The sequence below is a fragment of the Salvelinus namaycush genome, chromosome 22 (genome assembly GCF_016432855.1).
Source record: "Salvelinus namaycush isolate Seneca chromosome 22, SaNama_1.0, whole genome shotgun sequence".
Classification (NCBI taxonomy): Eukaryota; Metazoa; Chordata; class Actinopteri; order Salmoniformes; family Salmonidae; genus Salvelinus; species Salvelinus namaycush.
The window spans coordinates 12,729,804-12,801,892 of record NC_052328.1 but is presented as its reverse complement, the minus strand read 5'-3'; the positions used below and the strand labels follow the sequence as shown (position 1 = coordinate 12,801,892).

At 42.8% G+C, this 72,089-nt stretch overlaps 1 protein-coding gene across 1 annotated transcript; it reads right to left on the bottom strand.

The window, feature by feature from the left end:
- Positions 1 to 26,998: 26,998 nt before the first annotated feature.
- On the bottom strand, positions 26,999 to 70,976 carry LOC120017400 (alpha-2,8-sialyltransferase 8F-like). The gene is made up of 6 exons (XM_038960148.1): positions 70,942 to 70,976; positions 70,789 to 70,848; positions 59,819 to 60,076; positions 59,453 to 59,536; positions 27,480 to 27,762; positions 26,999 to 27,175 (listed from the first exon to the last, which is right to left on the bottom strand). Exons 1-6 carry the CDS (start codon positions 70,974 to 70,976, stop codon positions 26,999 to 27,001), a joined length of 897 nt encoding a protein of 298 aa, XP_038816076.1.
- Positions 70,977 to 72,089: the final 1,113 nt, after the last annotated feature.

Below are 72,089 nucleotides of genomic sequence, written 5' to 3'. Positions count from 1 at the left end.
AAACAGCACGTATATTTATGTTAGCTCACCACCAAATACAAAAAAGGACAGACATTTTTCACAGCACAGGTAGCATGCACAAAGCCAACCTAACTAACCAAGAACCAACCAAACTAACCAAGAAACAACTTCATCAGATGACAGTCTTATAACATGTTATACAATAAATCTATGTTTTGTTCGAAAAATGTGCATATTTCAGGTATAAATCATAGTTTACATTGCAGCTACAATCAGAAATTGCACCGAAAGCAGCCATAATAATTACAGACACCAACGTCAAATACCTAATTACTCATCATAAAACATTTCTGAAAAATACATAGTGTACAGCAAATGAAAGACAGGCATCTTGTGATTCCAGCCAATATTTCCGATGTATTAAGTGTTTTACAGCGAAAACACAATATAGCGTTATATTAGCTTACCACAATAGCCAGAAAGACATGCCATTTCCCAGTAGCAAAAGGTTAGCGATCGTAACAAACCAGTAAAAGATATATAATTTTTGACTAACCTTGATATTCTTCATCAGATGACAGTCCTATAACATCAGGTTATACATACACTTATGTTTTGTTCGAAAATGTGCATATTTAGAGCTGAAATCAGTGGTTATACATTCTGCTAACGTAGCTACTATTTCCTACAACGTTCGGATATTTTTCTGACACTTTTTCTGACACACATATTCTGACCAAATAGCTATTCATAAACATAACTAAAAAATACATGTTGTATAGGAAATGATAGATCCATTAGTTCTTAATGAAATCGCAGTGTTAGAATTCTAAAAAATAACTTCATTACGACATCCAGCTTCGGTATAGCTAGAGTACCCAAAAGTTGGGCGCCGACGACTAGTTCACATGCACGACAGATATATGAAATAGCATCATAAAATGTTTCTTACTTTTGCTGATCTTTCATCAGAATGTTGGACAAGGGGTCCTTTGTCCAGAACAGTCGTTGTTTGGATTTAGAACGTCCATTTTCCCTCTTGAATTAGCAAGCGCACTAGCCAAGTGGCGCGAATCTCTCCATCGTCAACAAAGTCAGAGAACGGAACACGGCAAAACTCCCGAAAATATTTCAATAATCTGATTAAACTATATTGAAAAAACATACTTTACGATGATATGGTCACATGTATCAAATAAAATCAAAGCCGGAGATAGTAGTCGCCTATAACGGCAGCTAAACAGAAGGCAAATCCAGGTACCTCCTCGCGCTCTCCAGAAAACCGGAAATGGGGGACACGTCATACAAAGAGCTTGTATTCCACTTCAGACCAAGATAAACACTAAATTTCTTCTCTCACCGCCTCTTGACATCCAGGGGAAGGTCTATGAAGTGCATGTATACTAATACGTATCATGCCCATTTATAGGCAGGAAGTAGAACAGAGCCTCGATTTCAGACTTTCCACTTCCTGGTCAGGAAGTTTGTGCCAAATGAGTTCTGTTTGACTCACAGATATAATTCAAACGGTTTTAGAAACTAGAGAGTGTTTTCTATCCAATAGTAATAATAATATGCATATTGTACGAGCAAGAACGAGGCCGTTTGAAATGGGCACCTTTTATCTGGCTACTCAATACTGCCCCTGCAGCCCAAACAGGTTAACCTGTCTGGCACCGGGGTTCCGCTAGCGGAACTCCTCCCACATTCCACTGAAAAGGCAGAGCGCGAAATTCAAAAAATATTTTTGAGAAATATTTAACTTTCACACATTAACAAGTCCAATACAGCAAATGAAAGATACACATCTTGTGAATCCAGTCAACATGTCCGATTTTTTAAATGTTTTACAGCGAAAACACCACATATATTTATGTTAGCTCACCACCAAATACAAAAAAGGACAGACATTTTTCACAGCACAGGTAGCATGCACAAAGCCAACCTAACTAACCAAGAACCAACCAAACTAACCAAGAAACAACTTCATCAGATGACAGTCTTATAACATGTTATACAATAAATCAATGTTTTGTTCGAAAAATGTGCATATTTGAGGTATAAATCAGTTTTACATTGCAGCTACCATCACAGCTACCGTCAGAAATAGCACCGAAGCAGCCAGAGTAATTACAGACACCAACGTCAAATACCTAAATACTCATCATAAAACATTTCTGAAAAATCAATGGTGTACAGCAAATTAAAGACAAACATCTTGTGAATCCAGCCAATATTTCCGATTTTTTAAGTGTTTTACAGCAAAAACACAATATAGCATTATATTAGCTTACTACAATAGCCTACCACACTACCGCATTCATTCATCAAGGCACGTTAGCGATAGCAATAGGTACGTTAGCGATAGCAAATAAACCAGCAAAAGATATTCATTTTCACTAACCTTCATAAACCTTCATCAGATGACAGTCCTATAACATCAGGTTATACATACACTTATGTTTTGTTCGAAAATGTGCATATTTAGAGCTGAAATCAGTGGTTATACATTGTGCTAACGTAGCATCTTTTTCCCAGAATGTGCGGATATTTTTATGACACTCAACTATTCTGACCAAATAACTATTCATAAACGTTACTAGAAAATACATGTTGTATAGGAAATGATAGATACATTAGTTCTTAATGCAATCGCCGTGTTAGAATTCTAAAAATAACTTCATTACGACATCCAGCTTAGTTATAGCGAGAGAGTACCCAAAATCTGGGCGCAACTACTATTTCACATGTTCGACAGATATATGAAATAGCATCATAAAATGGGTCCTACTTTTGATGATCTTCCATCAGAATGTTGTACAAGGGGTCCTTTGTCCAGAACAATCGTTGTTTGGTTTTAGAATGTCCTCTTCTCCAGTCAATTAGCACGGAAAGCTAGCAAAGTAGCGCGAAGCTCTCCTTCCTGAACAAAGGCACACAACGCAACACGCCTAACGTCCCGAATAAATTTCAATAATCTAATAAAACTATATTGAAAAAACATACTTTACGATGATATTGTCACATTTATCAAATAAAATCAAAGCCGGAGATATTAGTCGTCTATAACGACAGCTTTTCAGAAGGCAATACCAGGTCCCTTCTCGCGCTCTCCAGAAAACAGGAAACTGGTGACACGTCATGCCAAGAGCTTTTATTCGACCCCAGATCAAGTTATACACTCCATTTCTTCTCTCACTGCCTCTCGACATCTAGTGGAAGACGTATGAAGTGCATGTATACTAATAAATATCAAGGACATTTATAGACAGGCCCTAGAACAGAGCATCGATTTCAGATTTTCCACTTCCTGTCAGGAAGTTTGCTGCAAAATGAGTTCTGTTTTACTCACAGATATAATTCAAACGGTTTTAGAAACTAGAGAGTGTTTTCTATCCAATAGTAATAGTAATATGCATATTGTACGAGCAAGAATTGAGTACGAGGCCGTTTAAATTGGGCACGATTTTCCCCCAAAGTGAAAACAGCGCCCTTTGTCCTCAACAGGTTAACTCTGCAGCAGAGGTAACTCTGGGTCTTCCTTTCCTGTGGTGGTCCTCATGAGAGCCAGTTTCATCATAGTGCTTGATGGTTTTTGCGAGTTCACAAAGTTCTTGAAATGTTCCTTATTGACTAACCTTCATGTCTTATAGTAATAATGGGCTGTCGTTTCTCTTTGCATATTTGAGTTGTTCTTGCCATAATATGGACTTGGTCTTTTACCAAATAGGACTATCTTCTGTATACCATCCCTACCTTGTCACAACACAACTGATTGGCTCAAACGCATTAAGAAGGAAATAAATTCCACAAAAAATGCTTTAACAAGGCACACCTGTTAATTGAAATGCATTCCAGGTGACTACCTCATGAACCTGGTTGAGAGAATGCCAAGAGTGTGCAAAGCTGTCATCAAGGAAAAGGGTGGATACTTTGAAGAATCTCAAATATAAAAAATGTGTTATTTCATAGTTGTGATGTGATTTCTACAATGTAGAAAATATTAAACATTTACAAAAACCATTGAATGAGTAGGTGTGGAGGCGTTGGAGGCTCAATAATCTAGGAAGACACTGATTTTACCGAAGAGGCACCAATCTCATCATGACCTGCTACTGATATCTTTAAGTTAGATTTAGTACAACATTTCCACATCTGTTCTGAGTTACCAGTTAGCGCTCCCTCGGGGAGGAACCCTGTGTGAATGAGGGGTGGGGGGCAAGGGGGACGGAATTATTTAGGCCCATGTGTGATACAAAAGCAATATATAACAGGACCTGCTTTCTGCAGCACCGGGGCCAAGGGAACGATGTCACTTCCTGTTCAACCCTGACAATCATTAAGAAGTGAACGATTTCCTGCATCTGTACGAAGGCCTAGGGCTTCTCTCTTGAGAGATGAGGGGTGGAGAGGTGGAGAAGTGTAGCATGGGTCGGGGCTATAGGCCAGGGCAAGGGGGAGCTGGGGACATAAGACTCGCCATAAAAACTGGGACGTATTCATAGTCTGTCTCAGAAAAGGAGTGCTGATGTAGGACCTGATTCTAGATCAGCACTCCTACTCTGAGATGCTTTATGAACATGGACCCTTGTGCAAAATCTATATCATGACTCCTGAACCTAGATCAGCACTCCTACTCTAAGACACTTTATGAACATCTACTGTATGTCATGACTCCTGAACTTGTGTCTCGACTACAGGCTACAGTTGGTCTTTGTGACTGTAGTGAAATCAGTTAAGTTGGGTAGCTTCTAAGTAACTGAGTTACTCCTAACTAACTGAGTTACTAACTGAGTTACTCCAATATTGTGACCTTCCATTATAGGGCTTTGCTTTGGTGTGGATTGAGGCCTATACATTCATATCAGTTGTGTTCCTCAATTGTATTCACCGTATTTATATTGTGGGTTGTTTTTCTGTGTGCGAATGGAAGGTCTACAATAACATGAGCAAACAAGCCTATGTATTGAATACATTGAATTGGATGGTGATGATACTGATGAATGAAGCCTGCACGCAATGTGCTTATTTTTTATTCGATTTCTTATCAGGAATAATATGAAATTGTAATTGTTTGGAGAAATATGCATAGAGAGTAATTGCCCATAATTCGCCACCTTTGGATAGTTGTATTTGCAAATTTGATCGTCATTAGTGACTGCAAGCAAATTGTCACGTTCCTGACCTGTTTTTCCTTTCTCTTGTATTATTTTAGTTGGTCAGGGCGTGAGTTGGGGTGGGTTGTCGATGTGTTTGTTCTATGTTGGGATGTTTGTGTTCGGCCAGGTATGATTCTCAATCAGAGACAGCTGTCAATCGTTGTCCCTGATTGAGAATCATACTTAGGCAGCCGGTGATTCACGTGGTTTTTGTGGGTGGTTGTATCGCGTGTCTGTGTTAGTACCACACGGGACTGTTTGCGGTTTGTCACGTTTGTTGTTTTGTATGTTAAGTGTTCAGTCTATTTTCATTAAATATGAACACTAACCACTCTGCATATTGGTCTGATCCTTCTCGCCTCTCCTCCTCGTCTGAGGAGGAGGATTACGATGATCGTTACACAAATGTAAAGACTGACTAACGTTCTGTTTTGTCTGCTTGGACTCAAGATGTAAGTATGGTTGCATTTATCTTTTTGCAGGCAGTCGTGTTCTTTTGATGACTGTATTTGCAATTTTGACGGTATAATATAGTTTTGATGAATGTATTTATGTTTTGAAAAAAAACAGCTCTCGCCAGCTCTCGCCTCCCTCCGTTTGCTGTTGAAACCCAGCTGGAATGAAGACCACATGGTCGCTGTTTTGAAGAACCCGCATCATGGGGGTTAAATCTACATTTCCCTCATGCATTCTCCTCCCCATCCAATCTTTTGATTCGAACTGTCCGAGCAGAACAGGTAATACCAAATCGACCTTAACATTTACATTCGGAAAGGGGGAAAAAACTAACCAAACAGTTCAGGGAAAAGAAAAACGAAGGAAACGACAACATCTGCGAGTGTAGTGGACGGGAATGCTGTCCCAATTGTGTTATGCTTGGCAAGCCTTGAAGTGCCTAATCTACAGGAGGGGGAAAAAAATAGAAAAATACACCCAGCTCCGGCTGCCATGTGGTGTGGTTGCCAGCCGTGTATGTTTGAACCTTGGGAGATATTTCACATGGTTGTAATTTTCGGAATGAAGTAATGAGGCTCTATCATTGTCTGAGACACACAGATTGAGGGCTTTAGCCTTTGCAGGGGTGTTTTACAGTTACAGTATGGTGCAGGAGGAGTTACAGTCTGTGTGGGTCTGTGTGCATATTATCCACCTCATCGTAGTGGTACACATAATGGCACACTACGTTTAGGGAGTGAGAAGAAAATAAGAGTCCTTACACATTTTTATCTCCATTTAAAGGAGATAAAAATGTATGTGTCAAGCATCTCAGAGTAGGATCATTTTTAAAAATCTTTATTTAACCAGTCCCATTGAGGTCAGTTAACCTCCTCCTCAATGGAGACCTGGACTTTGTCTCTTGATCTATGATCACGCCCCCCCCCCCCCTTCAATGTAATCTTATTCATTGTGATCTTAAATGCAAAACTGATCCGAAATCAGCACTCCTACTATGAGATGCTTTAGCAATGCAGGCCCTCGTCTATCTTCTCAGTTTCTTTCCATCAACTCAAAAAATAACCGGTTTATTTGGTCAGTCCTCAGCGATGTCAATGTCCGTCAAGTGCCGACCTGTGTTGACTCATAGCAAATTGCCTGCTCTTGACACGTGTCGTACGTTTTCCCAGAATGCCTTTCAAACCCCAGCTCCAGCCTCCCCTGAGTGGTTGTATTTTGTTGTGGCGACAGACCCTGTGAAGCTGAGCCTTCTCCCCTGATGACTGTGGCAGTTCTGTTGATACAGTAACTCTCAAGTTTAGTGCCTTCCAATTTATCTCTCAACACTGAGGCTTAATTTTGGGCCTAGTTTTTGTGTTTCCGTTAGATGGGTGGTCTGGTCTGGGGTATAGACTCAGAACTGGGGCTCTCTCTGTGTGCCCGAGCCACTACTCTAGATCGACAAGTTGAGCCCTGTCTTTGAGCTGAGGCCCTCATACTAAATCACAATAGATTAATCTTGAGGGACAGAAGGTCAACTCTCCTCTGACCCACTATCTGTTGTCCTATGACTTCAGGGCTGACTGACTGGAGTGTGACGACAGGTTGAATGCATTCCCCTCCCTCTGCTTTCTCACGTTTCTCTCTCTTCTCTCTCATATATATATACACTGCTCAAAAAAATAAAGGGAACACTTAAACAACACAATGTAACTCCAAGTCAATCACACTTCTGTGAAATCAAACTGTCCACTTAGGATGCAACACTGATTGACAATAAATTTCACATGCTGTTGTGCAAATGGAATAGACAAAAGGTGGAAATTATAGGCAATTAGCAAGACACCCCAAAAAAGGAGTGATTCTGCAGGTGGTGACCACAGACCACTTCTCAGTTCCTATGCTTCCTGGCTGATGTTTTGGTCACTTTTGAATGCTGGCGGTGCTTTCACTCTAGTGGTAGCATGAGACGGAGTCTAAAACCCACACAAGTGGCTCAGGTAGTGCAGTTCATCCAGGATGGCACATCAATGCGACCTGTGGCAAAAAGGTTTGCTGTGTCTGTCAGCGTAGTGTCCAGAGCATGGAGGCGCTACCAGGAGACAGGCCAGTACATCAGGAGACGTGGAGGAGGCCGTAGGAGGGCAACAACCCAGCAGCAGGACCGCTACCTCCGCCTTTGTGCAAGGAGGTGCACTGCCAGCGCCCTGCAAAATGACCTCCAGAGTTACATTGTGTTGTTTAAGTGTTCCCTTTATTTTTTGGAGCAGTGTATATAGAAACAGTCAAAGGTTTGGACACACCTACTCATTAAAAGGTTTTTCTTTATTTTTACTATTTACATTGTAGAATAATAGTGAAGACATCAACACTATGAAATAACACATATGGAATCATGTAGTAACCCCAAAAGTGTTAAACAAATCAAAATATATTTTATATTTGAGATTCTTCAATGTAGCCACCATTTGCCTTGATGACAGCTTTGCACACTCTTGGCTTTCTCTCAACCAGCTTCATGAGGAATGCTTTTCCAACAGTCTTGAAGGAGTTCCCACATATGCTGAGCACTTGTTGGGTCCTTTTCCTTCACTCTGCGGTCCAACTTATCCCAAACCATCTCAATTGGGTTTAGGTCGGGTGATTGTGGAGGCCACTTCATCTGCTGCAGCAATCCATCACTCTCCTTCTTGGTCAAATAGCCCGTACACAGCCTGGAGGTGTGTTGGGTCATTGTCCTGTTGAAAAACAAATGATAGTCCCACTAAGCGCAAACCAGATGGGATGGCATATCACTGCAAAATGCTGTGGTAGCCATGCTGGTTAAGTGTGCCTTGAATTCTAAATAAATCACTGACAGTGTCACCAGCAAAGCACCATCACACCTCATCATCCATGCTTCACGGCGAGAACCACACATGCGGAGATCATCCGTTCACCTACTCGCCGTCTCACAAAGACACAACGTTTGGAACCAAAAATCTAAAATGTTGACTCATCAGACCAAAGGACAGATTTCCACCGGTCTAATGTTCATTGCTCGTGTTTCTTGGCCCAAGCAAGTCTCTTCTTATTAATGGTGTCCTTTAGTAGTGGTTTCTTTGCAGCAATTCAACCATGAAGGCCTGATTCACGCAGTCTCCTCTGAACAGTGTTGTTGAGATGTGTCTGTTACATGAACTCTGTGAAGCATTTATTTGGGCTGCAATCTGAGGTGCAGGTAATTGCCGATTTCTGAGGCTGGTAACTCTAATGAACTTATCCTCTGCAGCAGAGGTAACTCTGGGTCTTCCTTCCTGTGGGTGGTCCTCATGAGAGCCACTTTCATGATGGCGCTTGATGGTTTTTGCGACTGCACTTGAAGAAACTTTCAAAGTTCTTGTTAACCTGTTAATTGAAGTGCATTCCAGGTGACTACCTCATGAAGCTGGTTGAGATAATTCCAGGAGTGTATTATACAATGTAGAAAATAGGGAAAATAAAGAAACACCCTTGAATGAGTAGGTGTGTCCGAACTTTTGACTATTACTGTATATAAATACACTGAGTGTACAAAACATTGACTGACCAGGTGGGGGGGTGCAACTCAATTTTAGGAAGGTGTTCCTAATGTTTGGTATACTCAGTGTACATAAACGAGCACGCCTCAAGCTAAAAATGTGTCAATCAACAAAGCTCAATACCAATCAGACATGTGCTCTTCCATGCCATCCCTTGGAGGGGGGGTTCACTTGAGTGGGTTGAGTCACATACGTGATCTTCATGTACTGTTTTGCGCCCCCTCGGGCTCGTGAGGTGGAGGAGATCTTGGTGGGCTATACTCAGCCTTGTCTCAGGGTAGTAAGTTGGTGGTCTGTTGATATCCCTGTAGTGGTGTGTGGGGGCTGTGCTTTGGCAAAGTGGGTGGGGTTATATTCTGCCTGGTTGGCCCTGTCCGGGGGTATCTTTGGACGGGGCCACAGTGTCCCCCTACCCACCCCTGTCTCAGTCTCCAGTATCTATGCTGCAATAGTCTATGTGCCGCGGGACTAGGGTCAGTCTGTTATATCTGGTGTAAATCTCCTGTCTTATCTGGTGTCCTGTGTGAATTTAAGTATGCTCCCTCTAAGTCTCTCTCTCTCCCCCTCTCCCCCCTCCTGGAGGACCTGAGCCGTAGGATCATGCCTCAGGACTACCTGGCCTGATGACTCCTGGCTGTCCCCAGTCCACCTGGTCGTGCTGCTGCTCCAATTTCAACTGCTACCTTGTCCCGGACACGCTGTTTTCGACTCTCTGTCTCTCTACCGCACCTGCTGTCTCGACCTCTGAATGCTCGGCTATGAAAAGCCAACTCCTGTGGTACTGCACCCTCTACAACCACTGTGATTATTATTTGATCATGTTGGTCATCTATGAATGTTTGAACATCTTGAAGAACAACTGGGGCGAAGATTCAGTTTCAGACTGTGGGCGAAGATTCACATTCCAACAGGAAAACAAACCCAAGGACACAGCCAAAACAATGCAGGAGTGGCTTCGGGACAAGTCTCTGAATGTCCTTTAGTGGCCCAGCCAGAGCCCGGACTTGGTCTCTGGAGAGACCTGAAAATAGCTGTGCAGCGATGCTCCCCATTCAACCTGACAGAACTTGAGAGGATCTGCAGAGAAGAATGGGAGAAACTCCCCAAATACAGGTGTGCCAAGCTTGTAGCGTCAATTATTTTACCTTTATTTAACATGGCAAGTCAGTTAAAAGAACAAATTCTTATTTACAATGACGGCCTAGGAACAGTGTGTTAACTGCCTTGTTCAGGGTCAAAACAACATATTTTTACCTTGTCAGCTTGGGGATTCGATCTAGCAACCTTTCGGTTAGTAGCCCAAAGCTCTAACCACTAGGCTAGTGGTCATACCCAAGAAGACTCAGTGCTGTAATCGCTGCCAAAGGTTCTTCAACAAAGTACTGAGTAAAGGCTCTGAAAACTTATGTAAATGTGATATTTCAGTTGTTTATTTGTAATAGAGTTGAAGTCGGAGGTTTACATACACTTAGGTTGGAGTCATTAAAACTTGTTTTTCAACCACTCCACAAATTTCTTGTTAACAAACTATACTTTTGGCAAGTCCGTTAGGACATCTACTTTGTGCTTGACACAAGTCATTTTTCCAACAATTGTTTACAGACAGATGATTTAACTTATAATTCACTGTATCACAATTCCAGTGGGTCAGAAGTTTACATAAACTAAGTTGACTATGCCTTTAAACAGCTTGGAAAATTCCAGAAAATGATGTCATGGCTTTAGAAGCTTCTCATAGGCTAATTGACATCATTTAGGTCAATTGGAGGTGTACTTGTGGATGTAATTCAAGGCCTACCTTCAAACTCAGTGACTCTTTGCTTGACATCATGGGAAAATCTAAATAAATCAGCCACAGACCTCCACAAGTCTGGTTCATCCTTGGGAGCAATTTCCCAACACCTGAAGGTACCACGTTCATCTGTACAAACAATAGTATGCAAGTATTAACACCATGGGACCACGCAGCTGTCATACCGCTCAGGAAGCTGCCGGAAGGAGATGAGTTCTGTCTCCTAGAGATGAACGTACTTTGGTGCAAAAAGTGCAAATCGGTTCCAGAACAACAGCAAAGGACCTTGTGAAAATGCTGGAGGAAACAGGTACAAAAGTATCTATATCCACAGTAAAACGAGTCCTATATCGACATAACCTGAAAGGCCGCTCAGAAAGGAAGAATACACTGCTCCAAAACCATCATAAAAAAGCCAGACTACGGTTCGCAACTGCACATGGGGACAAAGATCGTACCTTTTGGAGAAATATCTTCTGGTCTGATGAAACAAAAATAGAACTGTTTGGCCATAATGACCATCGTTATGTTTGGAGGAAAAAGTGGGAGGCTTGCAAGCCGAAGAATACCCTCCCAAACGTGAAGCACGAGGGTGGCAGCATCATGTTGTGGAGGTGCTTTGCTGCAGGAGGGACTGGTGCACTTCACAAAATAGATGGCATCATGAGGAAGGAAAATTATGTGGATATATTGAAGCAACATCTCAAGACATCAGTCAGGAAGTTAATAAAGCTTGGTTGCAAATGGGTCTTCCAAATGGACAATGACCTCAAGTATGCTTCCAAATTTTGTGCCAAAATGGCTTAAGGACAACAAAGTCAAGGTATTGGGGTTGCCATCACAAAGCCCTGACCTCAATCCTATAGAACATTTGTGGGCAGAACTGAAAAAGTGTGCGAGCAAGGAGGCCTACGAACCTGACTCAGTCCTCTGTCAAGAGGAATGGGTCAAAATTCACCCAACTTATTGTGTGAAGCTTTTCGAAGGCTACCCGAAACGTTTGACCCAAGTTAAACCATTTAAAGGCAATGCTACCAAATACTAATGGGGGGTATGTAAACTTCTGTCCCACTGGGAATGTGATGAAAGAAATAAAAGCTGAAATAAATAATTCTCTCTACTATTATTCTGACATTTCACATTCTTAAAATGAAGTGGTGATCCGAACTGACCTAAAACAGGGCATTTTTACTAGGATTAAATGTCAGGAATTGTGAAAAACTGAGTTTAAATGTAATTGGCTAAGGTGTATGTAAACTTCCGATTTCAACTGTAAATGAGCTAACATTTCTAAAAAACTGTTTTTGCTTTGTCATTATGGGGTATTGTGTGTAGATTGATGAGGAAAAAACAAATTTTTATCAATTTTAGAATAAGGCTGTAACAAAATGTGGAAAAAGTCAAGGGGTTTGACTTTTCTGAAGGCGCTGTAGATCCAAACGGTGTGGATTCTCTACAAGTTAAGGGTCTTGTTTGAAGGCGCCCACTTCCACTATTAAATCTTGTTGTACTTTATTAAATAATCTACAGTATTGAGTGAAAACTTTGTGAATAATTACAGAAAACTACTGAGTGAATGTGTTGGTTTGATCATTCAGAATTGCAGTGATTATGTTGCATCAATGCAAATGTCTTCCAGCCACCCTAGTCATAGACTGTTCTCTCTGCTACCTCACGGCAAGCGGTACCGGAGCGCCACGTCTAGGTCCAAAATACTTTTAAACAGCTTCTACCCCCAAGCCATAAGACAGCTGAACAGCTAACCAAATGGCTACCTGGGCTATTTGCATTTATCTCCCTCATTTTTTGACGCTTCTGCTACTCGCTGTTTATTATCTATAGTCTTCCCCTACCTACATGTACATATTCGACTAACCTGTACCCCCGTACATTGACTCGGTACCGGTACCCACTGGAAATGGCCACGTTATTGTTATTTTATTGTTACTATTTTATTTTTAACTTTAGTTTATTTAGTAATTATGTTTTCTTGACACTTATTTTTCTTAAAAGCGCATTGTTGGTCAAGGGCTTGTAAGTGAGCATTTCACGGTAAGGTCTTCACCTATTGGATTCGGCGTATGTGACAAATGAAAATGTATTTAATTTGGAAATAATGGCACATAGACCTATGTGAGAGCATGGGTGCTGATATACGGAGCGAACGAGTGTGTGTATGATGTGTGTGTGAATTGAGTGTTAGGCTACTTGATCACTATGTGTATCGTTGGCCACTCCATTCGTAGGGTGTGTGTGTGTGTGTGTGTGTGTGTGTGTGTGTGTGTGTGTGTGTGTGTGTGTGTGTGTGTGTGTGTGTGTGTGTGTGTGTGTTGCGGTGATTGACACGTTGTGGTCTGAAGGCACATGGGTGAGGGGGCTGACTGACGGGAGGATCAGGTAACCATTCATTACAGGAGGGGCACACTCAGCCTCCTGGGTTCCACACACACACACACACACACACACACACACACACACACACACACACACACACACACACACACACACACACACACACACACACACAATGACTGCTCCATACAAAAATCCAAGCACACACACTTACCCAAAACACACATTCACGCAGGGCTGCCCACACACTTATCCTCCCCCTCTATCATGACCTTTGTGTCTATAGAGACATTTCTATGGAGAGAAAGCAGAAACATGATCTCATAGAGAATCTTGGTTGCATGGCTTTTAGGAGGAATGGTCCGGGTATTCTTAAATGTGATGCTGGGTATTCCTCAGATGAGTGGAGCAGGGGTTAGTGATGCCTCTCAATGCCCCCTGGGTTCCTGCTCCAAATGAGTCAGCACCAGAAATCTCTTCAACCTTACTGACGTCATTTACATGTGCACGGTATTCTGGGTAGTAGCTCATATCCCACTTAAGGTCTTATTCTGGATAGGCTGCTTACATGCACCTTTGATATCCTGCTCAGAATATTCCTAAATTAAGTGTATATGGGTTAAATGTAATAGTAACTGAAATCTAGGCACTGACTGTAGGCCTATATCCTCTGACAAGTAGCCTAATATAATATTAATGCCTGTAGAATTATACATTTCTTGCAGGAAAACGAATACACCAAATGTTAATTTTGTCTCAGGAACAGGAGTGGAGAAATATTTATTTATTTGAGCATTTCTTGATAAAAATGCAAATGCATGTGTAACTTGTTATATTTGACACCGTTAAGCAAGCAGACAGTATTTTCAACCACCTAAGTTATGCACCCAAGACAAACTGAACTCTTATCAGACACATGTTTCATCGATTACTCACCAGTCAAACTGATGACACTTGGACATTTTGGGAACAATCTTTCCAATGCTTTGGGGTTATTACATTTCCTCCCCGACACGGTCCCTAAACATCCTCCTAAACATCCTTTACTGGTGACCGTGTTAACTAGATTACTAATGCATTCATTCTATCGATTTAAGCCGTTATTCTGGCGAGCACTGCTTTATTTAGTCTTCAAGTAATAAAAAATGACAAACTTTTTAATTCGTTTTGTCTAAATAAAGGGGGGTTGCAGGAACCAAAAAATTAAATAAGGCACATAAAGATCAGCCCCCATCCACCCGCCCGCATCCTCCCCCCACCCTGAAGAAAGCATGCCTCTCACCCCTTCCCATCCCACCCAACAACCGAGGTTGCTTATCAGTCCCCCTCCCACCCATCCATCCCCTGAGTCTCCCCTTAGATTCCCCCCAATCCCCCCGCCCTAGGGCATCAAGTTATAACAGAAGAGAAGCCGCATGTATCTAGCTATAGTTGTCAAACAGATGAGCTACCAAATGTCGAAAATTATAATATGGCCTCCCAAGTGTTGGAAATTATAAACATAAATGTATCTAAATTAGGGGTGAAATTTGTCTAAGCCAGGAGGCTATACAGTCCAGTACGGAGTATCAGCAAAAATACTATTATGGAATTACTATGGTGGATGGAACTGTAGGTAGCCTACTTTTTGAAGTAATTTGTTGGAAAATCAGATGAAAACATCACACAGACTGCGAAAAACTACAGTAAACGAGATAAGATGTTTACATCCCACAGTATTCCGTCTAAGATCGGCATATCCCAGGCATCTTATCCATGTTTCTCATAACTGGAATACACGCTTTTTTGGGGTTATTGTAAACTGGACATGATGTTTTATATGCGTCAACTCAAAAAAAACAAATACTTGAGTATCCCGAATAGAAATGGGATATTGGTGTGCATGTAAATGTGGTCATTGATGGAGACATTCGGAAATTGTAGACATGCAAAAGTGAGTTGTCGGTGGAAGTAATGGTAGCAAAAAAACAAATTATGTGCTCTTGTCATGTCTAGAAGACAATGTTGCATGGTCCTATTCCATTTCCATACAAAGTCCACAAGTGTAAGTTAAGATAACTATATGGGCTAACGGTTAGCAAAAATGGGGCAATAAAAGAGAGTAATGTCATGAAGAAAGAATAAGAGGGAAGGGGGGGTTGAAGTTGAAAGGAGAAGGGAAAGGTCGGTGAGTCGAGGAGTGGGAGTGTTAGATTATAGTATGTGTTTGGATGAATATTCATGACAGTTTATCCGTAAGCTACTCTACCGACTAACTTTTCCATGAGTAGCGTCTCATTCTCATCTCCTTCCTTAAAGGAAAGTTATTCTGGCTGCAAGCCCGAGGCCGCCCACAATATGACAACAGCCACTTCAAGTGCAGGGCGCGAAATTCAAAATATATTTTTTAGAAATATTTAACTTTCACATTCTTGCCACTATAGGGGGTGCTGTTTCGCATTAGCATAATTTGCTCTACAGATTAAACTGCCTAGTACTCAATTCTTGCTCGTACAATATGCATATTATTGTTATTATTGGATAGAAAACACTCTCTAGTTTCTATAGCCGTTTGAATTATGTCTCTGAGTGGAACAGAACTCATTCTACAGCACTTTTCCTGATATGGAGTGAGATTTCAGAAATCTTGGCCACTGGTCCCAGGTCAGTTTTAAAGTCCCTGTGAATCCTATGAGGATACAAACACTGCCCACGCCTTCCTCTAGATGTCAGTAAGAGGTGACAATTTGAATGGAGTCGATTGCGCAATCAGGGCCTGTATAAAAGAGCACAAGGCGGAAGTGGCTTTCTTTTCCTGCTGCGCCTGACGCACGAAGGACGTCGGACTGGCTCTCTTTCCAAGCTTTGGTTTAGCCACTTATATATCGCCGGTCATGTTTTTACTCGTTATAGGTGTTAAAAACATCACAAGGTAGTTAATTTAAACCGTTTTATAGCAATTTATATCCATTTAGTGCGATTTTGAGGCATTTCTTTGTGATGCACTTTGAAGCGCCGGGCACGTTTCCAGTACCGGTCGAACGTTAGTGGGCATTTCGACGGACAAGAGGACATCTTTCGACCAAAAGAAGATTAGACCCAAGAAAGGATACATTGCCCAAGATTCTGATGGAAGATCACCTCATAGTAAGAAATATTTAAGATGATAAATCGTTGTTCTGTCGAAAAATTTTAAACGCATATTCCGCCATTTTTTTGGGTATAGCTTCGCTTGGCGAACCCTGTATTGCACAGTAAGGATAATTTTAGAAATGTAATTCAGCGATTGCATTAAGAACTAATTTGTCTTTCGATTGCTGTCCACCCTATATTTTTTAGTAAAGTTTACGATTAGTTATTCATTACGCCAGATCACTGTCCAAAATGGCGCCCGACATTTTCAGGCTAGTTTTGCTAGTATTGTCATTGTATAACCACGTTTTTTTGTGGCTAAATATGCACATTTTCGAACAAACTCTATATGTATGTTGTAATATGATGTTACAGGAGTGTCATCGGAAGAATTCTGAGAAGGTTAGTGAAAAAATTAATATATTTTGGCGATGATTACGTTATCGCTCTCTTTGGCTTGAATCAATGCTCGGGTAACGTTTGCACATGTGGTATGCTAATATAACGATTTATTGTGTTTTCGCTGTAAAACACTTAGAACATCTGAAATATTGTCTGAATTCACAAGATCTGTGTCTTTCCATTGCTGTGAGCTGTGTATTTTTAAGAAATGTTTTATGATTAGTAATTAGGTAATACACGTTGCTCTCTGTATTTATTCTAGTCGAGTTGTGATGGTGGGTGCAATTGTAAACTATGATTTCTACCTGAAATATGCACATTTTTCTAACAAAACCTATCCTATACAATAAATATGTTATCAGACTGTCATCTGATGAGGTTTTTTCTTGGTTAGTGGCTATCAATATCTTTATTTGGCCGAATTGGTGATAGCACCTGATGGAGTAAGAAACTGATGGAGTTAGAAAAGTGGTGTCTTTTGCTAACGTGGTTAGCTAATAGATTTACATATTTTGTCTTCCCTGTAAAACATTTAAAAAATCTGAAATGGTGGCTTTATTCACAAGATCTGTATCTTTCATTTGGTGTCTTGGACTTGTGATTTAATGATATTTAGATGCTACTATTTAATTGTGACGCTATGCTAGCGATGCTAATCAGTGTGGGGGGGGTGGGGGGTGATCCCGGATACGGGGTTGAGGTTCGTGAAAGGTTAACAAGTCCAATACAGCAAATGAAAGGTACACATCTTGTGAATCCAGCCAACATGTCCGATTTTTAAAATGTTTTACAGCGAAAACAGCACGTATATTTATGTTAGCTCACCACCAAATACAAAAAAGGACAGACATTTTTCACAGCACAGGTAGCATGCACAAAGCCAACCTAACTAACCAAGAACCAACCAAACTAACCAACAAACAACTTCATCAGATGACAGTCTTATAACATGTTATTCAATAAATCTATGTTTTGTTCGAAAAATGTGCATATTTCAGGTATAAATCATAGTTTACATTGCAGCTACAATCAGAAATTACACCGAAAGCAGACAGAATAATTACAGACACCAACGCCAAATACCTAAATACTCATCATAAAACATTTCTGAAAAATACATAGTGTACAGCAAATGAAAGACAGGCATCTTGTGATTCCAGACAATATTTACGATTTATTAAGTGTTTTACAGCGAAAACACAATATAGCGTTATATTAGCTTACCACAATAGCCAAAAACACAAGCCATTTCCCAGCAGTAAAAGTTAGCGATCGTAACAAACCAGTAAAAGATATATAATTTTTGACTAACCTTGATATTCTTCATCAGATGACAGTCCTATAACATCAGGTTATACATACACTTATGTTTTGTTCGAAAATGTGCATATTTAGAGCTGAAATCAATGGTTATACATTGTGCTAACTTAGCTACTTTTTCCCACAACGTCCGGATTTTTTTCTGACACTTATATTCTGACCAAATAGCTATTCATAAACATAACTAAAAAATACATGTTGTATAGGAAATGATAGATCCACTAGTTCTTAATGCAATCGCCGTGTTAGAATTCTAAAAATAACTTCATTTCGACATACAGCTTCGGTATAGCTAGAGTACCCAAAAGCTGGGCGCCGACGACTAGTTCACATGTACGACAGATATATGAAATAGCATCATAAAATGTTTCCTACTTTTGCTGATCTTCCATCAGAATGTTGTACAAGGTGTCCTTTGTCAAGAAATCGTTGTTTGGATTTAGAACGGCCTCTTTCCCTCTCGATTTAGCAAGCACACTAGCCAAGTGGCACGAATCTCTCCATGTCAACAAACGGAAGAGAACGGAACACGGCAAAACTCCCGAAAAAATTTCAATAATCTGATTAAACTATATTGAAAAAACATACTTTACGATGATATGGTCACATGTATCAAATAAAATCAAAGCCGGAGATATTAGTCGTCCATAACGGCAGCTTATCAGAAGGCAAATCCAGGTTCCTTCTCGCGCCTTCCTGAAAACAGGAAATGGGTGACACGTCATTCCAAGAGCTGTTATTGTCACGTTCCTGACCTGTTTTCCTTTGTCATGTATTTGTTTTAGTTGGTCAGGGTGTGAGTTGGGTGGGTTGGTCTAGGTTTGATTTTCTATGTTGGGATTTTGTGTTCGGCCTGGTATGATTCTCAATCAGAGACAGCTGTGAATCGTTGTCCCTGATTGAGAGTCATACTAAGGCAGCCTGGGTTTCACTTGTGTTTTGTGGGTGTTTGTTCCTGTGTCAGTGTTTGGGCCACACAGGACTGTTTCAGGTTAGTCACGTTTGTTGGTTGTTGTATTTTGTAGTGTTTGTTGTTTTCCTATTAAAACATGAATACTTACTACTCCGCATCTTGGTCCGATCCATGCTCCTCCTCGTCTGAGGAGGAGAACAAAGTAGACGATTGTTACAGTTATTCCACTTCAGACCAAGATAAACACCCCGTTTCTTCTCTCACCGCCTCTTGACATCCAGGGGAAGGTGTATGACGTGCATGTATACTAATAGGTATCATGCCCATTTATAGGCAGGACCTAGAAGAGAGCATAGTTTTCAGACTTTCCACCTCCTGGTCAGGAAGTTTGTGCCAAATGAGTTCTGTTTTACTCACAGATATAATTCAAACGGTTTTAGAAACTAGAGAGTGTTTTCTAATAATAATAATATGCATATTGTACGAGCAAGAATTGAGTACGAGGCCGTTTGAAATGGGCACCTTTTATCTGGCTACTCAATACTGCCCCTGCAGCCAAAACAGGTTAACTCCCCGAATACTGAGCTTATCTGTCTTACCGTTTCAAGTCAGTGGATCAATATTCGCTTAAAAATGTTGCTCTTGGTGTTTACCCACCTTTTTACTCAATTACTGCCATCACAGCAGTAAATCTACCTCACCAGGGGCTCCAATATCTCAGACAATGAATGTACTCTAGAAGAGGAAGAGATGTAGAATGATAAAAACAAGAAGTATGTTATGTTCGGAAAACAAATAGTTCAGATTGAGAAAAGCCACACTCTCTCACCCAACACACAAATGCACACGCGGACCACGCACGCACAGACACACACACCCCATTAAGCCATGTCACGCGTACCTATACATACTGTAGAGTACAGTATGCTGGGAATACCACCTAAACAAGTCCAATTCCCCTCTCAGTAATAGGGCAGACCGCTGTGAGCTGGTTTAAATATAGCCTCAGACTTAAAATACTATTATTTCTGTCTAGTAACAGTAGTGGGTCAGGGGGTCTGGTCCCTTTCCCTCTACCTCCCCTCACCCCCCTACCGTCCACCCCCCTTCAGCCCAGCGTATACATAGCCGCTCCAGACAAAATGTTTTGGTAAAATTAAAAGTTGAACCACATCCTCTGTGATTGAATCTGGAGCTGGGCCCTGGGTGGCTGCACAAACAAACTCAGCGGGCCCATTAGAGACAGGCCCCTCTGTGGCGTCACTAAGGTGTACCCTCCCTCCGTGCTTCCCTCCATCCCCCTGACCAAACTTGTTTCAAAGACTAAACACTACACGTTTCTACTTGAATCCTTATCCATCTCCATCTTGCATTGGACACCACAGGAAATGATGGTATGGTTGTTTGATTACGTTGTACTTTTGATTCCCCTGCCTATGTCATGTCTGTTTACTATTCTTGGCAATGCCATATAACGCCCTAGTAAACAGAGTGTCCCGGTACCCTAGTGTTGGCTATGCCCTAATTCCTTGTTCACTATACTGAATAGGCTGTCCCAGTACCCTCCCTGTCTGTGTGTCTCGGTTTACTCTGTTGTCTGAGGTGACTCAGTGTCTGGGCCAGTTATATAACTGCCTGTGGAATAATAATCTCTCTCCTTTCCTTTCTCAGCTATCATCTCCCTTCCTTTCTCTTCTTTTCTCTCTCTTTCCTCTCTCCGCTGTTCTACCACTGTTCTGTGTTTGTCCACCTGACTCCTGCCCCCCCCCCCCCCTTCATACACACACACACACACACACACACACACACACACACACACACACACACACACACACACACACACACACACACACACACACACACACACACACACACTTAAGGCCTCTTGGCAGAGACATCAGCTCAACTGACACAGAGACCTGAATGGTCTTAAAGGTGCAGTGCACACATTATTAGACTCTTAACCTGTATTGAAACTGTATTTGAATGAATTGCAGGAATGGTGATGTAATCAAGGAAAAACATGTGCAAGTTATAATGAAGTGCCAGTTCTTCCTGTGATTTTAAAATAACAAAGAGAGATACAGGCCAATGTTGACTGCATCACCTGTAGACCTGGAAACACAGGGTTGGGAAAGGATTGTCTGTGGGAACTTTGGGACGATGATAAATGCTGGGAAGATGTGGTAAATGTGTCCCTCTGGTCCATGGTGTATCTTGTTTTGACAGTGATTTCCTTGTGAGGTTGTGAGGATAACTACTGCTACCCTGGATATCATGTAAGGTGTGTGTGTGTGTGTGTGTGTGTGTGTGTGTGTGTGTGTGTGTGTGTGTGTGTGTGTGTGTGTGTGTGTGTGGGTGGGTGACTAACCTCTGTTCCCAGGGAGACGTAACGGAAACAGGTCTCATCCCAGAATCTCACCTGTTTTTCTGTCTTTCCCAACATAGCCTCTCTAATCCTGGGAAGACTGTATAAACACACAGACACTATGTACGGGTAAAGGAATACAAAACTGTTGTTAAAAATAAAAATAAATTGATTAATATATTGACATTATTTTATATTTTATTTAACTTTTACTTAAGCAGGGAGTCATGATGAGACCAAGGTCTCTTTCGCAGATGAGCCCTGCATGAACACATCAATAAAGAGCAATTACACTATACATATCTACTGAACAAAAATATAACATGCAACATGCAACAATTTCAACTATTTTACTGAGTTACAGTTCATGTAAGGAAATCAGTCAATTGAAATACATTTGTTAGGCCCTAATCTATGGATTTCACATGACTGGGCAGGGGTGAAGCCAAACACTGGGGAGCCAGGCCCAGCCAATCAGAATGAGTTTTTCCCCCCAAAACGGCTTAATTACAGACAGAAATACTCCTCAGATTCATCAGCTGTCCAGGTGGCTAGTCTCGGACACTACCGCAGGTGAAGAAGCCAGATGTGGAGGCCTTTTATTGTCCAAGGCACAAGGTGCACGTGTGTAATGATCATGCTTTTTAATCAATTCTTGATATGCCACACCTGCCAAGTGGATGGATTATCTTGGCAAAGGAGAGATGCTCACTAACAGGGATGTAAACTAATTTGTGCACAACATTTTTGAGAAATAAGCTTTTTTGTGCATATGGAATATTCTGGGATAATTTCAGACCAACACTTTATATATATATATATATTTACATATATATATACATATATATATATTTACATACATATATATATATATATATATATATATATATATATGCAGTGGGGAGAACAAGTATTTGATACACTGCCGATTTTGCAGGTTTTCCTACTTACAAAGCATGTAGAGGTCTGTAATTTTTATCATAGGTACACTTCAACTGTGAGAGACAGGATCTAAAATAAAAATCCAGAAAATCACATTGTATGATTTTTAAGTAATTAATTTGCATTTTATTGCATGACATAAGTATTTGATACATCAGAAAAGCAGAACTTAATATTTGGTACAGAAACCTTTTTTGCAATTACAGAGATCATACGTTTCCTGTAGTTCTTGACCAGGTTTGCACACACTGCAGCAGGGATTTTGGCCCACTCCTCCATACAGACCTTCTCCAGATCTTTCAGGTTCCGGGGCTGTCGCTGGGCAATACGGACTTTCAGCTCCCTCCAAAGATTTTCTATTGGGTTCAGGTCTGTAGACTGGCTAGGCCACTCCAGGACCTTGAGATGCTTTACGGAGCCACTCCTTAGTTGCCCTGGCTGTGTGTTTCGGGTCGTTGTCATGCTGGAAGACCCAGCCACGACCCATCTTCAATGCTCTTACTGAGGGAAGGAGGTTGTTGGCCAAGATCTCGCGATACATGGCCCCATCCATCCTCCCCTCAATACAGTGCAGTCGTCCTGTCCCCTTTGCAGAAAAGCATCCCCAAAGAATGATGTTTCCACCTCCATGCTTCACGGTTGGGATGGTTTTCTTGGGGTTGTACTCATCCTTCTTCTTCCTCCAAACACGGCGAGTGGAGTTTAGACCAAAAAGCTCTATTTTTGTCTCATCAGACCACATGACCTTCTCCCATTCCTCCTCTGGATCATCCAGATGGTCACTGGCAAACTTCAGACGGGCCTGGACATGCGCTGGCTTGAGCAGGGGGACCTTGCGTGCGCTGCAGGATTTTAATCCATGACGGCGTAGTGTGTTACTAATGGTTTTCTTTGAGACTGTGGTCCCAGCTCTCTTCAGGTCATTGACCAGGTCCTGCTGTATAGTTCTGGGCTGATCCCTCACCTTCCTCATGATCATTGATGCCCCACGAGGTGAGATCTTGCATGGAACCCCAGACCGAGGGTGATTGACTGTCATCTTGAACTTCTTCCATTTTCTAATAATTGCGCCAACAGTTGTTGCCTTCTCACCAAGCTGCTTGCCTATTGTCCTGTAGCCCATCCCAGCCTTGTGCAGGTCTACAATTGTATCCCTGATGTCCTTACACAGCTCTCTGGTCTTGGCCATTGTGGAGAGGTTGGAGTCTGTTTGATTGAGTGTGTGGACTGTTGTCTTTTATACAGGTAACGAGTTCAAACAGGTCCAGTTAATACAGGTAATGAGTGGAGAACAGGAGGGCTTCTTAAAGAAAAACAAACAGGTCTGTGAGAGCCGGAATTCTTACTGGTTGGAAGGTGATCAAATACTTATGTCATGCAATAAAATGCAAATTAATTACTTAAAATATATATACACAGTTGAAGTCTGAAGTTTACATACACCTTAGCCAAATACATTTAAACTCAGTTTTTCACAATTCCTGACATTTAATCTTAGTAAAAATTCCCTGTTTTAGGTCAGTCAGGATCACCACTTTATTGTAAGAATGTGAAATGTCAGAATAATAGTAGAGAGAATGATTTCTTTCAGCATTTATTTCTTTCATCACATTCCCAGTGGGTCAGAAGTTTACATACACTCAATTAGTATTTGGTAGCATTGCCTTTAAATTGTTTTACTTGGGTCAAACATTTCAGGTAGCCTTCCACAAGCTTCCCACAATAAGTTAGATGAATTTTGGCCCATTCCTCTTGACAGAGCTGGCGTAACTGAGGCAGGTTTGTAGGCCTCCTTGCTCGCACATGCTTTTTCAGTTCTGCCCACAAATTTTCTATAGAATGAGACCAAGCTTTAACTTCCTGACTGATGTCTTGAGATGTTGCTTCAACATATCCACATAATTTTCCGTCCTCATGATGCCATCTATTTTGTGAAGTGCACCAGTCCCTCCTGCAGCAAAGCACCCCCATAACATGATGCTGCCACCCCCGTGCTTCACAGTTGGGATGGTGTTCTTCGGCTTGCAAGCCTCCCCCTTTTTCCTCCAAATGTAACGATGGTCATTATGGCCAAACAGTTCTATTTTTGTTTCATCAGACCAGAGGACATTTCTCCAAAAAGTACGATCTTTGTCACCATGTGCATTTGCAAACCGTAGTCTGGCTTTTTTATGGTGGTTTTGGAGCAGTGGCTTCTTCCTTGCTGAGCGGCCTTTCAGGTCATGTTGATATAGGACTCGTTTTACTGTGGATATAGATACTTTTGTACCTGTTTCCTCCAGCATCTTCACAAGGTCCTTTGCTGTTGTTCTGGGATTGATTTGCACTTTTCGCACCAAAGTACGTTCATCTCTAGCAGACAGAACGGGTCTCCTTTCTGAGCGGTATGACGGCTGTGTGGTCCCATGGTGTTTATACTTGCGTACTATTGTTTGTACAGATGAACATGGTACCTTCAGGCGTTTGGAAATTGATCCCAAAGGTGAACCAGACTTGTGGAGGTCTACAATTATTTCTGAAGTCTTGGTTGATTACTTTTGATTTTCCCATGATGTCAAGTAAAGTCGCATTGTAGATGTCTACAAAGTAGATGTCCTAACTTACTTGCCAAAACTATAGTTTGTTAACAAGAAATTTGTGGAGTGGTTAAAAAACCAACCTAAGTGTATGTAAACTTCCGACTTCAACTGATATATATATACACACACACACACACACACACACACACACACACACACACACACACACACATTACACTGGATTGCCCTATAGGGACCAACTCAACCAACTTTAAGAAGTTTTGGAAATCATTCCACAAGAGGTGCAAAAAAACTAAAAGCAGATTTACCAAACTCGGTGGAGATTGAAGGAATCTCCAGGGTTAGCCATCCCTGAGTCTGGGTCTGGTAACTTATACGTCTGAAGGTTAATGATGAGGTAAGGTATGGCGGAAGCTTATGCAAGAGGGCTTTATAAACAAAAATGGTGCAATGCGTACATCTACGAGACTTCAAACAAATACACCATGACAGCGCAATACACAAGGGGTGGAACAGTGGCAAAGGTACCCACAGGACAAACAGAATAATATTAGTCTGAGGAGAGATTAAATAGCATTAATACAACAAAAATAATTCTAAACACACCTTTAGTTTACAAAGTTAAACAGATGTATTTTTTCTTCATAATAAGCAGGAGTAATATTCTTAGATCAGAATGACAGCAGACTGTATTTGAATTCTTCATTTCTTAACTAACTCGTCGACATGCTTTTTGAAAGATAGCTTCTCGTCATTCCAGCTGCCCAGATATTTATACGTGTGGACACGATCAATGAGGGCACCTTCCAAGCACGTATGTATAAATCATCACATACATTTTTATGTGATTTGGAAAATAACAAATACTTGGTTTTACCTGCATTAAGTAGCAATTTTAGTTCAACAAAGGCGTTCTGCAGGACAATATAGGCAGAGTAAAGCTCTGGCAGAGCCTGGTCAGCTATTGGGGCAATAGCATACACCACAGTGTTATCTGCATACAGGTAAAAGTTTAACACATTTTTTTTACAGATAAACCAATATTGTTAAAAGAACTGGACAAAGAATAGATCCCTGTAGGACACCCTTTGCTATGTCCAGAAAACCATCAGTAAATACATACTGCGGTCTGTCCTTTAAAAAATGTTCATACCAGCTACACTCAGCCTGGTCCAGGGCAACTGATGAAAGCATCTGAATAAGTAATGGCTGATCCACAGTGTCAAAGGCTTTAGGCAGATCAATAAAAAAAGGGCCACACTCTGCTTCTTCTTATCCAAACAAAATGTAATACCAAAGAAGTAGCAGAGATGGTGCTATGAGCTGGTCTGAAACCTAACTGGTGTACATTTATAATACATTTTGTAGTTTAAAGGGATCTAAGTTGAGAATTTACTAAGTATTCACATTTTTTAGGTCACACGTGTCACCACCTTTGTGAAGTGGGAGTATATGGGCCACCTTCCAGACCCTGGGGATGGTACCAGAAATTATTGTAAGGTAAAAAATATGTGTTAAAGATTCTACAATCAGAGGAGCATAAATCTGCAGCAAGAAAGGATCAAGCAAATCAGCCCCAGTAGATTTTTTTTACATCAATTTTGCACAAGGCATAACACATCACAAGTAGAAAGTTGTTGAAATGAAAACAAAGAATCACTAGAATTTGACAAAACTTCCATCGAGCCCAAATAGAGACTGGGATAGGGAAGAGCAGTCGATTGACTGACCGGGGTCAGCTAAACCACAGTTTCTTTAAAATAAAAAGCCTGCCAAGATAAAATGCTGATTAAAAGCATCACTTATTTATTTTTCGCAGTAATGATGCCAGTCTGACACAATGTGCTTAGGTAGGTGTGCAGTGGGTTTGCAGTGTGCACACTTAGGTGTGCAGTGGGTGGGTGGTGAATCCCTGCAACAGATAAATGTGTGTTTTGTCATATGGCCGAAACACAATATATACACTCCACTTACCATCAGTAGACTGGCCAAGCCAGCCTGGGAACAAGAGAGAGGGAGAGACATTCTAATATTAAGAAAATGTTTATTTTTTAAATCAAAATAAAACGCTCAACAATAAAGATGGAGTGTGTGTGTGTGTGTGTGTGTGTGTATTTGTGCATGAGTGTTTGCGTGTGTGGGTTCAGCAGCGTCCCAGGTGTAATTGCAGCACTCCCTGTGTGTGTAGCTTCAGTAGCAGTAGGAACTCATCAGGCATGGAGTGGACGCCTTTGTTAGGGCCCACATTGTCATAGTAATGATGGGGCAAAGGATTGTGGTTTAGATCCAGAGAGAAGGGCCAGAAACCGTAAATATGAACCTGACAGAGATAGAGGTAGAACCTTAGAGACACACACACAACACAAATATGCACATACATACATACATACATACATACATACATACATACATACATACATACATACATACATACATACATACATACATACATACATACATACATACATACATACACACACTCACTCACTCACTCACTCACTCACTCACTCACTCACTCACTCACTCACTCACTCACTCACTCACTCACTCACTCACTCACTCACTCACTCACTCACTCACTCACTCACTCACTCACTCACTCACTCACTCACACACACCCTTACCTCTTCGCAGAGTTCCATGGCCACACTAGCCAGCATCAGCCCGGTGCTGAGGCGTGGCTCTTTTAAGCCCTGCCCTTTCCATTTCCTGTCCAGATTAAGCATGAAATTAGGGTTGAAGAATACCACCTTCTGATTGGGCCTCAGCGGTTGAAGGGAGTGGTAAACATCCAATGACAGTCCAGTACTGAATTGGTAGCTGAATGCTGGCAGGAGCAGGGAGGCGTTCCCATAAACTGCGACACGATTGGCCAACGGTTGAGGGTCCTTCGTCAGATTGGGGTAACTATGGAAACACGCAATGGTAAGCTAGATAACTTTACTTCTACTGATGAACAGAAGATTTGTCTTTTATTAGTATAAATCTATATTCAACCACGACAGCAGCCACACTTGATATTGTACAAATTATTTCTTACTTATAGTTAGTCGGGACTTGTGAAGCAAAAGTCACAACTTTAAATCTTTGTAAACAGTATGAAAATGAAGGTCATTCGACTGCAATAGTTTTACGAGTGTAAGGGCTGTGGAATAAGGATCAGTTGCTCGTTGGATTGTACAACCCAGAGTGAAGGGGTTGAAAGGATAAAGTGTCTGGTTTTATGCATTGATTTCACTTACAAAACTAAATGTTTTGATAGTTTAAGCAATACTCTAATGCTAATCTTAAAATGTAATTATAGTTATCACATATGGTGATAAAAGGAGGGAGTGTAGTAGACATTTTTTGTGTCCTCTGTGTATCACAAATGCGTGACTTCATGTAGCGTATTGTTTCTTGTTATTGTGTTACGACGTTCTGTGACTTTGCTCTCAGGGAAAGTGCTGATAGAAGAACAGAAAGATGAAAGAACACATTGTTACTTTGGCCCAACGCCTAGAAACTTTGTGTGCAATGTCATGAGCAGCCTATTGCACCCTGAGAGCAGAGATGCCTAGTTTGTGCATGAGTATAAAGAGTGCTGAAGGGAGAATTTACTGAGTCAGAAATCAGAATATAAATACAGTTCCTGTAGAAAAGGCCCATGGAGTTGGTGGAATAATCCTTTAATTCATGGCCACTTACTCAGCTGGGCCAGGGGCGCTTTAATTAGGTCAGGTGGCAATGACCGACAGATCTCATCCCCATAAAAGGAGGAAAACGCCATCGCCTGATATCGCTGCTTTCTCTTCCTTAATTCCGTCTGCTCCAGAAGTTTTGTGCGTCCATGAATCCACACTACTCAGTAAATATACCACTTTATGGTTAAAGGAATTCCTGTCTCAATCTCATCCATTCCTCTGTCAACTGACACGTGACCACCTGTTCACCTTCACTGTCAGTTATCTTACCTGTCCAGCTACCCACACAGATTCCACTAATCTTTCAATGGTCCTTCGAGCTGAATGATGACTGAACCAAAGACAGGTGAAAATGAAATGGAGGAGGAGAGGGAAGAATTGTCTCCACTGGAAGGAAGAAGAGAGGAGGAGAGAGCAGCTGAGGGAAAGGTCTTGGAACAAAGGAAATATCCAGGAGCTCAGCCTAAAGCAACAAAGGCTTCATCCTCAACCACCAGCAGCACCAGAAGAACCAGGCAAGCACCTGGCTATCTTAAGGATTATGTGGTCGAGTTTCCGACATCAAAGGGCAAGAACACCAGAGCTCAAAGTGGTGATGGATCAACTGTATGTTTCAGCCATCAACCATCCCCTCTGAGCCAAGGACAGGAAACTGCGTTGGAGCAGGAAAGTGGTCTACAGGAAGAACCCATGGAGGTGACTCCCACAGCACAGGTCGACCAGCTTCCTGAGGCAGGTTCCACTCACCCCTTAACTAATGGGAAATCGTCGAGGCACTCTAGGCACTTTGGAAGTGGCCATGGCAGCCGCCATTCACTAGCCCTCAGCGATTCACAGACCGCTGTCCTACAAGAGAGGATGAAACTATTAGCTTTGGAGGAAATTGAGCGTCAGATTGAGGAGGAACGACAGGCTGACGAACGTTGTCACCTATTGGATGTGCAGGCCCATAGAGCTCTACAGGAACGGGAATTCATTGTCAAGGACCTGGCACAGCAGCTGTCAAGCCAGAAGGGAATTGGGGGAAGCACGGATGGTCTCATCCTTCCTGGAGAGGAACGAACAGGGAGTTGACCTGACCACCCCTCCACATGGACCTGACCTGTCTGCCTTTCTTTCCCAATCTACCCCTCTAGTACAGCATGGCACACAGTCCCCGGAGGCTCCGGGGTCAACAGCCAACATGGAGCACGGGGGACAGGCCGCTCCACCAACGCCCTCTATGCCAGTGACACAAGTTAGCATTCCTCCATCTGGACAAAGCATCACTCCTTCGCCTTTCCGCCAATTACCAACCACGGCAAATCGTTCCTCTCATCCAGGGCCAGGCCAGGCCTCAAACATCAGGTGGGAGGGCTCTCACCCAATTCCGGGTGCCACCAATGGAGGGTCTGGGACAGTAGGGGACCGGCCCAATGAGGCCACAGTGGGCTCATCAGAAGTCCTGGGTTTATCCTTCACGCAACCAGAAGAGGGACCCAACATTATGAAACTTCTAGTAGCCTCAGCCTATGGAATTCCCAGACTCAAAACTGCCATACTTTGAGAGCGGAAAGGAGTGAATTTGTCCTTTTGGAAATGGCATTGGAGAGCCTACTGGGGATTCACAGTCATCTGTCAGAACGCTACAAATACCAAGTACTAATGGATCATTTACGGTTTCCCAGTGCATACAGGCTGGCCCAATCCTTTATGCACCCCGCAACACCATACACTGCCGCTCTCCAGGCCCTGAAGGCGAGATATGGTGAGCCACGCCAGCTTGTCCAGAATGAACTAAACAACATCCTGAACACGTCTCCAATTAAAATAGGAGACCATGCTGCCTTCCAAGAGTTCTCCCTGGCTGTCCAATCCCTGACCTCGATGCTCCAATCCGTTGAAGGAGAAGACGGGAACGAGCTGAAATGTGGCTCCCATGTGGACAGGCTTCTTAGCAAGCTTCCAGTGTACCTCAGAGACAGTTTCATTGAACATTGTTTGAAAAAGGGCATCCTGAAAGAGGGCTCGAGAAGCACCTATGCTCTCAGAGACCTGGCCGCATGATTGGAGGTGTAGGCAAAGGCGAAGAGCATCGCTCACCAGGCCACAATCTTAGCCATAGGAACCGGGGGAAGGAAGGAGTTTGAACGCCAGGAAGGACAGAAAAGGCCAAATCCCACTACCATGTACTTAAATAGTGAAGCTGGGGAGGAACCCGGGAAGAAGACCCCTCTCAAGAGCAAGAACATCAAATTCCAGCCTTACTGCCCATATTGCAATAGTAAGGGGCACTTCCTTGGCTCATGCCCCAGGGTAAAAAAGCTCACTCAACCTCAATTGAAGGCCTGGATCACTTTCAGGCGAGCGATGCTACAAGTGTGCCCGTAACCATAAGGCGGAGACCTGCACATTGAGGAAACCCTGCAATCGCTGTAAGGAAATCCATCTCACAGTGTTGCATGATGTAATTCCCCAAGCACAGAAGGAGCAGATGGGCATTCTATGTTTTTGTTCTATGTTGTCTATTTCTATGTGTTTGGCCGGGTGTGGTTCTCAATCAGAGGCAGCTGTCTATCGTTGTCTCTGATTGAGAACCATACTTAGGTATCCTTTTCCCACCTGTGTTTTGTGGGTATGGGTTTTCTGTTCTCCTGTTTGTTGTTTTTGTTAGATTTGGTTTCTTTTTGGATTAAATCATGAACACTTTAAACGCTGCACCGTGGTCCACTCTTCCTTCAGCCCACGAGAACCGTTACAACCTCGACCAGCAGAACCGGTCTCCAAGGGTCATGTTGAAGGTGGTCAAGGTCACTCTGCAAAGTGAAGGGAGGAGCATTGATACATTCGCCGCTCTAGATGATGGGTCAGAAAGAACAATCATTCTCACGGCGGCCACCCGTCAGCTTAACCTGGAGGGGACCCCCGAGACCCTTAATCTCAGAACGGTGCGACATGTTATCCAAATGAAAGGCTCTGCTGTGACCTTTAGCATTTCACCTTCAGGAAACAGGGACATGGCCTATAACATCACCAATGCCTTCACGGCAGATGGCTTGAATCTTGCGGAGCACTCCTGCCCGGTAAGTGTTCTACAGAGACAATATCCTCATCTACGAGGATTGCCTCTTCCTAACCTGGCGAGAGTAGCGCCACTTATCCTGATTAGGTCAGACCACCCACATCTCGTCACCCCGACTGAGCCTATATGAGCTGGACCAGAAGGAGGGCCCATTGCTGTCCATATATCCTTGGGTTGGGCTGTGCAAGGTCCAGCCCATCTACTTCTCTCCACCCAAGCTGTACAGTCACAGCAAGTCCTCTTCACCAGAAGCAATCCAGCTCCATCCCCCTGTGCAGCCACTGACCTCCTTCAGAATGTAGTCAAAAGTTTTGAAACACTTGATAACAGCTTTGCACACTCTTGGCGTTCTCTTAACCAGCTTCGTAATGTAGTCACGTGGAATGCATTTCAATTAACAGGTGTGCCTTGTTAGAAATTCAAATCAAATCAAATTGTATTTGTCACATGCGCCGAATGCAACAGGTGTAGACCTTAGAGGGAAACGCTTACTTACAAGCCCTTAAAGAAAAACTCTTCATCCAGCTCAAGGTGACTAATCACTGTTCTGATGTCTAGAATCTCTTTTCGGTCATTAGAGAAAGTAGCAGCAACAGTATGTACAAAATAAGTTACAAACAATGCTAAAAAACTAACAAAATAGCACGATTGATTAAGAGACCATAAAGCGGCAGTCATCCCCTCCGGCAGTACGTTTCCTCTTTCCTTCTTCATGCGTTTGAGCCAATCAGTTGTGTTGTGACAAGGTAGGGGTGGTATACAGAAGATAGCCATATTTGTAAAAGACAAAGTCCATATTATGGTAAGAACAGCTCAAATAAGCAAAGAGAAACGACAGTCCATCATTACTTTAAGACATAAAGGTCAGTCAATATGGAAATTTCAAGAACTTTGAAAGTTTCTACAATTGCAGTTGCAAAAACCATCAAGCGCTATGATGAAACTGTCTCTCATGAGGACCACCATAGGAAAGGAAGACCCAGTGTTACCTCTGCTGCAGAGGATAAGTTCATTAGAGTTACCAGCCACAGAAATTGCGGCCCAAATAAATGCTTCACAGAGTTCAAGTAACAGACTGTCATGACGTGTGTGTAGGTGGCAGGGAAGTCAGGCGCAGGAGAATCAAACTTGGTATAATGGAGGAGTTTAATAACTTAAAACAAAAACTCCAAAACCGAAGTCCATAATAAAAATAAACGTGGGTATCAGAACCCGTCGCACACCAATCCATAAAACACGAGCATAACAATAAACAATCTCTGACAAGGACATGAGGGGAAACAGAGGGTTAAAAACACAACATATAATGAATGGGATTGGAACCAAGTGTGTAGGAAGACAAGACAAAACCAATGGAAAATTAAACATAGATCAATGATGGCTAGAAGACCGGTGACGTCGACCGCCAAGCACCGCCCGAACAAAGAGAGGCATCGACTTCGGCAGAAGTCATGACACAGACACATCTCAACATCAACTGTTCAGAGAAGACTGCGTGAATCAGGCCTTCATGGTTGAATTGCTGCAAAGAAACCACCACTAAAGGACGTGCTTGGGCCAAGAAACACGAGCAATGGACACGTGAGAAACAGTAGCGATCAGTGCTGTTTATGATGAGGGAGGACAATTTTTTTGTTCATGAGCATGACCTTATTTCTATTACAGCATATTGGATGACTATCATTCATGTCCCATTCACCCAGTTAAAAATAACATCAATAGGTTTAGCCTACTACATGATACAAACATTTTCCCTATACTCATCATGAGGTTGCTACAACCTAGCCTATGAATGAAAGTTTACAACGTAGGTGCATAAAGGTTGTGAGAAAAATTTGAGGTGACACATTCAATACCACCTTTCACACTCTTGCCTGCATCCAGTTTATCTAGGGTGTAATCATTAGTCCGACAGTTGCAAACAAGCGTTTCTTTTGGACAAATTCTGGTATTTTTATCCTTGTTTTGTTTGCTTCCTTTTAAGAAATGTTTTCAATAGAATCGGTGGAATGAGAAGATTGATTGCACTTCCAAGTGTCTTCCCCCGAACTGAGTGTCTAAAGAGAGGTATAAAAGAAGGAGAGGTCAGTGCCTATACCTCTCTTTAGACACTCAGTTCGGGGGAAGACACTTGGAAGTGCAATCAATTTGTCACATCGTGCCACTACTACTTCTCTTATCCTCTATATCCATTATGTGCCTACTCTTTATAAACTGCCAATCTCTGGTAAGCCCCTTAGCCACTATTCTTCCTCCTAGCATAAGCTGCGCAAATGTGCATTCAAAAGGACAAGGTTCCTCCTTGTCCTCCCGATACCATATCTTTTTATCTCTATGACAGGTCATGTCGCAAAAGCAATGCTTACAAAAAGAACTTGTTACTTTACTTCCTGAAGGTGACCGCTTAGTCAATTCTCCTTGGGTGGTCCTCTTACACCCGGTACATGGAAGGTTCCATGTGTCCGTTCTCATGGGTCCACCCTGTGTAATATATTTCATTATTTAGTCCTGACATATGAATCTTTCCGGTATCTCTGTCCCACTCTATCTCCTGTCCTGAGTATACTATCCGTGACCTTGCTTTTGACCTATCATGTGTTACTTCCCATTGATTTCCCCTCTTTACCATCAATCTCATTTTTGGCCAATCTCTGCCTGTGTCCAGACAGTTCAAACATACACTCTCTAAGTATCTGCCTCTCCAGACTAGCCTTCCTACCATTTTCCCACGCACATCTCCAGCACAGCTAACCACACATATCTAGCTGGTCGGTTGACTTCCAACATAACATGTGTCCTTCACAACACTCTGCTAAACCTGGCCTGTCAAACAACTGCCAATGTTTTACAAATTCTCCCATTTGTGGCATCAACCTAAACACAATTGACATGGTTTCTCCCATGATTACTAGTCCATAATGTTTTCCACATATTTTAAACATTCTTTGTATTGCTACTATGGGTACCATGGATAACATAACTTCGGTTCCCTTAGTAAGTCAGAATTTAACCACTGCTACTGTACAGGTTAATATCATTGCAAGGGTGGTGACTACACCTTGTCCTTGTCTATCTCTCCACGCAACCCCTGGTGGTTCCTGTATTGCTAGCTTTATTTTCTCTAATTACGGTTTCGTTCACTTTTATGGCCTTTCTACTCATTTTGCCTGCGGTGATATTCCATTTTTGTAGGGTTAACCCATACATCCAAATGAACGAATCCTCATGCACTTTGCCTATGGGTGGGAAACTGTACCCAAACTGATGCACATGTTCCATTCTATATTGTGCTCTGATTTCCCTCATAATGGTTCCCCCAACTAACTTTCTAGAGGTGCACGCGCCCCTCATGTTTGCCCAATCTACCAGTCGTTGGTTCGCTTCCTCGTTTCTTCCTGCGAATGCTGGAGCTACTCCCAACATTCCGGGTGAGGGATAATGCCCTCCTGACTCTTTTAGATTGCCATGGGCTGAAATACAATGGTATCTTGCCCAGGCTTCTGTCTTATTTACGGGGGTTTAACCCATTGGTCATAATATTGTTGTGCTGTTTTCCCTTTTTTCCTATGGAACATATTGTTTGGTTCTTGTCCCCAGTTCCATAGGGGAGCTTCAGCACATATTGCCTGCGCCATCTCTAGACTAGGTTGATAATTTTCCTGCAAACTTCGAAGGTCTAGAGTGGTCCATGGGGTTGACCTCGGGTAGGCCATTCCCGGGTTTGAACTATCATGGGTCGTGAGACATACCCACCCTGTGGTAGCGTATTTTATTGTTTTTTCTCCGGTTCTTGCGGAGTGGGGGATATCATGTCCCCACACTCCATACTCCATTCTGTGGAATCTATCCATAGGGCCGCTAATGAACCCTGGGTAGTTATAAGTTCTATTTTTTGCATATGGTAAAATAATGCCATTGATCCCTCCTAACATTCTGTTGTCCCACGAAGAGGTATTACCTGGGTGCAAATACAGGACTACATCTGTTAGCCATTTAGTCTCAGGGTTTCCTGAGCTCCGTGCCTTATGGATCACGTTTCTTCGTATTCTATATTTCGCTTTGGTCCCGCTGCCTTTAACACATAACACGTTCAATGTCTCTATGATTTCCTGTGTTTGTTTTTGTGCCTCCGCTGATCTGTCAGTTGAGGTACTCGCACTAGGCCTGTTTCCTGTGCTACTGTGTATTGAAGCACTTGTGGTTACTGTTGTGCTAGCAGTCGGTGTGGTTAAATTATGTTATTTTCTGAGGCGGCTGTGCTCTGGGGTGTCATGGTAATAGACAGAGTTTTTAATGTCAGAGGCCAGGTCGTGGGGTTTATTGCAGTCTTAGGGCTACGGCACTCCACCTTCGTCCATGGCAGACCATGAGTAGTTTGATCATAAATAAATTTGATCTCTGTTATGTTGCTACTATCTCCCAGTTGCCCTTTCCATTGGCCCCCTTTATAAGAGTTAATATATTGGCAATTTTCACAGGTTTGATTAACTAACACCGCTCCCTGGGTTATATTTACTAGCCATCCTTCCAGGGTGTTGTTAGTTATTGATTTCCATAGTACCACTAGATTGCTCCTCTCGTTCCAGGTTTCGTTCCAGTTGGTATTATTCAATTTTTGTTTTAATTTTACCGATGGATATCCTGGACAATCAGTCCTATTTATTGGGGTGCACTGTACTGGTATTCCCCATCTTTTAGTAAAGGCTCTATAAAGGCTCTATATCTTTTAGTAAAGGCTCTCTTGTTCTATTTCTAGGCCTTTTAATACTTATATTTCTTGTTGCTCATAAATAACCACTAGGGTTAATCCAAATACTATAGCGCTTGGCACTATGATTATGGTGGAAAGAATAATTACCCACCAACACCATCCCAGGAGTAAATTAATTCCCTATTTTTTATAGATGGGGGATATAATATGGCCTAATATGGCCTGTGTCCCTTTTCCCTGACGTACCCTTTCCAGGGTCTTGCATGGCAGCGGTTGTCTTTCTTTTTAATAGGTATATAAATTGTCTCAGTTTCCCGTGTGGATCAGGAGGGGCAGTTTCATTTCTACCCCTTCACTCTCCAGGAACTGCCTTCCTGTCCACCAGCATATGGCAGGAATACACACAGTCCAATTTAGTCTTTGGGTCTTGGGCAATATATAACTGCCACCCCAATTTGACCATGTGCCTCTCCCTTTTATCTCCCTGCACCGGCTCAGTGTCTTCCACTTCCATGAGCCTGGTAACACAGCACACTGTTCTTTCTTTTCTAATTAGCCTCCCCAGTGTAGCTCCCTAACTGGTCTACTTGTGCCTTCCCACCAGCACCTTCTCATCATCCCATGATGATCATTCCTCTCATGATTGTTATCTATATCATAACTATCGTCCTGACCCCAGTCACGCCTGTTTAGCAGCAGTTGACTGAGGTATTCCCTGGGATTCCATTTTGAGAATTTCCCATCCACCAACATCCAACAGGTTGGATCTCCTGGTTGGATTCCATATCCCGTAAGGGATAATGGTTCTCTTTTTCTCTCTTCCAACCACTGTTCACTACTCTGATAAGTGCTCTTTCCCCCTCCTTGTTGAAATGGCTCCTGCTCTACTGGCCATAGGGGATCCTCCATTCTTACTGGGGTGAGTAAACTCCCTTTTAGTAGTTCTGTTTTGCCTTTAATTTGCTGGTGCCTACATTCCATGCAATATTTTGCTCTCAGCACCCCTCTGTGTGTCCATGCACACACACACTTATGAGGATCCCAGTTTCTTGTGACCACCTGTGCACCTAACATGCAGTTCGGGAATACCTCCCTACTGCATTTCCTACACCATAGGATTCGACCAACTCTTTGTCGTCCCCCCTCTTCACCACCATCATTCGCCGTGGCTATTTGTCTAATGCTCATATTTGCGGGTCCCTCATACTGGACCTCTCCTGTGGCTTCTCCACAGACATCGCAAGGTGCTGTGTTCATATAACCTAACGCTGCAGAGTCCTGGCACATACTCTTATGCCACAACACTCGAGTGTTGGCAGCCACCATAACCCCCACCTTAGCCAGGTCCTCATGTCTTACATGTGAGGCCACCCAAATGGTGTCTCCCGAGCGACGCACCTGCAGTCCCGACCTGCAGTTCAACAGGTGCATCCACTCCGGTACTAACTCCTGGGTGGACATACTTTCTTAAGCTGGGCTATATCGGCTGTTATATCACCGTCTACTTTGACCATGTTTGCACTAATCACTTCTACAATTTGTTGCCTTTTTCCGTATTTTTTCGGGATAACTCTATCCCCGGTGTTAGCTCCTGGTGGTTTATTAGTCCTAATCCAGTCTCCCACCTGTAACACACAAGGTAGAGGGGGAGACTGCGCATTAGCTATTCCCACCACTGAGCTGATGTTGGGTAATCCCATCAATTCTCTAGGACTGGGTCCTGTATCAGTGGGAGTCAGATTTAACTCCCAGCTTGGGTCCCCAGTCCTTTTCTGCTTTCCACAACCCTAGTGTTGTTTTAAGCTTTCCAATTGTTCTCTCCGCGCAACCATTTGCTTGGGGAGTATAAGGAGGGGAGAATATGTGCGAGACTCCCTGCTCGGCACACCAATCCTCCACTCTCTTATTCTTATATTGGGTCCCATTGTCAGTCCTTAACAATGGGAATGGACCTAGAGCAAGAGTCAGAAGGTTAAGCATTTGCAATACTGGCGACGCATTGGATGATTTTGAGGTGAGCCCAGTTGAGTACCCTGTAGCCATGCACACCGCAACAATAGCATACCTATGTCCAAATGAAGTAGCTACTTTCATTGGACCCATAGTATCTAATGCTATTTGCTTCCATGGTGTACTGCATTTAATGTGTTGACCTGCTACTCTGCCTAGGTTACTAACCTTTTGCTCTTGGCAAGTAGAACATTGAGCGCATATATCTAGAACTTCCTCTCTAGTATATAATATGCCCTCATCTTTTAGCCTCTTCATGAATATCCGGGAACCCAAATGTCCCCAATCTTCATGAAGTGCTTTTAGCTTATCTTTGTCCTGTTTGTAAAGAACTATTCACCCCATCTGGACTAGTTCATCTACTTCTCTGTTTCCTAGTTAGTTAAAGTCTGCTTCTGCACCTGCTGAGTCAGCAGTGTGAGCCTTTTGATGACTTACCACTATGTCCATTTTATCTCCATTCCCCTTCGTATTGAATTGGCTTATTTTTGGCACCTCTGTACCCATTATTCTGCCAAATCTTCTTGTCCAAGGTCATTGCTTGTGCACAGTAGTGGCTGTCTGTTACCACTTCTACCCTTTTCAGGTTGGCTCCTGTGCAGTGCAGGAGTGATTCTATTACGGCCATTACTTCTGCTTTCTGGGCCGTGTCTGTAATAATTTGGCTTTGTTTAGTTACTGTGTCTCCTGTAGTTTTATTCTTAACTATAAAGCCCCATCTGGTTGTTTATGCTTTGCTTCACTGGCTTATGTACTCCTCCAATGATGGTGTGAGCATACTCCGGGCCCAACTGTCCACAGTCATTTTTGTACTTTTGCACCTTAATGTGGTTAAGTGCGTCCATTATTTTATTTATACATTCCTCTGTGCTTTTGTTTGTCTATGTCCACCGGTTTAAAGTGGTTCATTTTCAGCATCCCTAATCGGTGTAGCTCTTTTGCATCTGTTAATGACAATAGGTTATCTTCTCCTTTGGTGGGGGCCTCTTGGCTACACTAGCCTCTCTTTGTACTATCTGTTTCCATATAAAGTTCCATTCCCCCGTAGTGCCGTTTCCTTCTAGTTGCTCTAGTAGGTCTCTACCTGGGTCATTATCCTTCTCAGCTCTTTCAATGTAGTTATGTCTATGTTTAACTTCCTCTTAGCTGCTGCTTCAAAGGCTGTGGTTTAACACCAACCTTTTTCGCTTCTGCATATGCTTCCTGTTGCCGCAGCTAATACTGTCAGTACCAGATATGGTTTCTGTTTCCAAATATTGACTGACTGACTGTCTCCCTGTTTGCACTAATGAATTTTAAAGAACTCAACATTTCTATGTAGTAACCTATAAGATAATTATATAGTTCAACTTAATTAAACCGATACTCTCAATGATCCTGGGTCACAACAGATGCCATATATTCTTGTCATCTTTCTACTATTTAAAGACAAACCTTCAAATGATTAGCTAAGGCCAAAACACTGCTAAACATAGCATATGTTTTCTGTACTAATGAAATCTCTCTTTCGGGAGTCCACTGTATTTTGTCTAACAATAACCTGGGTTAATCTTAACTCAGTCTCATCAATAATTTTATATAAGTTGCATAGTATGAGACCCATTATCTACATTAATTTATTATCCCTACTATATCTTTCCAATATTTCCTCAGGTGGTGTGTCACACACCCCATTTTGAGGTTAAAGTTTCCCTTACTCTCTCCCTCGATCGGCAGTACTTTTATTACGGGCCAGTCATTTACTTGGCCTATCATTAGGTCGCTGGGGGCAATATTTCTCTGTACAAAGTTTTTATCCTCCCAGAAGGTCTGTCTGCCTTTCCACCCGACCATTTCTTTTACTGCTGACTGCTCATTTCGTGTTAGATGTTTCCATTCATAACCTGGTACACATATGGCAAATCTACAGTCTGGTAGATTACCCTGTGTCCTGAGTTCCCTTTCCTGCTCTAGACTACCGGCCTGGGCAGCTATTTGTGCCAGCGTTGCCTCCTAGGTCGAGTGTTGCTGCCATAATAAGCACCGTTCTCAATTATTTTATAATTAAATTCCGCCTGTCCCAACAATTCTCAGCGAAGGTGATCAGTCTTCGTGGGAAATTCCTGGGACCCAGGGCATACAACACTTATTAAATTATTTCTAGGTCGTATAAGATTTCCTATTTAGTCATAACCTCTATAGTACTTTCTTATTTTCTTCACAAAGAGTAGACTCTAACTCGCCATTGCTCTCCACCTTGAGATTTTATTTAGATTTCCTATTTAGTAATAGACTCTATAGTACTTTCTTATTCCTCAGGGATTTTCCTCAAAAGAGTAGACTCTAACTCATAGGTCGTATAGGTTCTGTTACTTAATCGCTTTTTAACTCTTCTATCGGGCCCCACGTTGGGGAACTAACAGAAGTTTAGTTATTAGGTATTGATATACAAGAGAGGAAGAGACGAGGTAAGGGAGTATAGGAGGAATCTATAAACATAAAGTAATAAAGTACTCATCTATCCAAGGCCTCACACCAGACCGGAAAATAAGGGAGTGACAACGTTAAGGAAGGGACAAACCCAACTCACGCGAAGGGCCAGTACGAATAAATAGAAGGGTTGGTAGGGCCGCACGGCTAGGCCCGTGTTACACCGAAGTAACTAAAATCCTAAAGTACTCTGCCTAGCCAGAGGACGGGATAGAGGCTTTTGCTGCAGGCGACGGGCAAAAGTCAGCACCGTGACAGGGTGGAACCCAGAGGATAGACTGGCCGACGACCAAATGAGGGTGCAGAGAACTGAGGACCAAGGTCAGACCATGTCCATGGGCAGTCCATGGATCCGGAAGATGTGCTGCTCCATGAGCTGGGCCGTCTCCTTGGCCGAGGGTAGTTTGGGGAAAGGAATGAAGTGGGCGGCCTTGGAAAACCGGTCGACCACAGTCAGGATGGCAGTGTTGCCCTTAAACGGGGGGAGACCAGTGACAAATTCCAGGGATATGTGGGACCAGGGATGGTGAGGGACAGGCAGAGGTTGCAGAAGGCCAGTCGGAGCTTGCAGAGGAGTCTTGTTCTGAGCACACACTGTGCTAGCGGCGATGAATGTGGAGACGTCAGGGACCATGGTGGGTCACCAAAAGCGTCATCGCACAAAAGCCAGGGTCCGGCGGGAACCCAGATGGCAGGCCAGTCTGGAGGAGTGGGCCCAAACCAGGACCGCGGAGAGGACCGCGTCAGGCACAAAAATCAGGTTATCTGGACCCCCCGGGGTTCGGCTGGGAACTCTGTGCCTCCGGGACCTGTTTCCCTATACCCCAGCTGAGTGCTATTGCCAGGCACGTGGTGGGAAGGTTGGTCTCGAGCTCCGGGGTAATAGCTATGGGGCTATAATGGCAAGACAGTGCATCCGGCTTGACATTCTTGGACCCTGGCCAATATGAGAGGGAGAAGTTGAACATTGTGAACAGCAGGGCCCATCTATCTTGCCTGGAGTTAAGGCGTTTGGTGGTGCGGAGATACTCCAGATTTTTATGGTCGGTCCATACGATGAATGGATGTTCTGCCCCTTCCATCCAGTGCCTCCATTCCTCCAACGCCATCATCACTGCGAGAAGCTCACGATTTCCCACATCGTAGTTTTTCTCTGTGGCATTGAGGTGATGGGAGAAGAAGGCGCAGGGTTGTAGCTTCAGGTCCAGGGAAGAACGCTGGGACAGGACCGCCCCCACTCCTACATCCGATGCATCGGCCTCCACCACAAACTGACGGGAAGGGTCAGGATGAACCAGGATGGGAGCAGTGGTAAAGCGGTGTTTGAGGTCCCGGAACGCATGGTCAACAGCATAGGACCACGTGAACGGAACCTTGGGAGAAGTGAGTGCTGACACGGGGGAAGCCAGGATGCTGTAACCCCAGATGAAGCGGTGATAGAAGTTGGCAAACCCCAGGAAACGTTGCTGCTGCACCCTGGACGAAGGCTGGGGCTAATCCACCACTGTTGTCACCTTCCCAGGATCCATCTGGACACTCCCAGCGGAGATGATGTACCCCAGAAATGGGATGGTGCAGCGATGGAACTCACACTTCTCTGCCTTAACAAACAGCTGGTTCTTCAGGAGGTGTTGAAGAACCTGTCGGACATGGATCACATGTTCTTGGGGGGAGCGGGAGAACACGAGGATGTCATCAATGTAGACGAAGACGAACCGGTTCAACATGTCGCGGAGAACATAATTTACCAGAGCCTGGAACACAGCAGGGGCGTTGGTGAGGACAAATGGCATGACCAAATACTCATAGTGGCCGCTGGCCGTGTTGAAGACGGTCTTCCACTCATCTCCCTCCCGTATCCGCACCAGGTGGTAGGTGTCCGTAGATCCAGCTTGGAAAACACGGTGGCCCCCTGGAGCAGCTCGGAGGCTGAGGAGATGAGAGGTAGCGGGTAGCGGTTCTTCTGCGTTATGTCATTGAGTCCCCGGTGTTACGTCCCCCAGTTTCTGTGTTGTGGTTTGTGTATTTGCATGTATGTATTTCAGGAAATGGCTTCCTGAAATTCTCCCCAAGCAGCTGATTAGTCAGCCCCATTGATGATTGGAGAACTGACCCCGCCCCCTCGTCAGGACGCAGCTGTCTTCAATTACCAACTCCTTCTGAAGCTATATAAAAGCCAGTGTTCTGTTGTTCAGAGGAGAGAGGATTGCAGAGAGAGGAGGCTGATGGCTATATACTGTGTTGGTTGTGCTCAGAGGGAGAAGATTAGTATGTCCTATCTTTTCGGTGTTGCGCAGAGGTATAATTTCTTGCCAGTATTTTGTAGCCGGTCCTACTAAGGTATGTCTATGACAAAAGGACTGTTTTTGATTGTGAAATTGTTTGTAATATTCTGTTTCATTTGTTGCCAGGGGGGAAGGGGAAGGCACCTAGGTAGTGCTTAGGCAAGAGGCCCACGGGCATACATATACCCGTAGTATATACTCTGTCTATGCACACTAGGTAAGACCTGGGCGGACCACCCGCTGTATTTTGGTTAGCGCACCAGGTGGTGCTAAGTTAGATAAGTAGTGGGTAGGTAGGTTATATGGGAAAGGGGGCTTTGACATTTACTTTCTTTGCTTTGGTTCCGTCCAGCCCCCTTTCCCCATATTACCGTGTGAAGGAATAAATTCCTAGTAAACGGTGAAACCTCTGCCTTTTGTCATCCTTACTCGCACCTACAGTCCCATACCTCTTTCACTTCACGGGGAATTGAGTTGTAGCAGGGTGTTGCGTTCCCTCTTCATAGAGGCGTGCATAACACCCGGTAGTCGATGCACGGGCGTAGGATCTTGTCTTTCTTCTCCACAAAGAAGAACCCTACGCCAGCGGGAGAGGACGAAGGACGTATAAATCCTGCAGCTAGGGAGTCCCCAATGTAGGTGTCTATAGCCTTGGTCTCCGGCCCTGACAGCGAGTACAGTTGTCCCCGGGCTGGAGTGGTGCTAGGGAGAAGGTCTATCCCGCAGTCATATTGTTGGTGCGGCGGAAGCGAAGTGGCCCGGGCCTTGTTGAACACTTCCCGACGGTCCTGGTACTCCGCAGGAATGGCGGAGAGGTCTGCGGCACCTTCTGAGCCCCCAAGAATATGTCCCGGGGCAGGTTGCGCTGACTTCAGACACTGGGCGTGGCAGAACGGACTGCAGCCCATGATTGCACCAGTAGACCAGTTGGTGAGGGGATTGTGTCGCTGGAGCCAGGAGAATCCCAATATCATGGGAATCTGAGGAGACTTGATGAGCAGGAATTGAATAGTCTCGCTGAGATTCCCTGACACCCGTAGGTTGATGGGAGTGGTAATATGAGTGACCCGGCCTAAAGAGTGCCTTTTCAGCGCTCTAACGTCCATGGGAGTGGAGAGGGGCTGAGGGGGATGTTCAGCTCGGAAGCCAGGGTAGCATCCAAAAAACTCTCAGACCCAGAGTCAATGAGAACCCAGAGAGATTTAGACTGGCCTCCCCACAGCAGAGTGGTATGAACAGGGGTGTGAGCAAGGGAAGCATGTAAGTTCTCCATATGGCCCACCAAAGTACTCGCTACTACCGGTGAGCCTGATCTAACTTCTTAAGGCTAGGGGGCAGTATTCGGAAGTTCGGATGACTGACATGCCCAAAGTAAACTGCCTGTTACTCGTTCAAATATTTTTTATTGAACACACACAGGAATGGTGTATAGGTATAAAAGGCAGGTATACAATTTTTATCTAAACATAAAAGAGCAGACAGAAACAAAAAGACCCAGAGTTCTGGGTAGAAAACAAATATTACAAAACAAGACATACAGAACAGGGACAGGTAGAAAGAAAGAAGGTAGGTGTCACCCCCCACTTATTCCCCCCCTTTATCCCTCCCCCACTTCTTCCCCCCCCTTTATCCCTTCCCCTTATTCCCCTCCCGACTGCTCGGGTGGCGGTGCCAGCACATGCTGCCCAAAGGTGGATTAAAATATTACAATTGAGAGTGCGTTAAAAAGTACAAATTCACAGCGCCGAATGGTCCAAGTAAGAGAGGAAAGGCTGCCAGATTTGATCAAATGTTGATAATTTATTGTTCAGAATATATCTAATCCTTTCTAAGTGTACAGTGTTTGCCAATTCGCTGAGCCATAATTTGGTAGTGGGCGCTTCCTTCTTTTTCCAAAACAAGATTAGTTTTTTTGACGAAATGAGACTGTAAGAGATTAGTTGTTTTTGAGGGTTGGTTAATCCGTTTAGGGAATCAGACACTCCCAGGATTATCAGAAGCGGGTCTGGGTCAATTGAAGTCTCCAGAACTTCAGAGAGGATTCTTGTATGGTTACACCAGTAACCATACAAGCTAGAGCATAGGGCAAAGCAGTGGAGTAGTGTACCCTGTGCAGCCTGACATTTATCACACATAGGGGATGTATCAGGAAATATCCTATGCAGTTTGGTTTTGGAATAGTGTAATCTGTGTAATACCTTGAATTGTATGAGACGATGTCTGGAGTTAATGGAGCAGGTGTGGATATACTCCAAGCTATCTTCCCAGTCTGCCACCGAAATGTCAGTCCCTAGTTCTTCCTCCCATTTTGCCTTAATGGCATCTGTAGAAGGTGTGCTAACCGATTGAAAAGCATCATATAAACGAGATATCAGTTTGTCTGAGGTGGGGGATGTTTTTATGCATCCGTCAAACATGGAAAGCTTAGCGTTCCCAAATGTTGGGAGGTGTTTTCTAACATAGTCTCTGATTTGTAGGTATCTGAAAAAGTTACTTCTGGGAAGATTATAAGTTTCCCTCAGCAACTCAAAGGAAGCAAAGGTCCCTTCTATATATAAATCCCCTATGGTACTTATCCCCAACTCTCCCCATTGCTCAAAGGTGTTATCAAGGTTAGAGGGGGCAAAAGGAGGGGTTCCTGGCAACAGTGAGCATGAATGACATTGGTCTAAGCTCAAAGTGGGTTTTAATTTGCTTCCAGATTCGGACTGTGCTATGTATAATTGGATTGTTACGATAAAGTGACCTCTCCAGATTGACAGGCGACAAAATCACAGCACCAATAGAGAAGGGGTGACACTCCTCCCGCTCCATACTAAGCCAGCTGGGTGACGGACGTGCGTCATCCAGCAAAAACGTAACAGCGCGGAGGTTAGCGGTCCAATAATAAAATATAAAATTTGGGAGAGACAATCCTCCTTCCATTTTGGATTTGCAGAGGTGTTTTTTACCTATCCTGTGTGTTTTATAATCCCAGATGAAAGGATTGATAATTGAGTCCAGTTGTTTATGAAAGGATTTAGGTATGAATACTGGGATGTTCTGGTATAGGTAGAGCAGTTGTGGGAGGAAGACCATTTTAATGGCATTAATTCTTCCGAGCAGAGAAATTGGGAGAGTTCTCCAAAATTGTATGTTTGTCTTGAGTTTTTGCATCAGAGAGGGGAAATTCTCTTTAAATAGTAAGGAGTATTGTTTGATAACTACAATTCCTAGATAGGTAATTTTTTCTGAAGATAACTTAACTGGAAGATGTTCTAGCCAGGAGGTGTTTTGTAACCATATGGGCATTAATTCACTCTTGTTCCAATTTATTCTGTATCCCGAGAAGGTACCAAACAAATTCATCACATCAAGAATAGCTGGAATACTAGCTTGGGGTTCTGTTACATAGAGGAGAATGTCATCTGCGTATAGGGAAATCTTATTTAGAGTATCTTTAGTATTATAGCCGTGTATTGCTGAATCAGATCTAATCGCCTGAGCGAGAGGTTCAATGATTAGGGCGAAGAGCATAGGCGACAGCGCACAACCCTGCCTTGTCCCTCTGTAGAGGTTAAATCGGGGCGACAATGATTGGTTAGTGAGTATTCTCGCACAGGGGTTCCTATATAAAAGCTGGATCCAATTTATGAACCCATCTCCAATATTACATTTCTGTAGGACTTTGAATAGATAGGACCACTCAACTTGGTCAAAAGCCTTCTCGGCGTCAAGAGATATAACGGCAAGGTCCACGTTTGGTAACCTCTGAGAATACATAATGTTGAAGAGGCGCCTGAGATTGAAGAATGAGTTTCTGTTCGGGATAAAGCCGGTCTGGTCCGAATGGACCAATTTGCCAATTAAAGTGCTAAGCCTGTTAGCCAGGGTTTTTGCTAAAATCTTTTGGTCTGTATTAAGGAGGGATATTGGTCTGTATGACCCTACCTCTTCCGGATCTTTACCCTTCTTATGTATAACTGTAATGAATGCTTCATCCAAAGTAGATGGGAGAGCTCCATCCTCCTTGGCCTGAACCAACATTTTGTGCAGGTAGGGAGAGAGCATGTTGCTGAATGATTTATAGAATTCACCAGGGTATCCATCTGGGCCCGGGGTCTTGCCACACTTTAGAGTTTTAATTGTTTCTCGAATTTCTTCAAGAGATATTTCCTTATTCAGGAAGTTAGAATCTTCCTGGTTCAGGGCAGGAAGATTACAGTCCTCCAAAAAGTTTTGCATAATTAAGGGGTTAGGATCTGCTTTAGATGTACACTGCTCAAAAAAATAAAGGGAACACTTAAACAACACAATGTAACTCCAAGTCAATCACACTTCTGTGAAATCAAACTGTCCACATAGGAAGCAACACTGATTGACAATAAATTTCACATGCTGTTGTGCAAATGGAATAGACAAAAGGTGGAAATTATAGGCAATTAGCAAGACACCCCCAAAAAAGGAGTGATTCTGCAGGTGGTGACCACAGACCACTTCTCAGTTCCTATGCTTCCTGGCTGATGTTTTGGTCACTTTTGAATGCTGGCGGTGCTCTCACTCTAGTGGTAGCATGAGACGGAGTCTACAACCCACACAAGTGGCTCAGGTAGTGCAGTTCATCCAGGATGGCACATCAATGCGAGCTGTGGCAAAAAGGTTTGCTGTGTCTGTCAGCGTAGTGTCCAGAGCATGGAGGCGCTACCAGGAGACAGGCCAGTACATCAGGAGACGTGGAGGAGGCCGTAGGAGGGCAACAACCCAGCAGCAGGACCGCTACCTCCGCCTTTGTGCAAGGAGGTGCACTGCCAGAGCCCTGCAAAATGACCTCCAGCAGGCCACAAATGTGCATGTGTCAGCATATGGTCTCACAAGGGGTCTGAGGATCTCATCTCGGTACCTATTGGCAGTCAGGCTACCTCTGGCGAGCACATGGAGGGCTGTGCGGCCCCACAAAGAAATGCCACCCCACACCATGACTGACCCATTGCCAAACCGGTCATGCTGGAGGATGTTGCAGGCAGCAGAACGTTCTCCACGGCGTCTCCAGACTCTGTCACGTCTGTCACATGTGCTCATGTGCTCAGTGTGAACCTGCTTTCATCTGTGAAGAGCACAGGGCGCCAGTGGCGAATTTGCCAATCTTGGTGTTCTCTGGCAAATGCCAAACGTCCTGCACGGTGTTGGGCTGTAAGCACAACCCCCACCTGTGGACGTCGGGCCCTCATACCACCCTCATGGAGTCTGTTTCTGACCGTTTGAGCAGACACATGCACATTTGTGGCCTGCTGGAGGTCATTTTGCAGGGCGCTGGCAGTGCACCTCCTTGCACAAAGGCGGAGGTAGCGGTCCTGCGTCTGGGTTGTTGCCCTCCTACGGCCTCCTCCACGTCTCCTGATGTACTGGCCTGTCTCCTGGTAGCGCCTCCATGCTCTGGACACTACGCTGACAGACACAGCAAACCTTTTTGCCACAGCTCGCATTGATGTGCCATCCTGGATGAACTGCACTACCTGAGCCACTTGTGTGGGTTGTAGACTCCGTCTCATGCTACCACTAGAGTGAGAGCACCGCCAGCATTCAAAAGTGACCAAAACATCAGCCAGGAAGCATAGGAACTGAGAAGTGGTCTGTGGTCACCACCTGCAGAATCACTCCTTTTTTGGGGGTGTCTTGCTAATTGCCTATAATTTCCACCTTTTGTCTATTCCATTTGCACAACAGCATGTGAAATTTATTGTCAATCAGTGTTGCTTCCTAAGTGGACAGTTTGATTTCACAGAAGTGTGATTGACTTGGAGTTACATTGTGTTGTTTAAGTGTTCCCTTTATTTTTTTGAGCAGTGTATATAGAGTCTCATAAAACTGGCGGAATCTGTCATTGATGTCTTTGGGGGAAGAGAGTAATTCCCCAGATGCAGATTTAACTTTGTGAATCATTCGGTCACTCACATTTTTTAGAAGTTGTCTGGCGAGTAATTTGTGTGGTTTGTCACCAAACTCAAAATATTTTTGCTTGGCGTAGAGAAAAGATTTAGCAATTTTAGCTGAGAGAATCTGATTATATTCAAATTTTAAAGAGGTAATTTTTTTATGTTTCTCCATAGATGGATGTCTAGCATTCTCCCTATCCAGTAAGTGAATTTGTCCCTCCAGTTCTACCAGTTTTCCCCTGTTTTGCGTACTCCTGGCAGTCTGATAGGAGATGATACAGCCTCTCAAATAAGCCTTAAGTGTTTCCCACAGTAATGCTGGGGAAGTCTCTGTGTTGTCGTTGGTATCAAAGAAAAATGTAATTTGGTCTTTAAGATGTTCACAGAATGTTGGTTCTGTGAGGAGCTGAGGATTTAACCTCCAGACCCTCTCATTTGGTACGATGTCACCCAATCTCAGGGAGAAGGTGAGTGGACTGTGGTCCGAGATTATAATATCATGATACTTCACATTACAGGTATAGGGGAGTTGTTTAGCATCAACCAAAAAGTAGTCAATTCGAGTATAAACTTTGTGAACATGAGAGTAAAAGGAGTATTCCCTACCCTTAGGGTTAGTGATCCTCCATATATCAAATAAGTTAGAATTCTTTATGTAGGTATTCAAGAATTCACTTGAATAGGAGGTGGGGGTTCGCCGGGTAGAGGATCTGTCCAAATATTGGTCTAGCACACAGTTAAGGTCCCCTCCAATGATCAGGTTAGTATGGGAGATATCTGGAATCAGGGCAAGGACTCTTTTGAAAAAAGAGGGGTTATCAATGTTTGGCCCATAGATATTTAGTAGAGTTACAGAAGTAGAGTGGATCTCTCCTATTACGATCACATAACGACCCTCTTTATCCACAATAGTGGTTTTATGTAGAAAGGGAATTCCTTTCCGTACCAGAATCGCTGTGCCTCTCGTTTTGGCAGAGAAGTTAGAGTGATACACTTGCCCCACCCACCTACATTTAAGTCTGCTATTGTCACGTTCCTGACTTGTTTTCTGTTGTTTTTGTATGTGTTTAGTTGGTCAGGGCGTGAGTTGGGGTGGGCATTATATGTTATGTGTTTCTATGTTGGGTTAAATGTGTTGCCTGATATGGTTCTCAATTAGAGGCAGGTGTTTGACGTTTCCTCTGATTGAGAACCATATTAAGGTAGGCTGTTCTCACTGTTTGTTTGTGGGATTGTTGCTGTGTCTGTGTTTGTTACACCACACGGTACTGTTTCGTTTTTTCCTGTTCGTGCGTTCTTCGTTATATGTAGTTCACAAGTTCAGGTCTGTTTAATGTCGTTTGTTGTTTTGTAAATTATCAAGTGTCTTTCGTGTCAGTGTTCGTCTTGTCTAATTAAATCATCATGTATTTATCACCCGCTGCGTCTTGGTCCACTCTCTCCCCGAAAGACGAACGTTACAGCTATGATAATTATTTTTCAGATGGGTTTCTTGCAAAAATATAATATCAGACGAGAGTGCTTTCAAGTGGGCTAGGACCTTGCCTCTCTTAATTGGTTCGTTTAAACCCTTGACATTCCAGGAAGTGAATGTGAGCCCCGCCCCCCTCTCATTGGGCCTGCATAACATGTAACTCAATAAAAAGGTAAGAAAGCGCACCAAACCATCACGATCAGCATATGTAGCAGCTACACCCGAGCAGTATCCAACCAGCCCCTCCCCCCCTGCAAGCACCTTTACTTCCCAAGCTGTTCCCCTACTTTCCCCACTATTTACCCCCCCGATCAACCCACCTTTAACAGGCATACACAAATAGGAAAGAAAAAAATAGAAAAATAGAAATAATAAACACATTGTCTGGCCGATGCCAAAAAAGCACGGCGCGACCTCGAACAAGAGGTAAAACAAAAATAAAATCCCAACTATACGTTCACCTCTCACTATCCTAGAACTTCTACTAACATATGAACTGAGGAGGCTCCCGCGAATAAAGTGTTCAATTAGCATCTAATAAACCTAAAGAGAATAAGTTGCAACTTAAGCATATTGCGCACTTAAGCGTCATCTTGGGTCAATCCCTGAGATAAGCAAGATATAGCATCACAAGATTATATTGCTAAGCAATGCCGGTCTAAACATGAACCATCAGCAACCGACATAGACAGCAGTACATTTACATATTGTGGGTTAGATCGGAAACAAGAATTTTTCTAAATTAAACGTACCCCCCAGTCAGAAAATAAATAAATAAAAAGGTTATATATACATATATATATATATATATATATACATATATATATATATATATATATATATATATATATATATATATATATATATATATATATATACATACATACATACATATACACATATATATATATATACATACATACATACATACATACATACATACACACACATACACACATACATATATACATACACATACATACATACACACACACACACACACACACACATACACACACACACACAAAAAAATACATATAAAAGTATATATTTAAAAAATATATATACATATACACACACACACACCCATACATATATACATATGCATATATACACATACATACACATACATACACAAACATTCATGCCCCAGTGTAATAATCTACACTAATTTAAAATATACACATACATAATAGTAAGATGCTAAGAGAAAATAATTATAAAGTACAAATAATAATTATATGTACGCACACCTACACAGACACTACAGAGGGCTGGTGGGGATCTAATCGGGAGAGCGGCCCTCGGCTAAAACAAAGGCAGAACGGCACAAAACATCAACTTGCTATCCAGGTGTCTGTGTCTGCCCCTTCCCAACCATCACCCCCAGTCCCCTGCAAGCAATAAATAAATGGTATTGTAATAACAATAAATGTAAGAATTGAAAAATAAATAACGAAACCAAACAAAAAATGGGGGAATATAAGTATATTAATCCGAAAGTGTCAATGATCAAACCTGGAAGGCATCCCAAATAGGCATCGCTCTGAACACAGCCAGAATGAAAGTGACTTTAACTGAGAGCTCAGACCGCCCTCCACAGCATCTTACATGTTCGGTAGCCCTTGTTGAGACCGTTCAATACGGTTTCACCCGTTATGGTATAGTATGGATTCGATTCCATGAGCAGACCCTAACACACAATGACAAGGCACTCTAACCTGTACGGGGGATTGGCGTATGTTCCCGGATAAACTTCTCTGCGTCCAAAACCGAGGAGAGCCAAATCTTCTCACCGGAAGGCGGGGTAATTCTTAGTCTTGCAGGGAAGAGCAAGGCTGGGCGAAGATGGAGTTTGTAGAGTTTGGTCATGACATCTCTGTAGCCGCCGCGGTGCTTTGCCACATCGGGCGCATAATCATCATAGACACGGAAGGGGTGCCCTTTATGTAACAGGTTGCCCCTCATTCGAGCCTCGCGCAGGATAAGATCTTTGGTCTTGAAACTGTGACAACAGATGATTACTGGACGAGGACGTTGGCCCGGTCCAGGCACTGGGACAAGGGCGCGATGTGCACGGTCCAGCTGGGGGTCCGAAGCCAAAACATCCGATCCCATTGCATCCTTCAATAGCTTGGCGAAGAAGTCGGTGGGGCGGGAGCCCGCCTCTACCCCCTCTGCCAGACCAACAACGCGAAGATTATTACGTCTGGAACGGCCCTCCAGGTCGGCCACTTTCACAGAAAGCCTCTGCACACTATCCTGCAGTGACGAGCATAGCTTCTCTAACTCGTCGATCCTACCAGCGTTGAATTCAGAAGCTTTCTCAAGGTCCACAATACTCTGGCCCTGCGAAGCGACCGTTCGAATGGTGCTCTCGATTTTGGTGTCCAGTTCAGCAATAGTAGCCTTAAGATCCTCAGCTAAAGCAACACGTAGTTCTCCCAAAGCCCGGGTAAGTTCTTTAAGTGCCTTCCGCCATGTCTGTCTCGTTGTTTGGTGTGGAGTAGGCCTCCGATGTGGATTTATTGTCCTTTGGTCGCTTATTACTCGGCATTTTTACACAGAAAGTTACAATGTTGTATTAGAAAGAAACGTTTGCTGTAAAAAGTATCATAAAGTAGGTTAAGTTAGATTATTTCGCAAAAAAGCTGCAGGAGCCTCTCACACACCGCCGTTCACTCCAACATGCTAGCTCCGCCCCATCAACTGCCTGTTACTCAGGCCCAGAAGCCAGGATATGCATATAATTGGTAGCATTGGATAGAAAACATATGGCAGGCGAAAACCCAAGGAGAATCCATCCGGAAATGTTTCTTTTTTTAGGTCACAGGCCATTTCAATGCTAGTCTATGGGATATTCAAAACAATTCCTACCAGGTTGCAGTTCCTATGGCTTCCACTAGATGTCAACAGTCTTTAGAAAGGGTTTCAGACTTGTTTTCTGAAAAACGAACAAGTAGTTGTAGTTTTTCAAGGTGTCCCTCATTAGGACTCTAGTCTTGTGGCGCGTGAATGAGGGCGTGTACTTCATTATTTATCTCCGGTATTGAACATATTACATTCCGTCTTAAATTTTATAGTTTATTTACATATTAGGGTACCTGAGGAGTGATTAGAAACGTTGTTTGACTTGTTTGGACGAAGTTTACCGGTTGCTTTTGTGATTCCTTTGTCTGCATGTTGAACGAGTGGAACGGTGGATTACTGAATCAAACGTGGGATATAAAGAAGGACTTTATCGAACAAAACAATAATTTGTTGTGTAGTTTTGACCCTTGGGATTGCAAACAGAGGAAGATCTTCAAAGGTAAGTGATATATTTTATCGCTATTTCTGATTTTTGTGACACCTCTGCTGGTTTGATTTTTTTTTTTAATGCTGGTGTATGCGCGGCGCTGTCCTCAAATAATCGCATGGTATGCTTTCATCGTAAAGCCTTTTTAAAATCTGACAATGCGGTTGGATTAACAAGAAGTTAACCTCTCTAGGGTAAGGCATTATTACAGACATTATTTTAACAGTTTTGGAAACTTTAGAGTGTTTTCTATCCAAATCGACCAATTATATGCATATCCTAGCTTCTGGGCCTAAGTAACAGGCAGTTTACTTTGGGCACGCTTCTCATCCAGATGTCGAAATACTGCCCCCAAGCCATAAGGCTGGTTTACAGTTGGTCTATCGACATGTCAAATCAAATCAAATTTTATTGGTCATATACACATGGTTAGCAGATTTTATTGCGAGTGTAGCGAAATGCTTGTCTGTAGACAGTTTCCGCAGTGACATCATGAACATTCTATTGTTGTCCGGCATCAAACTTGTCCTTGTCGTTATGAAAAGTATAAACACAAAAACGACAGTCTGCATGACCTCAGCAGCCCGGTGGTCCAAATATCATTCCTGCTGTATTTTAACACCAATAAAACCATCCATTTAAAAATGAATACATTTAGTACGTATATGTCAATCTAACCAGGCGACTTAAAGAAACTTTCTTAATAATGTTCTGGTACGTTACTAGCTTGGTAGCTAGCTGGCTGGCTTGCCAGTTCAAATAATGACCAGAGCATAGCTGACAACCCTGCAAACAAAAATAAGTCATTAGAACGTCCCCGGAATGTCACAAAATGGTTGACTAAAGTCATCAGGACGTTGTGTCATCGTCCTGTGGAGGTTTTGTCTAAATATCGGTTTGTTCCCGGGAAGTCCCCAAGGACGATTTTAGAACGTTCTTGGGACATTGTGTCATAGTCCTGTGGAGGTTTTCTCTAATTTCTGGTTTGTTCCCGGGATGTCCCCAAGGATAATTTTTGGATGTTCTCAGGACGTTGTTTCATGGTCGCATGGAAGTTTTTGGTCTACTTCTCGGTTTGTTCCGGGGAAGTCTGCAGGGATGTTTATAGGATGCTCTTAGAACTTTCTGTCATGGTTTTTTGTAGTATCCTTTTTTTCCGCAGATGTCCCCACGGATGTGTATAGGACATTCTTAGAAAGTTATGTTCTGGTCCTAGTGCACGCGCAGCCATGTTTTGTTACACATCACCACTTGTTACTGTTGCCAAGACCTTCAAGGCCCAGATTGGTGAACCATTGTTTCATTCACAGCTCTTTGTATGTTGGCAATGTTAGGGACATCCCCCCATGCACACAGCGCTTTCAACGTACATAGTGTATATTTATTTAAACAATAATTATTATTCAACATGTCCTCATCCTGGATTTGAACTCACAACCTCTTTGTTCATGGCATTCCAATCTTCCTACTACACCACCATGTCTGTCAATGATTGATTTCACATGTATTCCTACACTTTACATTTCAAAGTAACTCTAAACTCTGTTAATAATACTATTTTATTTATCATAGTGATTCAAGAGCAGTGGGGAAATGTGAGGTCCTTTTAGAGGCCTAAGGATAAATAAAATGTCTCTATTTTGTGTAATAAAATGTAGTCTTAGTTTTCTATTTCATCTTTTCAATAATTCGGATTTCAGATTTCATCTCTTCAGTTTGTGTTGGAAAGAGAAAGATTAATACTCAAGAAAAACATATCCAATCATGATTTTTCTTTGGTGGTCTCTGGGTAGAAAAATCTAGCTAGCTCAGCCAGACATTGGCTAGGCCTTCAGAAGCTGGACAGAAGGCCTCTGCCATTCAAATCAAATGTATTTATAAAGCCCTTTTTACATCAGCAGATGTCACAAAGTGCTCTTACACAAGCCATCATAAAACCGCAAAGAGCACAGTGGCTAGGAAAAACTCCCTAGAAAGGCAGGAACCTAGGAATAAACCTAGAGAGGAACCAGGATCTGAGGGGTGGCCAGTCCTCTTCTGGCTGTGCCAGGGGGAGATTATAAGAGTACATAGCCATTAAGGCCAGATCGTTCTTCAATATTTTCAAACGTTCATAGATGACCATTTTATTACAATGTGTTTTGTACTGTTATGATTGGGGCCTACTGGAGTGAATGGATGAGCTGCTTATTCTTTAACATGATTTGATGCTGTGTGTGTCTGCTGTCTATCTGCCGGGTCTATGTGTTCGACCAAAACTGCACTCTTTCAGTGGAGTGCACAGGTATTACGCTCACTGTCCTTTCAGCACCAATCCCGTCACTTTTTTGTGACACTGTTGTTGTCGCTATTAGTGATAGTGGTGTTAGGCTACCATAGGTGGTGTAAATGTTTATTTTTTTGCTGTTCGCATTATGTTATGCTGTGTGTCACGTTTGTGTCCGTGCCGGTTTTGTCTCTGTGTGAGCGACAGCCCGAAGCGTGGCCAGCCTGATTGACTCATTCATAATGTCATCAAAAAACATTACTCCTCCTTCACTACAACTAGAATGGTCCGACTACAGAAGATACAACGTAGGCTATTGGAAGATTTTTGGTACCTCTACAGTATAGTCATGGTTCGCCACTATTCAGGAGACACATTAAAACATAACAATATGCCCCATCAACATTAGACAACTGTATAGAAAACCATAAAATTGCTGAAATAAGCAAATGAAATCATTGATGAGAGTCAGATTAATTGATAACTAAAATAGCAGTGCAGATTCTTTAAATGCAGAGATGTATTATAGGTAATGAATGTGTAGGGGACTTGAGAGAATGATACAGACTTTGTGGCGCAGCAGAAAGATAAGTGAACCTCAAATCCAGAAGTTGTGAGTTCAGTGATGGGGTCATATTGAAAAGTCATTACTAAGTACTCATGTCAAATGTTATCATATTGCCCAATGTTTGGTTGTTGATTTATTTATTTTATCATGTTATAATTGACAAAATATTTTTTACACAATTTTAGCTGTACAACCTCCCGCTTACCTTAAAACCCCTTTAATGACTTTACATATAATGATTTGGGACATCTGGGACCATCACATGACGTCCTGATGGCTGGTAAAACAAATGTCATGAGAACGTCTTACAAACGTCCGAACATTGTTGCGAAATCCTGCACGGAGCCTTCACCGTGCGCTGCCACTTTAAGAGCGCGTCAGCAGTAAGGAAGGAGGAAATAAAGACAGCTCGTTCAGCTCTATGGGGAGGAGCTCTTGGTTGGCGCGACAGTTTGATTGTGTGTGCGATGCTGCAGAAGTTCTGTTTGTTTCCAGCGTGTGTAGTTCATAAAGTATTTGTACTGTTCCTTAATGACATCCTGGTAACGTATAGGGAACTACACAAAGGTCCCCCAGATAACCATCGCGTGACGTCCTGAGAATGCCCTATAAAACTCTTGACATGGTTCTCCTCAGTGATGTCTTGGTAACTACACAAAAGTTATCCCTTAACGTCAGTGGGGTAACATCTCGCCAAAACCCTAAGAGGGACCTAATAGGAGCGTCATCTAATGTCCTTAGGACGTCCCCTGTTTGCTGGGAAAGTAAGCTATTTTTTATATTTTTCTTCATTATTCCAGGAAAATAAACTCACAACAACATAATTATTTACTAGGTAAATGCTAGCTTACGGTTATTAGTGTGCCTTGGTTCACAAGACCACTAGAATTCCACTGACTTCTGACTTATAGTTAATTAGCCTTGCTTCACAAGACCATTCCAGATATTCAACTACTTCTACTATTAGGTCTACCACCACACTCACCACTACCATATCAGGGGTCTCCGACCTTTACTAGCATGGGAGCTACTTAAAAAAAAGGAAACAACTCGTGACCTACAATTTTGTTTCTAGCTTTCAAAAAGGCACATTCTCCAACTCTTCCCCGGGTCCTTAGTGTACAAGAGAAAGTACGCGGGAATATTCCGTTTTAATGTGCCGGTCTAGCGATGGATCTGTACTGCTGCTGCTCATTTCATGGCAAAGTTAGCAAATTACAAATAATACACTGCTCAAAAAAATAAAGGGAACACTTAAACAACACAATGTAACTCCAAATCAATCACACTTCTGTGAAATCAAACTGTCCACTTAGGAAGCAACACTGATTGACAATACATTTCACATGCTGTTGTGCAAATGGAATAGACAAAAGGTGGAAATTATAGGCAATTAGCAAGACACCCCCAATAAAGGAGTGATTCTGCAGGTGGTGACCACAGACCACTTCTCAGTTCCTATGCTTCCTGGCTGATGTTTTGGTCACTTTTGAATGCTGGCGGTGCTTTCACTCTAGTGGTAGCATGAGATGGAGTCTACAACCCACACAAGTGGCTCAGGTAGTGCAGCTCATCCAGGATGGCACATCAATGCGAGCTGTGGCAAGAAGGTTTGCTGTGTCTGTCAGGGTAGTGTCCAGAGCATGGAGGCGCTACCAGGAGACAGGCCAGTACATCAGGAGACGTGGAGGAGGCCGTAGGAGGGCAACAACCCAGCAGCAGGACCGCTACCTCCGCCTTTGTGCAAGGAGGAGCACTGCCAGAGCCCTGCAAAATGGCCTCCAGCAGGCCACAAATGTGCATGTGTCTGCTCAAACGGTCAGAAACAGACTCCATGAGGGTGGTATGAGGGCCCGACGTCCACAGGTGGGGGTTGTGCTTACAGCCCAACACCGTGCAGGACGTTTGGCATTTGCCAGAGAACACCAAGATTGGCAAATTCGCCACTGGCGCCCTGTGCTCTTCACAGATGAAAGCAGGTTCACACTGAGCACATGAGCACATGTGACAGAGTCTGGAGACGCCGTGGAGAACGTTCTGCTGCCTGCAACATCCTCCAGCATTACCGGTTTGGCGGTGGGTCAGTCATGGTGTGGGGTGGCATTTCTTTGTGGGGCCGCACAGCCCTCCATGTGCTCGCCAGAGGTAGAGCACTATTACTACTGCTGCTACTACTACTACTACTTCTACTACTTCTTATATTACTGCTGATGATACTACTACTACTACAACTATATACTACTACAGGTTTTTTTACTTTAAATTTCAACACTTCTTCGACAACTATAAAAATAATTTTGGCCGGCTGAAACAACTCACACAATTTTTCTTCATGGAAGAAACAAAACCCACCTAACCTTCTAGTTAGCTTTATTATGATCCCAATTGGTCTCTCTTCCTTTCCTCCCTCTCTCTCCCCTCCCTCCCTCTCTCTCTGTCCCCTCCAGGAGAGAATGACTGCTAACTCTCATTGAAGCCACAAAGTTCAATGCTGACCGCAGTAGTGCAGGCATTGTTTTCAGGAAACAGGTCCCCTTTAAAAGTGAATGGGGAAATGGTCATATTTGTGTACATATTTTTTTTAAAGACAATCGTGGTACCAATAATTGCTTCTATTACACAGATTATTGAATAAAATCGCACACAGAAGAAGTTATAAGGATAATTCAGTGGCTACTGGCAACCTACAGTACCCAGACGGCCTTGAACTTGAGATACTCAATGAGAGGGCGCAGCACTGAGCTAGCCTGCAACGTCACTTCCTGGAGTAGCTCCAACTGTGCATGTTATGTCCACATAAGTTTTCCCCCCGAGATGTCATCTTAGACGCTAAAAGCATCTTAGACACTCTCTCTCTCACCCTCTGATCTGACTGGGGTTGATGGTCATCAGGTGGGTTTTGTTCCCCACATCCTTACTGTTGGTGACCGGACCCAGGTTAAACCTAGAGAGAAAGAGAGAGAGAGCGAGAGAGAGAGAGAGCGAGAGAGGAGGGAGGTGAGAGAGAGAGTGGAGAGAGAATGAGAGGGGGAGGGGAGAGGAGGGAAGGAGAGAAAGGAGGCAGGGAGAGATAGGGGGAGAGGAGGGAGGGAAAAAGAGAGAAGGGGAGAGAGAAGTGAAGTGAGGGGGGAGAGAGAGGAGGAGAGAGAAAGTGAGAGATGTTGTTGAGGATGATGGTGGTGATGATGGTAATGATGATGGTGATGGTGATAATGATGAAGGTTACCTGATGATGTAATCAGCATTGTCTATCTCTGCTCCACAGCTGCTGTTCTGCAGGATTCCTCCGCTTCCCACCACGGCACAATGACCCAACAAACCTTTACTCCAGGGTAAGGCCTTTGGCAGCATGCTGTGTAGTTTCTTGTCGACTGTTTTAAATAGCTTTTGGTTGGTCTCATAGTGGATCTTCTGGCCCGACTTAGTGTTCTGATTGGTCAGGATCATCTCGCCTGTAGCATTACAACAGGAACGTAAGATCACCCTGGGATAGGAGAGGAGAGAGGAGGGAGGGAGGGAGAGCAGGAGAGGGAGAGAGAGCGATAGAGATGAGATGCTCAAACTCACTAGTGCACATTTTCAATTGGCCATATTAAAACTGTTTAATTTGATCCTGAATGTAGGTTATTTCCCTGACATCTGGAATCAAGGACTCATAACCCCAATCTTTAAGAACGGAGGCAAATTTGACCCTAACATCAAAACAGACATTTGTGTGAACAGTAACCTGGGAAGGTTTTCTGTAGTATTATAAATGTAAGAGTTCTAAACTTCCTTAAACAACTTCTTGACACTAGGGGGGCGCCATTTCGACTTTGTAAAAATTCGTTCCCAAATTAAACTGATGGAAGCTCGGCAAATAGTAAGCAATCTTTATGTTGTTAATTCGTATTTATGTTGACAAATGTCAAATAATAATTCCGCCATGAATTTCGGTGCGGTCTCGCTTTAGCGCACGCTGTATGCTTGAAGTAACGTTAATTTTAAAAATGTAACACAGCGATTGCATTAAGAACTAATTTGTCTTTCATTTGCTGTCCAACTTGTATTTTTTTGTCAAGTTTATGAATAGTTTTCGATTAGAATAGGTGCCTCTCCAAGATGGCGCAGGACAGATTGCTTGAAGTTTTGGCCACTAATCACATTGTATAACCACGATTTGTGCCGCTAAATATGCACATTTTCGAACAAACTCTATATGCATTGTGTAATATGATGTTAAAGGACTGTCATCTGAAGAATTCTGAGAAGGTTAGTGAAAAAATTAATATATTTTGGTGGTTTATACGTTATCGCTATTTTTGCCTTGAATCAATGCTGTTGTGATGTTTGCTATTGTGGTAAGCTAATATAACGCTATATTGTGTTTTCGCTGTAAAACACTTAGAAAATCTGAAATATTGGCTGGATTCACAAGATCTGTGTCTTTAATCTGCTGTACGCTGTGTATTTTTAAGAAATGTTTTATGATGAGTAATTAGGTCTAGTCGCTTTGGTGAGAGTTGTGATGGTGGCTGCAATGGTAAACTATGATTTATACCTGAAATATGCACATTTTTCTAACAAAACATATGCTATACAATAAATATGTTATCAGACTGTCATCTGATGAAGTTGTTTCTTGGTTAGTGGCTATTTATATCTTTATTTGGTCGAATTTGTGATAGCTACTGATGGAGTAAAAAAATGGTGGAGTAAAAAAGTGGTGTCTTTTGCTAACGTGGTTAGCTAATAGATTTACATATTGTGTCTTCCCTGTAAAACATTTTAAAAATCAGAAATGATGGCTGGATTCACAAGATGTGTATCTTTCATTTGGTGTCTTGGACTTGTGATTTCATGAACATTTTATTATATGATATCCCTGTGGCTTTAGGCTAGGCTATGCTAGTCAGCTTTTTTGATGGGGGGGATCCCGGATCCGGGTTTGTGAGGCGTTAGAGGTTTTAATAGGCACAATGTCTTGAGTAAAAACCAAATTGGATTTATACCAAAACATCACACGACCGATCATATCTGCACCCTACACACCCTGATAGATAAACATGTCAACCAAAATAATAACAAAATGTACGCTTGATTCATCGACTTCCAAAAAGCATTTGATTCTATTTGGCATACAGGACTGTTCTACAAAGTTATTGAAAGTGGTGTAGGGGGTAAAACATATGACATAATTAAATCAATGGCAATACTTGCAGCATCAAAATTGGCAAGAAAATAACAGAATTCTTTAACTAGAGGCGGGGCCTTCGCCAGGGTTACAATCTGAGCCCTGCACTCAACGAATTGCCCACTATTCCAGAAAAATCCTCAGCCCCTGGTGTTAGTCTCCACAATTCAGAGGTTAAATGCCTGCTCTTCGAGAGATGAGCAGGCGTCTTTAAAAGTGCTTTCCTCACCATCTTAAATAATCCTGCTCCATTCAAAAAATGTAGAACTAAGAACAGATATAGCCCTTGGTTCACCCCAGACTTGACTGCCAGAACAAAAACATCCTGTGGCGTTCTGCATTAGCTTCAAAAAGCCCCCGCGATATGCAACTTTTCAGGGAAGTCAGGAACCAATATACACAGACAGTTAGGAAAGCTAAGGCTAGCTTTTTCAAACAGAAATTTGCATCCTGTAGCACTATTTCCAAAAAGTTTTGGGACACTGTAAAGTCCATGGAGAATAAGAGCACCTCCTCCCAGTTGCCCACTGCACTGAGGCAAGGAAACACTGTCACCACCGATAAATCTATGATAATCGATCATTTCAATAAGCATTTTTCTATGGCTGGCCATGCTTTCCACCTGGCTACCCCTACCCCAGGTAACAGCTCTGCATCCCCTACAGCAGTGCTTCGCAATTATTTTCTGTTACGCCCCCCCCTAGGAAGAAGTAAACACTTTGCGACCCCCAACTCTCCACCGCGACTGTAAATAGTATAATTTGTCTATAAAATTGTTATAAGTACACCTCTGCATAACATTGTATCCTTATTAACATTAAAGAAAACAAAAAAAGAAAAAAGAAAGAAATATAGATCAACTTACAACAAAGAATAACTTTATTAACCTGTTAGGCGGGCTGTCCCGACATCGGTACACACCCCCCACCCCCTCCACACTGATTAGCATCGCTAGCATAGCGTCACAATTAAATAGTAGCATCTAAATATCATTAAATCACAAGTCCAAGACACTAAATGAAAGATACAGATCTTGTGAATAAAGCCACCATTTCAGATTTTTAAAATGTTTTACAGGGAAGACAAAATATGTAAATCTATTAGCTAACCATGTTAGCAAAAGACACCACTTTTCTTTGTCCACCATTTTTTCTCAACACCAGTAGTTATCACCAATTCGGCTAAACTAAGATATTGATAGCCACTAACCAAGAAAAAACCTCATCAGATGACAGTCTGATAACATATTTATTGTATAGGATAGGTTTTGTTAGAAAAATGTGCATATTTCAGGTATAAATCATAGTTTACAATTGCACCCACCATCACAAATCGACTAGAATAAATACACAGAGCAACGTGTATTACCAATTTACTCATCATAAAACATTTCTTAAAAATACACAGCACATAGCAATGGAAAGACACAGATCTTGTGAATTCAGACAATATTTCAGATGTTCTAAGTGTTTTACAGCGAAAACACAATAAATCGTTATATTAGCATACCACATGTGCAAACGTTACCAGAGCATCGATTCAAGCCAAAGAGAGCGATAACGTAATCATCGCCAAAATATATTAATTTTTTCACTAACCTTCTCAGAATTCTTCCGATGACACTCCTGTAACATCATATTACAACATACATATAGAGTTTGTTCGAAAATGTGCATATTTAGCCATAAAAAACCGTGGTTATACAATGAAAATAGTAGCAAAACATGCCTGAAAATGTCGGTCGCCATCTTTCAGAGTGATCTAGTTTAATCAATAGCTAATCATATACTTGACTAAAAAATACAGGGTTGACAGGAATCGAAAGACAAATTAGTTCTTTATGCAATCGCTGATTTACATTTCTAAAATTATCCTTACTGTGCAATACAGGGTTCGCCAAGCGAAGCTATAGCAAACAAGATGGCGGAACGTGCGTTTAACATTTTTCTACAGAACAACGATTTATCATCTTAAATATTTCTTACTATGAGGTGATCTTCCATCAGTATCTTGGGCAATGTATCCTTTCTTGGGTCTAATCTTCTTTTGGTCGAAAGATGTCCTCTGTCCGTCGAAATGCCCACTAACGTTCGACCGGGACCCCGAAACGTGCCCAAAGCTTCAAAGAGCATCACATAGAACTTCCTCAAAATCGCACTAAACGGATATAAATTGCTATAAAACGGTTTAAATTAACTAACGTATGATGTTTTTAACACCTATAACGGGTAAAAACATGACCGGCGCTATATTACTGGCTAAACAAAGGCTTGGAAAAAGCCAAGTCCGACGTCCTTCTTGCGTTGAGCGCAGGGTCCAAAAGAACGCTACTTCCGGTATTTGGTCATTTATAGAGGCACTGATTGCGCAATCGACTCCATTCAAATTGTCACCACTTACTGACATCTAGAGGAAGGCGTGGGCAGTGTTTGTATCCTCATAGGATTTACAGAGACTTTTAAAACTGATCTGGAACCAGAGGCCAAGATGTCTGAAATCTGACACACTGGGAGGAAAAGTGCTGTAGAATGAGTTCTGTTTCACTCAGAGACATAATTCAAACGGCTATAGAAACTAGAGAGTGTTTTCTATCCAATAATAACAATAATATGCATATTGTACGAGCAAGAATTGAGTACGAGGCCGTTTGAAATGGGCACGATTTAGCTGGCTACTCAGTAACGCCCCCTGCAGCCATAAGAAGTTAATTAACATTGTTTTTTAGTCTGTAACAGAAAAGACTTAAAGTGCATGAATTTGCATGAAATTTTAAAAAAAATTCTAACCTTATTTAAACTGTAAACATTTTTTGACCATTTGATACTGAAAAATTAAATTAAATATAATCAATAAATAATAATAAATTCAAATTGATCAGCAACATTAACTCAGGAGCACAATATGTGAAACACTTTGACCTATAAAACAAAAATGAATAAAACAATTTGTGCTGATTTTTTAAAAATCAAAATGAGGAAGTCAGGATTAATGGCTACAATGAGCACGTTTTGCAGAGCACAGCTTTTCGAAGCGGGGTTTGAAGCATGATACTGCAACTCTCAGCTCCTGCTCAATGTTTAGCTGGGACCTGTACTTGGTCTTCAGTGCAGCAACAGCAGAGAAGCCAGTCTCACAAAGATAAGATGTTGCAAAAGGAAGAAGAATGCCCATGGCCCTCTGCCCTAAGAGTGGATACTGCCTCTCTACACTCAGCCAGAATTCACTCAGTGTCTGTGATGTGAACCTCAGTCTCAATGTGGAGTCAGACGTCATATCAATGAACTGGTCCTCCTCTGCAGAGCTGAAACCAGTTGGAGCTGGAGCATTGAAAGGATCTCTCACCCAGTCATATTGGGAACTATTTTCAGGGAAGTACTTTTTAAAGAATCCCATCAGTGATGAAATATGCTCCTTAATATATGGAATCACTGAGGTGGCATCATAGTCAGTAGTGTCAACAAATTCATGCAGGTTCTCGAATGAATCAGTATTTCCTTCATCAAGTCGCCGTCCCCACATTGCAAGCTTTCGAGTGAAAGAGCTGATCTTGTCTGTGACCTGAGGGAGGTGTTTATCTTTCCCTTGAAGCTGTAGATTTAGTTCATTTAGCTTTCCAAATATGTCACTCGGGTAGGCCAGTTTTGCCAGGAAGTTCTCATCACTACATTTTTCTGCGAGGTCATACTTGTGCTCCTGCTCTGAAAACATTCTTATCTGCTCTCTGAGCTCAAAATCTCGGGACAAGACTTTTCCTCGTGACAGCCACCCTGCTTCACTGTGAAACAGCACAGCTTGATGTTCAGCTCCCATCTCCTCACAGATAGCAGAGAAGACTTGTTTTTAGTGGTCTGGTCTTTATAAAATTGAATACACCTACAATGTCAGTCATAACCTCACTTAATTCAGAGGAAAGGTGCCTTGATGCCAGTGCTTCTTTGTGTATAACACAGTGTGTCCACTCAGCATTAGGTGAGGCCTTCTTGATGAGTGCCCGAAGTCCTTTTCTCATCCCTGCCATGGTCTGTGCACCATTACTGCAAACACCAATGCAGTTCTCCCACTTTAGCCCATTCTCAGTCAGGAAGCAGTCCAGCATTTTGAATAGCTCTTCAGCTGTGGCTCTGTCTCTGACATATTTACAAAAAAAGTAGATCCTCACACAGGGAGTTTGTCATGTCAAAACGTACATAAGCGATAAACAAACAGTCTTTGTTGCTGTCAGTTGCTTCATCGAACTGTAAGGCAAAACGTTTGTCTTTGAGTTTATCTACCAGCTGTTCTTTAAGATCATTAGCAATGTCATTTATACGTCTGGCGACAGTGTCATTGGACAGAGGGATAGTTTTTATTTTTGCAGCACTTGCATCATCCAGCATGACAGAGACCATGTCTAATGCTGCAGGCAGTATCAGCTCCTCTGCTATGGAGTGTTTTTTTGTTGCACTGAGCAATTTGGTACGCCACCTTATATAATGCTAACAGTGCTCGCTGGTTTACTGAAGTAGCATTCACAAAGCGGGACGATTGTTTGCAATATTCGGCGCTATTTCGCTGGAAAAACTCAAGCGGCTTATCAGCGTGATTGGGGTGTAATGTCTTTAAGTGACGCCTTAATATATTTGGCTTCATGCTGTCCGCTACCAACATTTTTAGACACAGTAAACATACCGGTCTTTCCTCGTCTCCCACCGTAGTCACAGTGAAGCCAAGCGCTACATCGCTTCGTCATATTTCCTCGTCTTAGCTTTCGGGAGACTTACGTTTGTCTCATTATCTCCGTCTCTCTCCGCCTTTCTTTTCATCCCTGTTAAATATTTTTCCATGGTGTCTCTTAAGGGTTTGTTATCTGCACTTCATATCTCCTGCTCTGTGCTGTGTGCTCTTGTTCGGTGCAAAAAAAACCCTACTCCCTGCTGCAAAAAAAAGCATGTTCCCCGGGGTCACACGCGCCCCCTGGCATCGCTCCGAGCCCCCCCAGGGGGGCGCGCTCCATTATTTGAGAAGGACTGCCCTACAGCAACTTGCTCAAGCCCTCCCGCTTCTCCTTCACCCAGATCCAAACAGCTGGTGTTCAGAAAGAGTTGCAAAATCTGGATCCCTACAAAACAGCTGGGCTAGACAATCTGGACCCTCTCTTTCTAAAATTATCCGCCGAAATTGTTGCAACCCCTATTACTAGCCTATTCAACCTCTCTTTCGTATCGTCTGAGATTCCCAAAGGGGGAGAACCTCTAGACCCAAACTGTTACAGACCTATATCCATCCCGCCCTGCCTTTCTAAAATCTTCGAAATCCAAGTGAACAAACAGATCACCGACCATTTAGAATTCCACCGTACCTTCTCCACTATGCAATCTGATTTCTGAGCTGGTCACGGGTGCACCTCAGCCAGGCTCAAGGTCCTAAACGATATCATAACCGCCATCGATAAAAAACAGTATTGTGCAGACGTCTTCATCGACCTGGCCAAGGCTTTCGACTCTGTCAATCACCGCATTCTTATCGGCAGACTCAATAGTCTTGGTTTCTCAAATGACTGCCTCGCCTGGTTCACCAACTACTTCTCAGATAGAGTTTAGTGGGTCAAATCGGAGGGCCTGTTGTCCGGACCTCTGGCAGTCTCTATAGGGGTGCCACAGGGTTCAATTCTCGGGCCGACTCTTTTCTCTGTATATCAATGATGTCGCTTTTGCTGCTGGTGATTCTCTGATCCACCTCTACAGAGACTACACCGTTCTATATACAGTACATCTTGCCCTTCTTTGGACACTGTGTTAACAAACCTCCAGACCAGCTTCAATGCCATACAACACTCCTTCCGTGGCCTCCAACTGCTTTTAAATGATAGTTAAACTAAATGCATGCTCTTCAACCGATTGCTGCCCGCACCCGCCCGCCAAACTTGCATCAATACTCTGTACGGTTCTGACTTAGAATATGTGGACAACTACAAATACCTAGGTGTCTGGTTAGACTGTGAACTCTCCTTCTAGACTCACATTAAGCATCTCCAATCCAAAATGAAATCTAGAATCGGCTTTCTATTTCACAACAAAGCCTCCTTCACTCATGCTGCCAAACATACCAACGTAAAACTGACTATCCTACCAATCCTTGACTTCGGCGATGTCATTTACAAAATAGCCTCCAACACTCTACTCAGCAAACTGGATGTAGTCTATCACAGTGCCATCCGTTTTGTCACCAAAGCCCCATATACACCCACCACTGCGACCTGTATGCTCTCGTTGGCTTAACCTCGCTAAACATTCGTTGCCAAACCCACTGGCTCCAGGTCATCTATAAGTCTCTGCTAGGTAAAACCCTGCCTTATCTCAGCTCACTGGTCACCATAGCAACACCCACCCGTAGCACTTACTCCAGCAGGTATATTTCAATGGTCATCCCCAAAGCCAACACTTCCTTTGGCCGGCTTTCCTTCCAGTTTTCTGCTGCCAATGACTGGAACGAATTGCAAAAATCACTGAAGCTGGAGACTAACAGTTGAAGTCGGAAGTTTACATACACTTAGGTTGGAGACTTTGTTTTTTAACCACTCCAAAAATGTCTTGTTAATAACCTCTTGGAAATAGGGAGCGCTGTTTTCACTTTGGGAAAAAATCGTGCCCAAATTAAACGGCCTCGTACTCTGTTCTAGATCATACAATATGCATATTATTATTACTATTGGATAGAAAACACTCTGAAGTTTCTAAAACTGTTTGAATTATATCTGTGAGTAAAACAGAACTCATTTGGCAGCAAACTTCAACTATATATAGATATTTTCTATTGTGTTATTGACTGTACGTTTGTTTATGTGTAACTCTGTGTTGTTGTTTTTGTCGCACTGCTTTGCTTTATCTTGGCCAGGTCGCAGTTGTAAATGGGAACTTGTTCTCAACTGGCCTACCTGGTTAAATAAAAAATAAAAAATAACAATAAAAATGACCTATGCCTGCTGTCACCCACGGCACATGGCCTACAGCAGAGCCTGGACCTGCTAGAGCAGTACTACCAGACCTGGGCCCTGGCAGTAAACCCCAAAAACACTAAAATAATGATTTTCCAGAGGAGATCCAGATCTCAGGGAATTAGATCAATGTTTTCAATTGGTACAAAATATATAGAGTACTGCACACACTATAATTACTTAGGTTTAAAAATAAGCTCAACTGGACACCTTAATGATGCAGAGAGAAAGCACGGAGGGCGTTCTACGCCAAATTTTAATTTAAATACCTATTACAATTAGGCTGAAACTAATTGAATGTGTCATTGAACCAATTGCACTTTATGGCAGCGAGGTGTGGGGTCCACCTGCAAAACAAGATTTCACCCGATGGGACAGACACTCCATTGAAACCCTGCATGCAGAGTTCTGTAAGATTCTCCTACATGTCCAGAGGAAAACTACAAACAATGCATGCAGGGAAGAATTAGGCCAATATCCACTAATAATAAAAACTCCAAAAAGAGCAATGAAGTTTTGGAAACATCTGAAATACAGTGACCCCCTCATATCATTACCAAGCCCTGCAATACCAGTTGCTGAGCAAAGAAAAGAGTCCACTCATCCAGCTGGTCCTTGGACTGAGTTCACAAACCTGTTCTACTAACACACTGAAGCCTCAGGACCAGAACATCCAATTAATCAGAATAAACCAAATTACAACACAGTCAAAACACAACTACATTACTTATTGGGAAACACAAGCACAAGCACAAAGCAAAATGGAGTGCTATCTGGCCCTAAATCGACAGTACACCGTGGCAAACTATTTGACCATGGTTACTGATCAAAACCTTAGAAAAAAACTTGACAAAGTACAGGCTCAGTGAGCACAGCCTTGCCATTGAGAAGACAAAAGAAAACATGGCCCCCTGTAGACAGGAAAGGCTATGCAACCACTACACCACAGCAGAACCTGAGACAGAGCTGCATTTCCTGACCAAAATGTAAAAAATATAAAACAATTAGAGGGTGTCATTTCCCCTTATTCAAGGTTTCAAAGACCTTTCTGATGAGGATTGGCTACCCGTCCTGTTGGGGGAGGACGCAGAGAGCTGTGGTTTGGCAGCGCACTACATTGCTGCCTGACATAAAATGAGGGACAGTGTCTGACAAGACCAACCAACCTACACATGTCCTCTATGCTTATTGTTATTGTTAAATGTATGGTTATTTTGACCTTTGGTTATTGTTGATACTGTTGTCCCATTGACAATATTGATTATTATTATTAATTATGTTCATATTTTTAAATGTCCAAAGTAAGCTTTGGCAATATGTTCACTGAATTGAATTGAGAGAAATATGTAATGAAACAAATAGGTGCTAGAGAATGGATGACAATATGTAAACAGGTACTGCGCAATGTCTATCAGACATTACTGACAGAGCTCAGAGAGAGACGTGGTCAGACATTATCTGTAGAGCACAAATAGAGAGAGCCGTGATCATGCATTGCCTGTAGTTCACAGATAGGCTACAGGGATCAAACATTACCTGTAGAGTTCTCTCTGGGTGATGTTGGGTCTGTGAGGGCAGTTCATAAACTGTCTAACGTCCATTATTAGAGTCCTGGTGTTGATACTTTAGAGAGGGAGATAGACAGGGAGAGGGGTATGGGGGAGAGAGAGTGAGGGGGAGAGAGAGTGAGGGGGAGAAAGAAAGAAAGAAAGAAAGAAAGAAAGAAAGAAAGAAAGAAAGAAAGAAAGAAAGAAAGAAAGAAAGAAAGAAAGAAACAAACAAAGTGTGAGTGTGCTGTATTTCTGATATATTTTACGGTTAAAATACACTACCGGTCCAAAGTTTAAGAACACCTACTCATTCAATGGTTTTTCTTTATTTTACTATTTTCTACATTGTGGAATAATTGTGAAGACATAAACACTATGAAATAACACATATTGTCACGCCTGCTTCCACTCTACCTCTCTGGCGCTCGAGGGCGCCAGGCTGCCCTTCATTACGCACACCTATCACCATCATTACACGCATCAGCGCTCATTGGACTCACCTGGACTCCTTCCCTTTGTTGATTTCCCCGTCTATAACTGTCTGCTCCACTGTTTGTTCCCTGTATCAACATTAATGTCGTTATGTGTTCATGTCCAGACGCTGTCCTGTCCTGTTCCATGTCCGTTGATAATTAAATGTTCACTCCCTGTACCTGCTTCTCGTCTGCCAGCGTCGACCCTCACACATATGGAATCATGTAGTAACCAAAAAAGTGTTAAACAAATCAAAATATATTTTATATTTGAGATTCTTCTAATAGGCACCCATTGCCTTGATGACAGCTTTGCACACTTGGCATTCTCTCAACCAGCTTCATGAGGTAGTCACCTGGGATACATTTCAATTAACAGGTGTGCCTTCTTAAAAGTTAATTTGTAGAATTTCTTTCGTTCTTAATCAATCAATCAATCAAGTTTATTTTATATAGCCCTTCGTACATCAGCTAATATCTCGAAGTGCTGTACAGAAACCCAGCCTAAAACCCCAAACAGCTAGTAATGCAGGTGTAGAAGCACGGTGGCTAGGAAAAACTCCCTAGAAAGGCCAAAACCTAGGAAGAAACCTAGAGAGGAACCAGGCTATGAGGGGTGGCCAGTCCTCTTCTGGCTGTGCCGGGTGGAGATTATAACAGAACTATGCCAAGATGTTCAAAATGTTCATAAGTGACAAGCATGGTCAAATAATAATCATGAATAATTTCCAGTTGGCTTTTCATAGCCGATCATTAAGAGTTGAAAAACAACAGGTCTGGGACAGGTGGCGGTTCCATAACCGCAGGCAGAACAGTTGAAACTGGAATAGCAGCAAGGCCAGGCGGACTGGGGACAGCAAGGAGTCACCACGCCCGGTAATCCCGACGTATGGTCCTAGGGCTCAGGTCCTCCGAGAGAAAGAAAGAGAGAAGGAGAAAATTAGAGAGAGCCAAGATTTTCAAAATGTTCATAAATGACAAGCATGGTCAAATAATAATCAGGAATAAATCTCAGTTGGCTTTTCATAGCCGATCATTAAGAGTTGAAAACAGCAGGTCTGGGACAGGTAGGGGTTCCGTAACCGCAGGCAGAACAGTTGAAACTGGAATAGCAGCAAGGCCAGGCGGACTGGGGACAGCAAGGAGTCATCATGCCCGGTAGTCCTGACGTATGGTCCTAGGGCTCAGGTTCTCAGAGAGAGAGAATGCGTTTGAGCCAATCAGTTGTGTTGCGACATGGTAGGGGTGGTATACAAAAGATATCTCTATTAGGTAAAAGACCAAATCCATATTATGGCAAGAACAGCTCAAATAAGCAAAGATAAACA

Excerpts from the sequence above, each read along its gene's own strand:
- LOC120017400 (XM_038960148.1), bottom strand. The coding sequence starts at position 70,976 with ATGTGTGAGGGTCGACGCTGGCAGACGAGAAGCAG. Across the intron at positions 59,537-59,818 it reads AATGCTGATTACATCATCAG|GTTTAACCTGGGTCCGGTCA; the intron begins GTAACCTTCATC and ends CTTTCTCTCTAG. Across the intron at positions 27,176-27,479 it reads CCATGGAACTCTGCGAAGAG|GTTCATATTTACGGTTTCTG; the intron begins GTAAGGGTGTGT and ends TATCTCTGTCAG.